We start from the raw sequence: 71,108 nt of genomic DNA, 5'->3' as shown, positions 1-71,108 counted from the left end.
ACCACAGTGCAACTTACATTTAAATAACATCATTTATCTTTGAAGAGTTAGTAAAAAACAGGGGCAAGAATAAAACAGAAGAAAAAAGATGTAAATGTTTTGTGGTATATTTAGAAAAGAAACTTTATGCATTATGAAAAGTACTTCACATCTTTCATACTGCAGTCTTTTCATCTACCTCTCCATCCTCAGAGGAAACCCAATATGCTGATGAAGGCTTGCCTCATGTGGCTGAGACGAAGCATTTTAGCACATCAGAGCCATCGGAGTAAGTCAGCCAGGGGAGAATGTCAGCTTCTGACAGTTTCCTTTTGTTTTTCTCTCACTGAGGGTGAGAGTATAGCTTGAGTCTCTCAAAGGAAAGGCCAAATCTCTTGTCATGCTTTTTTAGATATTCTGCTGCACTGTTTATTTGACCATTTTATCGCTTGGAAACCTGTAATAAATGCAAACATAAATGTCTATCACTGTCAAAACGGAAGGGGGCAAGCAAATATGTAATTCAAAAAGATTTTTTTTTTTTTTTTTTACCAGGTTGTGGTGCAGCTGTTAATTTTTTTTCTTGCAAAGCTATGACTGTCTCCGTCTAGGCCTTTAAAGGGATTGCATTAACACTACAGTGGGCTGCTTTCTCTATTAGAGGTCATTCAGTCCTTGTATAGCCAAAATCCCAAGTTCTCAGTGGAGTTCTTAACTTGTTACCAATGTTTATTGATCTCCGTCATACCGATCTACTCTCATCATGCCTTTTAGTGGTACTTATGTACAGAATGTCAAGGCATACACCCTAGCGGAACAAGTCGAGTCGGGCCGGGGTGTGGGGCTAATAACAGGGCCCTATATACACAAATACAAAAGCTCATGATAATATAACTTTACAACATAGACATGCCCGCAACAGCGGAGCTTCCAAGTTTCACTACCACAGAGAGCGACTATGTCATTTCTGAAATCCATCAGACAACAAACCAAGAGAACAGAAACATGAGGCTACTGGTCACTAGTGATGAAACAACACAAATTAAAATCAGTTCAGAACCACGGATAGGATCGGATCATTTTGACACTTGATCAATTTCAACTCAGAGCCTGTAGCAGCTAGCTACTGCTGAAGCTAGGTTTATTGTTAACGCGTTGAACCGAGCACGCAGCAGCGCGTATTGAAGCGGACAGGCAGAGGCACGCGCCGCATCCGCGAGCTCCTCTGGATGTTTGTAACTCGGCACGGATCGCGCGCGCCGCCGTTCGCACAAACTGGACGATGCTCTCCCAGGAGGCTCTAATGTAAACCTTAACCATAAACGCCATACTGCTCTCTTGGTTCGCTCGCGCTCAACCCGAACTGTCAAAACGCGACTATAACTCAGCCTTCAGTCCCTGACATCACCGCTGAACCACCGACAGAAAAAAGGGGATGTAAGCTAGGCGGCTGGGCTGATACAACTTACAGTCTAGTTAACTCACACTTTGTGAATAATGTCAGAGTTGCTACCTGTAACTAGCCTGGCTCCTTCGCTGGGCTGGCAGTTTTGGCGGGTCTGAATCGCTGCCAAAAAAAAGTCCGGTTCATCTCCAAGACAAAATATGCGTCCAGTTTTTGGCTTTTCCTTGCTCTCTTTTTTCCATCCTCTTCACTCTGCCGCTCCATGGAGCTCCACTCATGTTAACTTAGTCCGTAAAACTGCTCTAGCTAGTTGCCATCTGTTGCCAAGAGACTGATGATGACGTTGGTGGACGGCTGGTGACAAGTTTTACCCAGAATACACTTGGAGACAATATTGGCTATCCTCGTAATTTTTAGTGTCATAAAGTCAAATGTAAGAGTAAAAATAAAGCCAGTCATGTAGCACAACATTTTATTTTATTCATTATTTTGCACCCACTATGTCGGCAACATTTTATATTATTCTACATACACCATACTCAATAGAAGAAAGTCTTCCTTCTCCAGGTTTGGTTTCCTTCTGCCCCTGGGCATACACACCAATGCATTGTGTCCTGGATGACTTAGAGATTCACTTTCAGGAATGGTTTCATTTCTACCAGAAGTCCAAACCTCACCTGGAAGACAAGGATCCCAAACTACTGAAAAAAATACAGTCTTAGTAGGAACAAGGTTTTGCTGTGGGAACCTCATTACATTATAGTTTCTCCCTATTTTGGAAAGTTTTGTGATGTGGTTCAGACATATGTTAAATAGATGTTTTCTTTTGGAGAGTTTCACAGTACTTCCTGCAAGAAAAAAAATGTTCGGGTAGGCCTCGGACCTTCTGATCTATCCCCCAAGAGAAAAAGTACTACCTTTGACTGTGGATCAGCAAAAGGACTTAGATGGAAGGAAATCACCACTTCCTAATTTTGACTTTGTTAAAAAGAAAAAAATATATCAAATGTTATTTAAAGAGTTTATAGCATATCCTAGCAGGCCTGTCTAAAACAGACACACATGAAAATACGCATTTTGCCAGAGTACAGCAGTTTTCTGCAGGCTGCATCAATCTAATGAAATATGCAGAATTACCCGTAGCCACTGCCATTCAATAGCAGAGGTTGCGTGACTCTGAGCTTCATGACCCAAACCAAAGAGACGACTTACTCAACCGTGACCCTACTGCAGCACTGCTCATAGTAAGAACCTTACTCCAAGCAAGCTGATAAAAAAAGCTTTTGAATTTTCAATAAGATAACAGAAAAAAACAGGAGAGAACTACGAAACACTAAGCTGTAAGTACAAGTCACATTATATTCTGCTGCAGTGGGTCACTTGGCTTGCTGCTCTTATAAAACTACACTTTGCAAAGAGAAGCTGATAATCAATAAAGCTGTAGAAATAAGGATTAAAGGAGCAGTGAATATATAAATATTAAATCTGGACTCTAAAATGTAAAAAATAATTACAATCCACAGTTCACAATGAAAGTGTGAGTAGATGTGGGATCAGAGAAAAGTGGAATTTGACCATGTTGAAAAATATGAGAACTTTAACTTCAAAGAGAAGCAGCATAAAGGAGCAAACCTCGAACAGAAACATGATGTAAGGCTTCAAACGTCTCTAAGTAATTTCTATTAGGATAACAACCCATCCTTTTCATGCATTTTTAGGGAGTGATTAGTGCAAACTACAATTTTCTTTGGCAATGTAGCTGTGAGATTGCCAACAGATGAACCGGTGGAGGGGAGCGTTCCACTCCCCTCCCAACCTGGAGTGCCTCCAGTCGGCCACTCCAGGCGGACAGTCCTCCTCTCTGTGCTGGAGGTTTGGATTTAGAAATTTTTCAGTTTCGTGCCTGTGGTAAGGCACAGACCCACCATTGGATGGGAGTTGTTTATTTGGCAAATGTGTTTCCATGTGCCCTTTCAGAGTAGTCATTCTTTTTCAGGAAAGCAAAAATCTACCTCAAGCAAGTCTAAATGTTTTTGAACATAATGCCATTTTTAATTTTGCCGTTTCCAATAACCTTTTTCTAGAGCAATACTTCAAATGCGCATAAAAAAACATGTACAGAAACATGTTTTAGTAACAAAATGAAGTCAGGTATCTCTGTTGTTCATGACTGTGAGAAAGCATGAACACATGATGCTCATTGCAGCCAACAAAACAAGATGCTTCGGTTTTCCAGCAGCCATTGTACAATGCTAAAACCAGCTGACCAAAAGTGCTCATTTTCAAATAATGAAGTGAGCAGGGCTCCGCATTGGAATGGCTGTTGCTGGGTAATTATCCAGTGCCCGCCGATTGGGACGTAGTAATTAGGACGTTTTTGAAACAGTTAATTTCCATTTTCACTATGAGAAGAATCTAAATGTTTACCGATGGGACCAGAGCTAAAATACTGTAACTGATTTATGTTACATCAAACAATACATCATCACCTGTCAGACCAATAACATGCTTCTTTTTCTCTCCCCCCCCACCCCTCCGCCCCCCTTTTGGCTACCTAGGCAAGTCCGAGTAACAGATCTAATCTTTTCCATTTTTAAAAAAAATTCCGAGCAATGGAGCTCACATTACTTCAGAGACCACTAAAAGCTTCAAATGCTTTTATACCCAGGTCTGATCTATGCCCTACTGCAGGGAGTCAGAAGAGAGTGATTATGCGTTACAGTACAGTTTTGGTTCTTGTGTTGTGGAAAAATGCCTCCTTACAGATAAAGATGTCTTCTGTAAAAAATGTGTCTGCTCATAGGTGAAGTCTAGACAGAATTTTAAACACATTTCAAGCATTTTCCTTTTATCTAGGATGATCAAATGATATGAAGGACATGACAAGAACTAATGTAAGTGACTAGGACGAAGCATCTCAACAAAACGAAAAGCTTTTTTAGAAAAATCTGTGGCCTTGATTTGGAGTGTATGGCTATAATTACTGCTGTTGCATTTCAAACAAAAGTGTATCGCTTGCAAGCTTGTGAACCTCATGCTGGTTCTGAAATATGATGCTGGTGTGGAGGGTTAGGTGACCACAGAGACCCAAGATGTTGGACACAAGTCATACATTTTAAAAGGTTTTTCCACTAAATACTAAGGAAATAAAAAAGAAAGAACATTGGAAAAACAGTTCTCTAAAATACACTATTATTATTAGCTGCTTCGTGCAGTTAACAGAGTCAGACATCATCGTCATATAAAACCCTTTCTCTCTTATCCAAATTGTACCACACAATAACTCTGAAAGTCTGATAAACAGATGAGCAGTAATTACAAGGTCAGAATAAAAAATGACAGACCACACTTTCACTGCATCAGTGTTGTCTCTGCAGCAAAAGATACGGTTACATAACAAGGTTTAGACTTATAGTTAACATCCCAAAAGCACACACAACACAATGTTCTCCCTATTTTATTCCTCCTTTCCTGAATCACCCCCTCCTCGCCCTCATATCCCCTCTCTATCAGCTGGATCATGACTCTGCAGCTCAGCCTCTGCAGCATGACTCCACTTTCCTCTCTGCACCTCAATCAGCCTCTACGGCAAACCCCTGACAGGTCTGAGAAATACTGAAGGGAGCCAGACATACAGAAGGCACACACACACACAGGCTCCATTGCTTTAACCCAAAATGTTTTCTCAGTTTCATATTTGTGTCAGATTCTGGTTAAGACCATCATTTGGATAATGCAGACACTCCACCCTAAATCATCTACATTTAAGACAGGCAAACCCTCATAACCTTTTACGAGAAATATGTGAAAACCTTGTCATGTTCTTCATCACTGCTTCTTAAATATGAGGTTTGATGCCTTCTCTTTTTTTTACCAATACTTGACAGCAAACCCTTTTCAGGCAGTGTCCTTGTTCTCCACAAGTCACTGGGGAGCAATGTCAGCCGAACCGTACAGAGGTCTCAGCATATCGCAGCTTATCTCTTTCATAACTGGTAATTGCTGCTGAAGATCTTTTAGTCAAAGATGTCAAAGATGTGACTCGGACTTTCAGGTTTTTAACTTTGCTCCTGCTCGTTTTAGCCTTCGCAAAATCTCTCAAGTGAATGTACACCATCCTTCTCTGGCCTTTGTGAATGTATTTTCTCTGACAGGCATTAAATTTGTTGGAACAGATGCAGAATAACTGATCAGTTGCACCCAGAATGATTCAGCATAACACCACACTGTTTGAGAAAAGACTAGCCGTTGGTTTAACAAGTACAAGTTATTTCAAAATGCTGATCTGAAGTAAAATGATGTGTTGCTCAGTTTGATGCAGTAAACATGACCATTGGCTCAATAAAAGGTCAACAGTTTGATCTAAAGATTCCCAGTGGACCAGAGATGCTCCTGATATTCGGTGAGTCAAAATTAAATACAATTAGAGTGCAACTATCTAATCTTGTTCTTGTAGCAAAATCTTTTCGATGTGGTGAGAATATGCTTATGACAGTTTATACTGATTTCTGTGTGACTGTGGATTTGATCCGAATGATTTTCATTGTTATTGTGAGCTCAAATCGGAGAAAATAGTCAATGAGTCGGGCTTGGCTATGAGGCAGGCGTGCCCAGTCTTTGCTGCAGTTACACGTGCGAGTGTCATTAAAAGTCTTTATTTTTCTCTTCAGGTTTCTCTCGGCAACGGAAAATACGCACTGAAGTAATTTTCCGAGGAAGCGCATGGAGACAATTCGCGGAGGGGTATAACATTAAAATGTCCAGTAAATGATTTAGGAGGTCACAGAGACATAAATAAGAGACTGCAAAACTGCTTGTGTCTGGGCAGTGAGGGAAAGGATTGCAGGGGTAGCAGGAGAAGAAAGTGATGCATGACTTTGCAAAAATGATAAGTACCTGACTTCTGGGGGACTGTGGGTGACCGGTACGTAAATGGATGACATTAAACACCAGAAAGTATCTTCCAGTTAACATCTTTGAGGAAATCTGTAACACTAGAAGCGATAACAGGGAAGAAGGCTGGATTAACAGAAAGGTTTCTTGATGCGTGGGGTTGCCATCTTCAGAGCACTGTATCTTTCAGTTCATTTTTATAGTAGTTGTGCCCCTTTGGATGACCCACCAGGTACCTGACTCGATTAAACTATAAAGAGAACTTTGTGCCTGAGTCAGGCGGATTTTCTTTAAGGAAAATGCAATAACTATGGCGTCTCAGGTGATCACCCTCAGTGGAGTTTAATGTGCTTTGCTTATGGTAAGAAGATGTCGGTTACCCCTGAGAGAAAGCTGCTAAAATCGGCTTGGCAATTAGTTGAGAGGGAAAATCTTGGTCAAACCGTGTGATGTAGACAGAAAAGCAAAACAAAACAAAAACCCACTGATCTTCTGTGGACCATGTCTCTGTCTCAGCCCTGAACAACCACATCCAACACACAGACATTATAAGTCTGCGGGTGTGCTGCATGCGTCTATTTACAAACTAACATGCGTAAACAAATTTCTTCAGGTGACATTGGTGCCAGGACATATCGACAACTTACACCATCACACAATACCTGCTGACACCCGTTTCAGAGGCAGGGTCTCATATGCACGTAGCCGGAAATGTAATACAGTCATGGGAAGAAATAGATTCTGCAAAGAAATGCACCCCATGTGGATTTCCTTCTGGTTTTGCTCCACTGTCAAAATTAAATGTTTTGTAAACACTAAAATCAGTGTTTGCATGATTCTTTATGTGAAGTAAGTCCACTTCACTTGCACTCCCATGTTTTATGTCTGCAAGATGCCAGACACTCAAAAAAAAAACAAAAAAAAAACACAACTTTGCCAAATCAACATGCTACTGTTGTGTGACCATTAAGTGTGTAACACATTTAACACACAGCAGAAAGCTTTCAGAGTAACTGATGGTAGCTTTGCTACGAGTCAGACCATCCATCTACATAATGCACACTGTGATTACCAGGCTAGTCTCCAAAGTCATTTATTTGTGGCCACAAATGCTGCATAAGGTGCAAACAGCAGAATAAATGGCAGATTAAATAACAGTATTATTTGTCGTTTCTCATCGCCGAGACACAAGGAAACAAATTTGTGACATATGTTTTTGGATCTCAGATGAGGTTTTCATTTGCTCAGTAAACTGACAGATGGAGACTCTGCTCTAAAATTTGACACACAGTTGATTGTGGAGGATCATTAGAATGTGAGGGATTTACGTTCATGCTGATAACATTTACTTCGTTAAATTAAAACCAGATCTACAACTGTTTTTTTTTTAAAGGTTTTGTTCTTGTGATCTTATTTATTTGACAGATGTCAGACATAAAAGTGGGGTATGAGAGAACGGAACGGACATGCAGCAAAGGTCGGGAGTCGACCCATTATTTAGGTTGCACGCTTTACTCCCTGCACCACTGCAGCACCTCGAGCTCTACATCAGTCTAAAGTAGCCCTACACATTGGCAGCTTATGATATGGTATTTAGCTGTAGGACAGCACAACTGGTGGGAATGCTACAAGGAAAAAAAAAAAGTTTTCTCTGATCCACATGATTAATTTAGTGATAGACGATGTTAAATTTAGTATCACCTTTCAGTGAGCAGTATATTTTTAGCACTCGTTTTATGTGTATGTGTGTGTGTATTGCGTTCCTGTTTTGCCCAGCCATGTGTTCTTCCATAACTTTCCTCATCCCTCATGTCCTTCTGTTTAGAATCCACCTCTAATTTTAAGAGCATTAAAACAGAAAATGGGTTTAATTGCATTCACATCTCTGTTGGATCTGCTCTCTGATGTTCTGAATAAGAAGATGGTTTAAATATTTTAGCACTACTCCAGATTTGCCTGGCCTAGTAACACAATTTAAAAAACCGGTGTGCAGTTTGTAATCTCCCCTTTGAACACAAGTTGAGAATGAGACTCCAGGAGGTGGAGTGTTGATGCTACGTTGTCCCAAATCAAACGCAAACACCAAACGGTGGGTTATACTAATCTGGTGACAAATACATGCGCATTAGCATGTCTTGTGCTTGTCACAAGGAGTGACGTTTTATGTTTTTCCAGTCAATGGACTGTGTTATGTGATGCACTAACCATACCATAACATTATCCTATGAACCTAGAACTAAAGGAGCCCCTGGAGTGGTGAGATGCGGCTCAGTTGCATGGGCTGCTTGGTGGAAGTGAGGCACCTGAGACTCCCCTACAGACGCTCTTTTTCCTGTCTGGTGAAGAAAACAACTAAACAGGTAGAGCTGGGGGATTTACAGTGATGGCCGACAAGTGAATGTAAATGAGCAGGTGATTTGTGTGGTGGTATCCATTTCCTACATATTTGCATTATTGATTTTAGAATATTAACCCAGCTGATTAACAACAGCCAGTCCTAACAATAAATTATCTGCGTATTGGTTGTTAAATCCCATTTGGCTGAGCCCTTTTGTATGTGTGTGTGCATGTGTTTGCAATCGATATGTGTCTGAGGTAACGCGGCTTGGAGTTTGGCCAGCCGTCTTCAACAAACACACAAATAAAGAATAGGATTTCTCTTGCTACCGAGACGACCACAGTGGATCACTTATAAGAAATAGACCTATCTACGTTTGCTCACTCTCTGAGGTGGGGGAGGCAGAGAGGACCTACTGATGCATTGCAGATAAACTGCAGATCCCAGTGCAACCCCTCCCTTCCTTTCCTTCTTTTACTCCCCCCTTCCACCGCCGATGTACTCGGTGACATCACTGCCTTCAGCCCACCCACTATCATCACCCCACACGGATATCTACAACCTGCCACAGGCTGCCACACCTCACCACCTGATCCTGTTGCCCTCACAAGTCCAACCAATCCATCTCAGAAAACCGAGAAAACCTTAGTCCTTTAAACGACCGTGAAGAAATAAAGTTTTTCACTGCACAAGTTGCAGAACACTGTTTTACAAATCAGTTCGCTGAATAAAAGCTTCATTTTCTTTTAACTTTTGGTATTTAAAATAAAAATATTTGTAGACAGTTTTTGGACGACTTTTTATGTTTCAACGAATTATTCAAAGCATTGAATAGTGTGTAACAGTAAAATTAGAAAGAAGAATCAGTCTGAAGGATGTTGCAAAGTTTATAGGCAAAATTAATGTTGCATTCATCCAAATGCAGCGTATAGACAGTATGTCGTACTTTGTAACTTTCTACAGTTCAATTTTCAAATTTATGTACCTCATTTTTATTGATGATGGGAAAAGGTCACAGATGTGGCAGCTGCAATTTTTCAGCTTGCCTGCAGCCCAGATGCAGTAGCTGCATGCTGAGCCAGCCTTCTGTAGGCAAGAAGTTCTGGATCCCTTGGCATCTGCTTAATGATATTAACGTGCAAATTCAGTGTGAATATGTTGAACCACATCGTTGGAGCTTAGCCTAATCAGCAAGCAAAGGAGCTAGTTTTCAAATAACTCAATTTGAAAAGTGAACAGTATTGGCATCTATTGGTTTCTCTTCTAATGTCAGCTGAAATGTTCAGCCTTTGTGGTCCTAATGCGTAAAGTGTTAGAGTTTACATATTTGTTCACACAGCCATGAACATCTGTAAAGTTATTTTATACTGTAGGAAAAACTCCACGTGCTTAATAAAGCCATAATTACACATTATTAATCACTAGGCATATTTTATCAAATTTATTAGGATAATTTCAGTTTGATGTTAGAGGATGAAATTATGACTATCGTGTACAAAAGGAGAAAAACTAAAACAATACACAGGGCAAGAAATACATAAAAAAATTATTGTAAAATATCCAAAAAAGACAAAAGAAAAAGTAAAAGTAAATTATTAATTTTAAAGTTTTTGATGCAGGACTGTTTAGAAAGGCAACAATTGTGTAAATTAGTCAAATAAGTACATTTATGGATCCACTAATGGAAAAACTGGTTCTTAATTATGGTTATGGTTCTTAAAGTTATGCATATAACCTGAAGGATTTGAAGGATTGGATGAGTTAACCTCAACATTATAAATTATTTCTTTGTCTGCCTCGTGCTATTACTCTTCACTCTCAGCCTTATAGGTGCAATAATGCCTGAAGACACACAGCAGTTACAGTCTGGACACAATAACCTACTCTGTGGTGAAGGACACCTGCATAATGACTGCAGGCAAAATAAGACTGTGGTTTAACACAGTCGGCGCCACACACAGTTATGTGTGGTGAGAAATATAAAGGCAGTTTGGTGCAGCTTTTGTACTAATATCATTACTGACTTGCCTATTTAATCATCTCTAAACACATTTGCACGTATAAAGAGACGTTAGCATTCACGAGGTCAAAAGGAAGCACTGAGCTGCTTCAATCCTGTTTTATTTATGACTTTATCAAATGTGTCCTTCCTTCCGCTCCACGGAGTCGCATCATCCCGTTTCTGCTCCTGAAAATGTTTAAGACAAAGCGGGAAACCAGCAGCCAACAGTGGAAACATCACAAATAGCTTTTCAGAGCCTTTTATCAAGCTGTGTAGCTCTATATCAAAACTTTAAATTAACTAAACCAAATAAAAATGAGCTTATTGTAGAAAATAATATGGGAAAAGCTTATTTTTTAACACTGAGAATTTACATGATATATTGTATAACCATTTTATTTTTTTAGCTTGATATTGTTTAATTAATTTATTGTCTAAAACCTAATATCTGGACCTGATATGCTGTTCAGAACAGTACACGAAGTGGAGATGAGGTCGTGTTGACTTTGAAGCCTACAAATGTGAATGCATATATTTCCCATCCCAGCAATACTTGGCCTTGACCCCAGTCAGAGGATCGATAGCCTCTCTACCCCCATGGATGTGCATCCGCAGGTTACAGGCTGGGACAGACTGACACCGACTAGGATGGGCTTGTCTTAGCTGTTCGAGCTGGTTTCTGCTGCATTGCCTTTTTAAAACACTCCAACACTCCTGCAATGCGCTGAAGCCTAGAACTGTTGTGTACCCACACACCCTCAGTGCATCATGTTCATCACGCCACCACTGCCCTTAATAGATCCTACATGGAAAGCAGAACTAGACCTGAAATCCTACAGCTGGCAGCATGACGTCGAAGAAAAGAGAAAGCAAGTCATGGGACAAAGGCAAAGGACACTGCAACATCAGCAACAGAGTAGCTTGTTGGTGAAGTGTAGTAATTTACTACAGGTATCACAGTTTTAAAAAGACACATGCGCACACACACACACACACACACACACACACACACACACACACACACACACACACACACGCACACACACACACACACACACACACACACACACACACACACACAGCGAGGAAGTCACTGTGTCCATCTCTCTCTCTCTCTCTCTCTCTCTCCCTCTTTGTATTTTAGCTCACTCTCTCTCATTGTCTGCCTTCCTGTCTCTGGAGCAATCTAAATTTGGCTAACCTTGATGCATTAGTTGTGCTTCTTGAAAGCTTCCAGGGGAATTCCAATGAGAGAACAGCAGGGGAATGCAGGTCGTCTTTGCTCTATTTGGAAAAAAAAAAAAAAAACTAACTCAAATCTCAAAATCTGTATAATTCTTGGGAAACATTTATTCATCAATGTCTCATTAAGTAATTTTCTCATCTTGCTGATTTAGAAATAATTACACAACAAACATGTAGAAATAACATGTTTTTAAACACTTTACCTCTAACAACTACTAATGGTTTCACATTGATCCAAGTGACCGAATAATGAACAAAGGCATCAAGACTGATGGTGATCAATAATCGGCTAATGAGGCCAAGCCTTCAGAGAAAACTCTCAGACAACACAGCTTAAAAGGAAAGGGGGGGTAACATCGATTCCACCCAAAGTGCAAAGGTTGGATATGATGTTTCAACGTAGACAAAGTGAGTGTGTGAGTGTGTGTGATATTTCAGTGTTCCTCTAGTAGAGAAACATTTTTTGTGACCTTTAATGGAGGTTTTAAAATTGAAGAGCTGGTGAGCTCTGTTATTAAATCAGGCTTACCACCTTAGGTTAGCAGATAAACAAAAGGCTACATAAAACATGGCACCCATCACATGGATCTAGAGAATAAAATTTATACTGAAATACCATCATGGCTACGGTAATTCAAAATACTTTGGCATAGATCAGAAATTATTGATCTGCAACTAGTGCAGAATGCAGTAGCCTGTCTTCTTACTTCTAGTGCAATTTGAATTTGTCGAATTGTTCATAACTTTGGTCTCTACACACTCAGAGGACATCATCTCCAAGGTAAAACGTAACATAAGCAAGATTATGCTGTGGGAAGGCTTTTTCTCACCTGATACAGGGAAGTCTGCAAATAGCAAGAGAAATGGAGCTAAATTTTGGTCATAATCCAGAATAAGTGGTGAAATGTGAACAACGCTGTCTGCAGATATACCTTATCCATTTTGACTAAGTGTAAGCTATTTATGCCCAAACCAGTTGCAACTGTAATTATCGTGAAAGTAGGTCCTAAAAGTTAGTAATTCAAGAGGGCTGAATACGGCTGCACACCACATAAAAACTGTATGTTCGCCTAACCTTGATTTGAGTCACTGAACTAACAAGATAAGTGAAGCAGAGTTGCTTGCAGACCTTGGCTCAGCAGTAGTCAGCAGAATCGCAAAGCTGTGATGGAGTGCTCTTTTGTTGTCGATATTCTGTGATACGGAAATGCTGCCGTTTCCCTCAGCGGGGAATCGACTGACAGTTGACTGTCGCTGTCTGTGGTGCTGAAATGATCGGAACAAGTCAGCGGTTACAATTTGGAAAGAACGTAAGTGGACACATCGCCTCACTGTCTCCGAGTTTATTCTAAATCCCACACCCACGTAGCTCTGAGCCACGTGGTTCAGGCTGAGCAAGGTCCCAGGACCATCAGCTGACGCTCCTCTCTATCCCCTCCCTTCCTTCATAGGACGAAACAAAACTGCTTGGACATACCGTGTTAGAGGCAGAAGCTCCGGTATATAAGGAGAAGACGGAGCCTCTCTCAGTCGCTGTGAAAGCCATACACCCCTCACCTACTCACATACACACACACACACACACACACACATACACACATTGACACCCACACGCCTCTGCACCGCCAGCACTGTCTCCCTTCATTCCCGTGTGCATCTTCTACCTTAGTCTGACCGGATGAGTTACCCGGTGGACACGATAGGAAGTCCGTTCAGGAGAGTTATGGATACAAGAACAACCAGTTACGGCTACGGCCGCCCCAGCGGCACCCCCTCAAGCGGTTTTCGCTCCCAGTCATGGTCCCGGACAAGCCCGGGCTCCACCATGACCGCATCCTACAAGAGGACCGTGAACGCACCAGCTCCCCGGGCATACAGCTCAACTGTGCTGAGTTCCGCCGACAGCGTTGATTACAGTCAAACCTCGATCCTTAACGGTGACTACAAACGATCTAACGAGAAAGAACAACTTCAGGGGCTCAACGACCGGTTTGTCGTGTACATCGACAAGGTGCACTACCTGGAGCAGCAGAACAAGCAGATCGAGGCTGAGATCCAGGCGCTGCGGCAGAAGCAGGTGTCCCGCAATCAGCTGGACGACCTCTACGACCAGGAGCTGAAAGAGCTGCGCACCGTTCTGGAGCAGATCCACCGCGACAAGGCGCAGGTCCAACTCGACACCGAGCACATCGAGGAGGACATCCAGCGGCTCAGGGACCGCTTCGAGGAGGAGGCTCGAATCCGCGAGGAGACGGAGGCCATCATTCGCGTCCTGAAGAAAGACACAGGTGATTCGGAGTTGGTGAAGTCCGAGTTGGAGAAGAAAGTTCAGTCACTGCAAGACGAGATCGCCTTCATCCGCAACAACCACGAGGAGGAGGTGAGCGACCTCATCGCCCAGATCCAGGCGTCCCAGGTGACCGTGGAGAGGAAGGACCTCCAGAAGACCGACATCACAGAGGCTCTGCGGGAAATACGCACCGAATTGGAAGGGCACTCCAACCAGAACCTGCAGCAGGTGGAGAGTTGGTTCATGTGCCGCTATGCCAAGCTCACCGAGGCTGCGGAGCAGAACAAGGACGCGATAAAGTCCGCCCGGGACGAGATTTCCGACTACAGGCGCCAGCTCCAGGCGAAGACAGTGGAGCTGGAGTCCGTCCGCGGGATGAAGGACTCCCTGGAGCGGCAGCTGAATGATATTGAAGACCGGCACAACAGCGATCTGGCCAGCCTACAGGTAGGGAGACACTCCGAACAGAGTTATTTATAGAGAATAACATGGAAGGAAATATATATATGCATATTTTGAAATTCGAAGAACTGTCTTAATGTTGTGAGTGTGCGATAAAATATGATGTTTTGGAATAACTTAATATTCACTGTTTTGTCATGATGACGCATTTGTTATTTGACACATTTAAACAAAAATCATTTCCCCAAACAGCAATATCAAAATTGTAACACATCAGCACATCAGACATGTTCAATTGTTTTTTTTTCCCCGCTGCATCACGACTGCGGGACTTTCCTATTTCTTTATGAGCTTGGGAGATTTCCAGATGGTTAAAGGCAGACTGCAGTGCACGCTCTTTTTCCCTCCCTTCTCCCTTGCTGAGTCAGAGGCATGGATCGATGCCTTCATTGGTTCTGTCCTTGCATCGCACCGCTCAGAGTTTGGGGGAGGGTGGGGGCGGCGGAGGCTACCCTTGAAACAGAGGCTCAGCATCTCTAGAATGCTGAATTGCGTCAGAATATATTAGACCAACACCCTCAGTCCAGGCAAAAGTCGAAGGAGTTTTACTGCAGTGGAAGCTCAGACAGAAAATTTAGAATGTCCCAAAGACACAACAGGTTGTACATAAGAGAATAGCGCTGTCATTTTAAACCGGTTGCTTTTTCTCTGTTGTTGTTTTCTTTTTCTTAGGAGACAATCCACCAGCTGGACAATGAACTGAAGAGCACCAAGTGGGAGATGGCTCGTCATCTCCGTGAGTACCAGGACCTGCTGAATGTCAAGATGGCCCTGGATATTGAAATTGCTGCATACAGGTATAGTATTGAAACATTGCTCCTAATTCTCTCATGGCACAAACCAGAATTTAAATGACCAATAAATGGACTCTGTTTCTAACCAGGAAACTCCTTGAGGGAGAGGAGACCCACTTCAGCAGTTTCCCATATCGCCAGGCCGTCACTCCTAGTAAAATCTCCAAACCTAAATCTGAGGCCTCAAAGCTGAAAGTGCAACACAAGTTTGTGGAGGAGATCATCGAGGAGACACGGGTGGAGGACGATAAGGTGGACATTGATGAGGCTCTGGCAGAGATAGCACAGGAGCTCTCCGCTGCACCAGGAGAAGAAGGCGAGGAGGAAGAAGGGGAAGATGAGGAGGGAGAGGAAGAGCAGGATGCTGAGGAAGAAGCAGCAGAAGAAGAGGAAATTGTAGCTGCCACCGAAGCCAAAGTTAGTGCTAGCGCTCCTTCTAAGGATGAGGATGAGGAGGAAAAAGGTGACGATGAGGGAGAAGAAGGTGAGGGTGAAGGTGATGAAGGAGAAAAGGAGGAGGAAGAAAGGGAGGGAGAGGATGAAGAAGAAAAGGGGGGTGAGGCAGAGGAAGGTGATGAAGAGGGTGGAGAAGGAGGAGAGGAGGAAGAAGTTGAGGAAACAGTGTTGTGCTCCAAAGCTCCAGAGTCCAAAGCCTCTCCTGACAAAGAGAAGGATGGAGAAAAAGAAGGCAGCGCAGGAGAAGAGGAGGAGGCCGTAGCCGAAGAGGAGGGTGCTGAAAAAGAAGAGGAGAGTGCAGATGACAAAGCATCAAAGAGTGTAGACGAGAAGGAAGAAAAAGATGAAGCAGAGAAGGACAAAGAGGAAGATGAAAAGGAGGTAAAAGACGAGAAAGCAGATAAAACCGAAAAAGCTGTTCCAAAGTCAGAAGCTTCAAAAACTGAGGCCAGCAAGGAAGAAGCCCCAAAACCAGAGGGATCAAAGTCCCCTAAGTCTGAATCTCCAGTGGCAGGTTCTCCAAAGTCTGAATCCCCAAAACCTGGTTCTCCCAAGTCTGAATCTCCAAAACCTGGTTCTCCCAAGTCTGAATCACCTAAACCAGGTTCCCCCAAGTCTGAATCTCCAAAACCTGGTTCCCCCAAGTCTGAATCACCTAAACCAGGTTCCCCCAAGTCTGAATCACCTAAACCAGGTTCCCCCAAGTCTGAATCACCTAAACCAGGTTCCCCCAAGTCTGAATCACCTAAACCAGGTTCTCCCAAGTCTGAATCACCCAAACCAGTTTCTCCTAAAACTGAATCTCCAAAACCAGAGTCTCCTAAAGCTGAGTCCCCCAAGTCTGCTTCTCCAAAGCCTGAATCACCCAAAGAAAGCTCACCCAAGGCAGAATCCCTAAAGCCTAGCTCCCCCAAATCTGAGTCCCCCAAGTCTGACACCACCAAAGCTGAGGCTCCCAAAGATGACAAATCAGAAAAGAAGAGTGATTCAACAGAAGATAAAAAGGTAGAAAAGAAAGATGTTGCCATGAATGGAGAGGTGGAGAAGAGCAGCCCAGAGGAAAAAGAGAAGAAAGATGCAGACGTGATTGCTAACGGTGTAGATGAGAGCCCTGTTAAGGAAGACGGCAGCCAGAAAGTGGTGATCACTAAGACCGTGGAGACAATCACCACTGGAGAAGATGGATCCAAGCACGTCACAAAATCCATCACAGTGACAGAAACGGTGAAAGAGGTGGAGGAGGTGCTACAGGAGAAGCTGGTTTCCACCAAGAAGACAGAGAAGCAGTCTACCCAGTCTGTCAAGGAAGTGGCAGAAGCCGAATGAGCAGACTCCGGACAGCTTAGCTAAAGTAGAAGGAGAGGAGGGGGCAATCGTGAGAGGGGCATAAGTTAGAGGAGAGAACATAAGCAATTCACAAAGAACTAACGTAACAATGAAATCCATACAGCTAGAGCGATGTAACGAAGCCACACTAAAAGCAAATTATAGAGAGAAGCCAAAATAAAACATGACAAAACTTCAAACCTGCATGTTGAGTGAAAGCTTTAAAAGCGAGCTTCGCCGCTGACGCAGCGAAGAGCAAGCGACTGAGACATTTTATCCTCTTTTAGGTTCTTTCTGCTTTTATAAGGTGATCCCAGGAGTAGGAAGAAGGGACGGGGTATCTGCATGCTAGCTCAGAAGAGTGGAGCACTTTCCTCTCTTATCTGTTTGTTTGGTAGAAATGCACTTTAAAGAGATAACATGAGACTGTTGAGGAGATTTTTGAGTTAAAGTAGTCGGGGTGGGTGTGGGCAGGCGGAGGGTCCTCGGCGCAGACATGCACTCTACTGAAGAAGCCTTACTTGACTTGTGAAGATGCCATCTGAGCCAGAAACAGTGACAAACAATAAACACGAAACATGAGTCGGAGAAACACATAACCACACCAGTATACATCCAGTAACTGAAGCAATGACAGCTTAACAAATCTGAGAAAACTCCTAGCCTTAAACATGCTTTTTATCACTGTCTGTTATGTTTACCTGAGAGCAACTTAGACAAATGTAATTGTGCATCCTTGTATGCATAGAATGAACTTGAATTTAATTACAGAAATAAATGAGGTGCTACTGTTTGCAATCCCATAACTTTACTCATCTTGAACTATTTCCCAGCAGCCTTTGCTCAATAAATATCATAACAAAACCAAAAGAACATCGTCTCTTGTCCTTTTTGTACTGATACTGGGTTATTTTTTAAATGGTTTCTATTTCATGTAATAAATATTTTTACTCTTTTACTCTTTATTTTAATATAAATAATGACTTTAAATGAAGTTTTATTGGTTATTTTTAGATATATGAAGGACTATTTTTTTTCTGTAAGTATTAAAATAAGCCGAATAAGACATGATTGATTTGATCACAGAGAAAGTAAATGTCCAGACGTTAGTCAGCAAAAAGTGTGTAAGACTCTGCGTTTAAAAAAACAAAACAAAAAAAAACACAAAGGCAACCTTGTGTTGCCTGTCTGATTAAGAGTGCGGCAGTCTATCCATGGTTATATGAATGCATAAGTTAGTAGACATCATTGATATAGACTTTTTAAAAAAATAAATCAATAGATGGCTGCTAGTCCATAACAGACTGTAAAGGTTTATAACATACAGCTGAATTGTTTCTTTGCTTTTTGTCATGCATATAAGTTTCAGAGTATCAAACAAATTATCAGGGAAATTTAAGCTAAGTACGTAAGAGTAGCAATTTGCAATAGTTGATTTCACATTCTATGCAAAACGGATATAGAAACCAACTTGGCTCTATATGAAAAAAAAATTCCCCCCTTAACAGAAGAAGGATTTGTATCACACTTGACAACAGTATTTGCAAAGGGAATAAATGGCTATCGGTTGTTTATATCATTGGATACATTTTGGCCCACTTTTCTTTGCTAAATTGTTTTAATTCAAACTCATTACAGGGTTCTTCCAGCATAAACGGCCCGTGGAAGGTCAAGCCACTGCATTTCAGTTGGATTCCTAAATTTCTTTTGCTTTTCATAGTTGGGTGAGCTAGGGGGAATTAATTGGTGGATGGATATTCTTCTGCATATTGTGGTGAAGACTGAAAATCAATGCATCATTAATTGCAGCAGGTAGGACAGGTCCAGAAGCAGTAAATCAGCCCTAGATCAACACACTACCACAACCAAGGTTGACAGTCTGATTTATTTTTTCTGATATGGCTTTAATTTAATTGTCTACTGCAAGTAAGACATATTATTGGTCATAATGTTTTTTTTTTTAAACTAAGCAGTTCAATTTAATAAGGAACTAAACCTTCAGGTTTTTTTTTTTGTCGTGGTATGTTTTACACTGGAGGCTGTTCCTACAAAAGACAGACAACTACAAGCCTAATTGCACAATTTTTTTTATTTTTTAATTCTATGTAAATAGTCATCCGACTCAAACCTGACAATAGTTTGTAGGCATAGTAAATAGCAATCACACTGACTGCTGATGCTTTTTCTGTGATTTGAGACTTTTTAACATGGGATAAGTCTGAATCTATCTCTGCTCCACTCTGATTAGGGATTAGTTCTAAATGGAGTATGTGTTTTTCCTCCCAACAAAACTTGATTAGAAAATAAAATAAATAATTTTTCCCAATTGCCTAATTTGCTTAGACGTGTTTCACATTTTTTTGCAAACACAATACTATTGTCTTAATTGTACCAAAACAAATTCTAGGATCTCTATAAATTAATCTATTTCAAATGTGACAGCAGGTTTGAGATTTATAGAACAGGGTTTCCACTTAGCCTCGTTTATGCTACTTTGGGAAAGTTGCTGGCGTATCAGTCAGCTCAATGACAAGACACCTGTCTTATACAGGTGAGTAATATCGATTGTTTACGTCACAACAGAATCCTACTTCTAGAAGTATGAACTTTTGCTTTCATTTTGGTTAAGTAGTGACTTTTGCTATATTTGTGTCTTATGTGCAGTTTAAGAGTATTAAGTGATTTATCCATCCATCCATCCATCCATTTTCTTTACACCCTTGTCCCTTAGTGGGTTTAGGAGGGGTGCTGGTGCCTATCTCCAGTTAACATTCAGGGCGAGAGGCAGGGTACACCCTGGACAGGTCACCAGTCTGTCGCAGGGCAACACAGAGACACACAGTACAAACAACCATGCACACACACACACTCACCTAGGGACAATTTGGAGAGGCCAATTAACCTGACAGTCATGTTTTTGGACTGTGGGAGGAAACCGGAGTACCCGGAGAAAACCCACACATGCACAGGAAGAACATGCTAACGCCATGGAGAAAGGCCAGGGGCGGGAAGTGATTTAAAAACTATTTATCTCTGTCACCTCTGCAGGATACGTAAGTGGTTACCAACTTAACCAGCAAAAAGGCTTTCAGATGTTTCATCACAATGGAGGGTCATCAGCTTGACCTAATCTTGCAACTTTAAGTTTTCAAAGAGTCACCAATAAAACAAAACCTGGGTGTATTTTTTTTATCATTGGAGCTCAGATATTCTGTCTAATTAAAACAGGAAGTTTCACCATTTTAAAATGCATTTTTAACATATATTGTAACTGATGATCTGAAAGATACAGACAGAAATGTACTTAAATGAAGGAGTTCTGATGGAAGTTCAAAATTTGAACAGAGAGGCCAAAATAACCCACACACGTGGCTTCAAGAGGCATTTCTTTATTTATTCACCCAAAACACAAACACTCAAGTTAGCATTCAGCAGTTAAACATCTTACAGACATGAGGAACTGTGCAGTCAGACTTTTATGGTTTATTCTTGATATTGGGAAGCAGTTTAGATTGACTTGTTGCTGTAAATGGCTATCAGACTGTTTTATTGAGCACCATGTTACCAAGCAGCATTGCCAGCGTCTTATCTTGTCTTATCTGATTAATGAGCTGAGATTTTCACTGTCGCAACCAAAGAATTCACTTTTTACCTGTTGTGCTTTTCTCTTCAGCAGGCTCGGGCTTGGCTGCTTTTTCTTCAACTTTCTCCTTTTTGGCTTCATCTTTCTTTGGAGCAGCTTCTTTGACATCAGGTTTGTCCTCCTTCTTGGCATCAGCCTTCTCTGCTTTCTCTTCGCTCTTTTTAGATTCTTTTTTCTCCTCCTTCTCGTCACTCTTTTTAGATTCTCCCTTTTCCTCTTTCTCTTCACTCTTTTTTGATTCTTCCTTCACCTCTTTCTCTTCGCTCTCTTTAGATTCTCCCTTCTCTTTTTCTTCATCTTTGGCCTTTTCATCTTCATCCTCTGTTGCTTCTGTTGTTTCCTCCTCTTGTGCTTCTGCTTTGACCTCTGCTTCTCCTCCTTCACCTTTCTCTTCCTTCTCTCCCTCAGCCTGTTCAACATCTCCCTTTTGCTCCTCTCCATCACCACCTGAAAAAAACGCATTAAGTTTTCAAATTATTCTTAGTCTTAATTATTGAGTTTATAAATATTGAAGATAAAAGCACTAACCTTCTTCCTCTTTAACCTCTTCATCTTCCTCCTTTGCTTCCTCCTCTCCTTTCTCCTCCTCCTGCTCTCCTCCCTCTTCTTTCTCCTCCTGCTCCTCTTCCTCTTCTTCTTTCTGCTCCTCTCCACCCTCCTCTTCTTCCTGCTCCTCCTCCTCTTCTCCCTTTACCTCCTCAGCCTCCTCTTCCTCCTCCTCTTCCTCTGCAGGGGGGCTGGCCTCTGCTTGCTGGGCATGGCTGGCAGAGATTATGCCCTCAGTGGTGCTGGAGCTGAGCAGGCGGGAGGTCATCAGGTACGAGGTGCCAGAGCTCAGACTGGAGAGCATGGGCCGGGCGAAGGATGGTGCCACCATACTGTGGCTGTACAGGGAGGCCACGCCCCCAGGAAACCCAACACTGAAGCGAGACTCCTCCCCTTCCAGAAGCTTCCTGTTTCAGTCAAAAAAAAAAAAACATGGAAGAGGCAAATCGTCTCTAGTCATTATTGAAACTAAGATTTTCAATAGTTTCTAATGAAATGTAAATATTATTTGTTAGAATTGATTCATGGTATAATTTAAAAGCATGTGTTAGTTTTTTCAATTGTAAATTATTTTGCTCAATGTTTATATATGTGATGTAAATGAAATTTAAATACATGAATAAATACATACCTAAAAACATATTGTGTATAAGTATTTAATCAAAAAAAATTATGTCTTCATCATCTACCTTATTAATATTAGACAATAATTGTTTAATTTTATGCAATTTAAAAAAAAGAAAACAGCCATTATGTCAAATTAAATAGAACCTAGCACATGTTAGTTAACCTGTATAGTTAATGAGTTACAAACACTCATTGTGTCCATAGCAGGGCTAGCCCCGCCCACTCACTGACAGATACGGTCGACCAATTCATTAAATTCACAATGATCCTCAGATAATAGATAAAATTGTGTTTTAAATATAACAAATCAAAATTGTAATAAATTATTTTCACATTTAATTATGTATTAAACTAATTAAATGTTTAAAGAATTTGAGATATTTATTATTCAGTATATACAATTCTACATATTTATTAAAAGAATTTATCATGTATATTAATATTTAGTTACTTTATGTTGATTTGTGGTACCGTTGTTACACAATGATAGAAGTTGAACATTGTGTCTTCAACGTTTCAAATCTGCTCTTTTGAATGAAAAAAACTCATAAGAATAAGCTAAGTTAGGGTTAGGGTTCAAAGACGACTTTAACTTGATTAATCATCACTCTGATGATCTATGCATCTGTATTTGAATCTCACCTGTATGCTGCGATTTCGATATCCAAAGCCATTTTGACATTCAGCAGGTCTTGGTACTCCTTAAGGTAGCGTGCCATTTCCTGTTTGGTGCCCCTCAGCTCATTCTCCAACTCTCCAATCGTGTCCTGAATAGAAAAGCAAGGTGAGTAGCCTAAATATAATATAAGATCTGCATAAGCATCACACTGCAGCATGCCTGTACTTACATGCATAGCAGCTATCTCTGCACTCTGCTTCTCCTCCATCTCGTGCAGCTGCTTCTCCAGGGACACATTGAGGCCTCTGCATGCATCAATCTCCAGTATGCGGGCCTGCAGCTGACGGCGGTACTCTCCTGCTTCATCCTTTGAGCTTTTGACTGCACTGCTGTGCTGAGCCACAGTTTCCGTCAGGGAGCCCACCTTCCCCCTAAACCACTCCTCAGCCGCCTGCATGTTCTTTGCAGCCAGCCTCTCGTACTGGGATCGGATGTCCCTGAGAGCGCCGGACAGATCTGGAGCAGCAGCTTCAGATTCAACTGCTACCTGGACCCCCAGCTGGACCTGAGCCTGAAGTTCAGCCACCTCCCCCTCATGGATCCTTTTGAGGAAGGTCAATTCGTCCAGCAGGGTTTCAACACCTTTCTCCAGCTCGGCCATTCCTAAGGCGGCCTCATCTGCCTCGCGACGGGCCTCCATCAGCTTGCCCTCAGCCTCTTCCCGAGCCAACATCTCCTCCTCATATCGACCCTGCAGTGAATTCAGGGTTTGTTCCAGCCTCTCCCTCTGACCAAGGACAGTCTGCTGCTCTGCCCTTGCTTCATCCACAGCTGCTCTCAGAGTTCTGGCCTCTTGCTCGTACAATGCTCTGAGACGAGATGGCTCAGCATGCCTTTGCCTCAGCAGCAGCAGCTCTGCCTCCAGAGCACGGTTCTGCTGCTCCAACTCACGCACCCTCTCGATGAAGCCTGCAAAGCGGTCGTTGAGTTCTTGCAGCTGGCCGCGCTCCTGTGTGCGTACGGCTCGAAAGTCGGAGCTGATCTGGGCTGCCTGGCTGAGCTCCCGCTCCAAGGAAGAGGCCGGGGAGGAAGAGGAGAACAACACCCGGCTGGGGGAGGAGTACTGCAGACGGGAGGAAGATTGAGGGGACGCACGGGAAGAGTAGCCGGCATGGGTCCTCCCTCTCACCACCACCCGAGAGGTGGGCTCCACATACAGGTGTTTGTACAACGAGGAGGCATAGTAGGGGTCATATCCGATGCTACTCATGGCTGAGTGTTGGAGGGACTTGCTGCTCTTCCCTCTTCTCTTTGTGTCTGTGTGGGTGGGGAGGTGTATAGAGGGCTCAGCTTTAAGCCCCGACTGCTTGCTGCAGCGGCAGGCTGAGCTTTTATAGCAGGACAGAGTCTGACGCAAGCACTTTCTCCAAACTCTGACAATGCAGCCTCTCTAGGCTTTCACTGCAGCAGCATAAGATCAGAGAGAGCTGCTGTGGGCACATAGGCGTAGGAGGAGATAGACTCCTGTGAAACTGGTATTACATTTTTTAGGCACTAATCATATTATGGTTCTTTAGGTAAAGAAAAATAAAATTAATTAACATCCAGATTTATTTGAAATCTTGACACTGGATTTTACAGCATCACAAACAGCTGGTTTGTTGTCTTCATTATTTATATTCTTCTAAAATATGGAAGAAACAAACTGCATATATACAACTAGAGATGGGCTCTCCTGATGCATCAGTCAAGACTTAGTTTGCCTTCTCCTGGCAGAGACGAGAATTACAGTTGTGATATCAAAAACCTGCTCTGTTATATCATGTCATCAAAAACGATGACATGATGAAAGCAGCAAAAATAGTTCTTGTATATGTATTTTTTTAAGACTAAGTTGGTTCTTCCTATTTTTGTCCCAGTGCAGAATTCGTATTGTTAATAATATGGATGCATAAAGAGAGCAAAGCATTATTAAAACTATTAATAAAACATACCTCTGCTCAAATTGCAAGGTTTAAATAAGACAAACTGTCTCTCAAGAGAGTCCAGCGAAAACTTGAGAGAGTCGTCATCTTTCAACTTATTCATCAGGCGTGTGTCAACTTTTCAGCTGTAATTTGAACATGTCTGCTTAGAGCCACAAGCTTTGCTATAAGTTACTGGGATTGTATGTACACAAACACAAAGTAATTTATAATTTTGAAGTAAAAGCAAAAAAAAATGATAGATAAACTGAAAAGTGTATTCAGCCTCCTTTACTGGCATACTCCTAAATAATAAAAATAGTACCACCAATTGCCTCATCTTAACTGTGGATGAAGTTGATGTTTATGTCATTTTTTCCCCGTAAGATATTTTTGGTTGGGCCAGTGGACCAATCTACATTTATCAGACATGAAGCAAGCGAAGAGAGAGAGAGAGGCTAGGAAGACATGTATCAAATGTCCTGAGGTCACAAGCTGAACCAGAGATCCGCAGCTCAGATGGGAAAATCTGTTGGAAGGTCAACTGATAATCGTGGATTTCCCAAATTTGGTCTTATTGAAAAAAATCCCATAAGATGTTCCTTTTGGATACTTTTCTTTGCAGTTAGGGATACACTAACAAAGGCATCTAGAATGATAGATGGAGGAAAATACACAGTGATCTTTCACAAACAAACTGCCAGAAGCTGCTAGAGATACACCAGACCATCACATTCCAGTAGATCAGTAAGTCTAAACATGCACACAAAATTACATTGGAATATATCAAAGCCTATTTATGTGCTGGTTTGGCTTACTAGACATTTTGCAGGTTCATTTTCTATACTTTTAGTGTAGTTTAAATCTTTGATAATCTGATTTCATGATGAAGCCTCCAGTCACAATTTTCTTTAGAGTAAATTTTGTTTCCTCCTTCATTTTGAAATATGCCTTTCCGTGATGTCTGGTTTGATTTATTTCCTATTGTTCCTGGTTTTTGTCACTTCAGCTGCTTCATATGTAATTGCTCTCACTCTCTGCTGAATATGTCAGACATATCCAAACAATTTGGCTGAAAACCTAAAAGCTACACTGTGTGCTTCTGCCTGCTGCCAGCTTCTGCTTGGTTCTTTTCAGCTTCTTTACCACCTAAGCACTTCCTTAGGGTCAGAGACTCTCTACTAACTCCCAGAAGTGTCTGGGTGAGCATAGACGCCATCCGTCTTTCTCAAAATCCTGACTACTGTCCAGATCAAGCAAGTCAAGTCCAAAATCACTGAATTTGGCATACAAATGATGGAATATGATATAATTTGGTGTTTTTTGCATTACATGCTACACATAACCAAAGCTCAAAGTGTATCCTTCCATTGACATTTACAGAGACAGATTGTCGTCTCCAAGTTTGTCTGTTTTGTGACCCACAAAGCTCAAGCTTGGTTCTCCCTCAGTCAGACCAGCCAGTTGTTTTAGGAAGACCTGACTTCAGCTGACCATAAATTGTTAATAACTACAACTTGCAAGGCAAAGGGTTTTGCTTGTGAAGAAGGAAGACTGCTCTGTTGGTAAGAATTGTCCACACACAATAAATTTTAAGTGCATATATACAACAACCTGCCCTGCGATGGACTGGCGGCCTTTCCAGAGTGTACCCCGCCTCCCGCCTGTTGACAGTAAGAGGTAGGCACCAACACCCCTCCCAAAGCCAATGGGATAAGGGTGTAAGAAAATGGATGGATGGATAAATATACAACAACCCAAGCCTCATCACAGAGAGGAAAAAATAAAGAATTAGGCTGCTGTTTGTGTAAGCTCCTCCCTCAGCAGAAATTTGGAGCAGAGCGAGTTGTGCCTTTCTTGACTTCTTGAAGCCGCAGCGAGCCACGTCGTCAATTCTAAATAAAAAAAGAAGCTACTCAGGTTTTAGGTGGTGGTATAGTTTGTTCACAAGTAGCCTTGTACAACCAAGTTAAACTTGTATTGGAAAAAAAAAATTGTCGAAAGCTCCTTAAAGAATGATAGATCACTGGAAATAAATCATCCTTAAAGATAATCCATGAGAAATAATTGGTGTAAAATTATTATACTAAAAGTGCAAAATTTAAAAGTTATCCTCAGATAACTTACTCCACCCGCTGGCTGCATTTGGCCCTCTCACAAGTAACACAATATATCACTTTAGAATGGCCCGTTAAAACTCCAGACAGAAATTCAATGTGTGGCAAGACTTAAATGTTAATGTTTACAGATTAACGCCGTCCAGCATGCCTGAGCGTGGACAGCTTTGCAGGACTGGACAAGAATTTAAATTTGCATATTTACCTCAAAGCAATTGCTGCTTGCACTAAAATATTCCACAAAGTGGAGTTGAATTTAAGTGCAGACTGTACCATTTGCATTTTCATACTTTGTTTTCTATCTGTTGCGGTGAATACATACTGTGGACTGCATGTTTATGTTCAAAAGGCATATTTTAAATTATTTAAGGCAAGTCTTCCTGTTTTCTGTCTGTTGACTTTCATTTTGCAAAAACTATTTTAGTCAAGTGCTGCTTGCCTATACATGCAGTTACTTAGACGCCCCTTAAATGCTGACTTAGACTTTTTATTTTCCTATGCCTGATGATTACATGAATCTGTGCATATAATGTGCAATGACCTGCTCAGCATTTTGCACATGAAGACTCATCTCACCCAGTCAGCATCATATATTTTTGCTGTTCATTGCAGTGCTTTGCATCAATATCACTGAACAGAGTTTGAATGTGAGTGCGGTGTGTGGGATTTGACCGTGCTTTGATCTGTAACCAGTGCTGTTTGTGTAATTTTTCCTTGCACCAGAGGCCAGTAGAGCCCTCAAAGGCAGTTCGGAGCTTCTATATACAGTGAAAGCTGTGTGACACCGCAAGCTGAGTCATCGGAACAGTTGTGATCACGCAAACTCCCTTGTGTCCACTTTTTCCATCTCTAGCAGCAGCTTCGCAATCTGCACCGAGGCGATTTGTTGCAGACAAGATGCTTACAGAACTCTGGGCGACACAACCGAGGCAGCAGATCATTAAGTCGCCCCTTCAACCAAATGAAAATGCTTAGAGGCGTAATGACAAACTTGTGGCTTGTTAGGTCAAGAGAGATGATGAGTACTGAATGTCAGGTATTAACAAACACTGATAGTTAACAAAAACATGAAACAGGCTACATTGTTTTATACCAACTTGAAACGAAAAGTGTAACTAGCAAATGGGTGAATGCGGTCACCAGTTTCCCAATACTACTGAAATTTAATATGGTTGTTAAAAAAATATAACCAGAGAAATTTAAGGCAAAGGAGTTTTTTTTTTCCTTACAATGCAGTTTTTTTATATACAGTACAACTCAAGGTCACATGATGCAGGTTGGCATTAATCCTAGAATTCCATATTCTTTTTTTGGACCTCTGCCTTTCTAGTGGATCATAATTTCACAGGAGGATGACAGAACACTTTGCTTCATATTTCAGCTTTTGGATTTTGTGGTTCAGTTTCCAAGCCAGCTCCATTATGTCCGTTCTGGGAGTTTCTCATTGCTCCTTCCTGGCATTACATTTCCTATATGATGCAGAATATTTAGCTTCTGAGACTTGTTCTTGTAGAATACTGTATACTGTACTGATACTATTTTGTGCAATTCATTTTTTCTAAAAGCTAAAAAAGACGGAATAATACCGAAAACAAACATCACTTGCTTATTCTTTACAAGATCAACCCCTAGTGGTCATAATAAGACACAACATTAAAATCAGACTACATATTTGTCAAGAATTTCATGGATTTATGTTGCAAAACTAGAGATTTTGAAACAACTCAGAATTTGTACAAAATTTCACGTTCACAGTTTTAAGCCTATAAATAATGATTTCTGCATATTTCCTTTATTGACAAATGGACTACAGATGAATGAATGGATTAAGTTGTAGTAGATAGTTGCTTAGTCCTTGGAGAGAAAATCATAAAGTTTTAATGTTTATATGGTATAAAAATATAAAAGTATACATTTCAAAATGCAATGGATTTAAAAGTACCATGTATGGATAAAAAAAGTGGACAATGGAACCTGGATGGATAAATGAAAACTGAATGATGGACAAATGGGCAGATATAGGGATGAATGGACACATGATGATGACCAAAGAAACAAGAAGGGTGAATATTAGAAAAAGGACAGATGGATAAATGGATGAATGACAAACAAAAAATGAATGTATGCATGGCAAGTCGATGATGAATGAATGCAGAATGGATGGATGGCGGACAAATGGAAAGACAGGTGGATGATGCACGTATGGATTGATAAAAGGTCAAAGGTTTTCAAACAAATGGATTGGAAATGTAAAAGTCACTATGAATCGTTCACAGTAGTTTTATTGTCAGCTTTGTAGCAATTCATTTTAGGATGAGGAAGCTATGTGCCACCAACTCTGCTCTTTACACTTTTGTTGCACAGATCTCATTTTAAAAGTCATGTTGCTATTTTGGTTTATCCCTGACCTCTGGCCTTCCCATAAGCCCAGTTGCTGTCTGGTTTATTGGCCTGCTTTGTGTGTCCATCAGAGGGTGAAATGCCCTCACAGGTGGAATGCTGGGGGGCTGGTCCGCTATAAAAAGAGTTCGGTATGTTGTCTGGGATCACTGTTGGGCAGCCAGTAAGTGTGTGAAAGAGCAACTTAGAACGGCTGAGGGCTCTGTGTCTAGTTTAGAGCTAAAAATCCAAGGAAAACTATTAAATATGACTGCTGTCCACCGCTTAGTTATTGTCCGCCATGGAGAGAGTGCCTGGAACCAGGAGAACCGCTTCTGCGGATGGTTTGACGCCGACCTCAGTGAGAAGGGTGTGGAGGAGGCCAAGCGTGGAGCCCAGGCCATTAAGGAGGCAGGCCTGAAGTTTGACGTGTGCTACACCTCAGTGCTGAAACGCGCTATCCAGACCCTGTGGACCATAATGGAGGTCACTGACCAGATGTGGCTGCCTGTGATTCGCACCTGGCGCCTGAACGAGCGCCACTACGGAGGCCTCACCGGTCTGAACAAGGCAGAGACCGCCGAGAAGCACGGCGAGGAGCAGGTGAAGATCTGGCGTCGATCTTTTGACATCCCACCTCCACCTATGGATAAGGATCACCCTTACCACAAAATCATCAGTGAGGTGAGACGCCTAAACTTAACCATCATATAGCTCCTTACAAGTGCAACAGTCTGCTTCTGTTTTGGTTAATTCCAGTCCCGGCGTTACAAAGAACTGAAGGCTGGTGAACTGCCTACATGCGAGTCTCTGAAGGACACCATTGCACGTGCCTTGCCGTTCTGGAACGAGGTTATTGCTCCACAAATCAAAGCAGGGAAGAATGTCATCATCGCTGCCCACGGCAACAGCCTCCGTGGCATAGTCAAGCACCTGGAGGGTGAGTTTCGCAGTCAGCAAGCGGGCACAGTCGTTTTGTTTTTAAAATCTGAAACTCTTAAATAGTTTCCAGAGATTTAATTCCAGAGAACAACACAACTATGAATAGATCTGCATAGAAGAAAAGGCCTTGAGATACTAAGCTTTTGATTCCACTGCTTATAAATAGCCTGCAAAGACTCTTGCACTGAAGTGCAGGGTAGAGGGTCATGAGTCTGGTTCCCATTACAGTCACGACCTTTATGTCGAAAGGTTGTACATTTCTAAGCAGTGGTCAGGGATGAATAGGGGAGTTTAGCATTCACTGGGAATAACAGAAGAAGTGTCAGGCAAACAATAAGAAAGGCAGATTATTTTTATATGTATATAAAAATATGTAATTCATTTATAACAGAATAAATGTGAAAAAACTGAATAGTTAATTACTTAAATTTGTCACTAATTCATTAAAAATAGCACAGATCATTTGAATGTGCCATTAATAAAATACTTATTTTATTCACAAGAAACATCTAATATTTTAATGTATTTTTGTAAAGTATTTTTTATTTTCACTATGTGCGAAACATACATTTTAATTTAAACAGTCTGTCATAACATAAAAGTCAGTGTGACGGGCAAAGGCTGTGCTATACAGTTTAATTGGTCTGCTTCAGACTTCCTGTGCACATTTAACCAACATAAAGCTGGGGGCAATTTGTCGGGAACAATGACAATTAGTACTGTTATCCAGTTCAAATGCTCCTACTTCTGATTTCAGGGTTTGTTTGTGTTGTCTTTTCCAGATATGTCTGATGCAGCCATCATGGAACTGAACCTGCCAACAGGAATCCCAATCGTATACGAACTGGATGCAGATCTGAAGCCGGTCAAGCCCATGTCTTTCCTCGGTGATGAGGAAACCGTGAAGAAGGCCATGGAGGCTGTGGCTGCCCAGGGAAAAGCCAAGAAGTAAGCCGGCCATGGAGGTTCCATGAGGAAGCAGAAAATGAGACTTTTCATCCCCTAATTCTTCCAGATTTTCCTCATATTTCATTCCAGATTGGGGAAATGGTTAATGGTTGGGAGGAGGGCCAGGCCCCCACATTTTACACAGCCACACATCACTCAGCCCTTTTAAATTGTGGTCAAGCTCTATTTTTTGGGTTCACCACTCTGGCACATCCAATAAATAAGTCATGTTTGTACGTCTGCCTTTTTCTTATCCTCACATCTTTTCCTTTTTTTCTCCCCACATACGCGGTCATCTTTTTTTTTCTATACACCCACACTTTTCCATAGCAATCTGGAAATCAGTGGTTTCAGCAAAGCACAAAGGTGCTGTGAAATTTTATCCTGAGGTAGCACAAGCAGATGGGGGGGAGGGGTTGGATGTGAAATGCAGTCTGAGAGAAAAGTCAATGGGTTCATCTTGGCAGTGTTCCCACAATGCAGGCTTGTTTGTTTTCAACTCTAATCAGATCAAAGAGAAAAATGCGATAACAAAACGGTTTTAAGTAACTACAAATCACACAAGTAACAGCCAGTCAATAGCTTTTAAGACATATGGATCATGTGGGAAATAATGCATTAAACATAGATATGGCATCACTCCTGTTATCACTCCAATAGCCTGCAGATTTAGCAAGTGCAGCAGCAAATTACACAAATGTCATTCAATTATTAACCTACAAGTATCCTATGCCTAATGCGATTGTCCTACAACATCACAAATAAGAATCAGTCGTGAGGATAAAAGTCAAGTGAAGCCTTGATGTAAATTCTCACTATTTATATTTGTTAATAAGCATTAGAGACCATGTGGTACTTAATGTGGACTATTAGAAGTGTTACAGCATTAACAGTTCATTTACCTTAAGGCATGAGTAAAATAATTTCAACCATAAAAAGGTGCATTTACAGCCACACTAGTCCCACTTTATTCCCAGTGGAGCATCAAATTAAATCCAATGCTATCCGAGACTGCACTTTCACAAAGGTCACAATATCAAAGTGTGTTTACTGAAGTGACTCCATGTACACGATGCATACACTGTTTGGAGACACTTTTTTGATGCCATGCAGTTCCTAGGTGATTTACCAACTGAGCAGTCTGTGATTAGAAACTGGAAGCCACACTGAAAAATCAGATGTTTTTTTTCTTGTTTATTAAATACATCATAAGTGAACATTACCTCTCCAGTTTCTGCATTAAACAACAAAACAAAAAAAGAAAAAAGTGAAGCAGCAATATGGATAAATGATGTTTACATAACAGGAACTTGAAGATAATAAGCCTAATGGGTATATTAAGTAGGTAAAACAGCTACATCAGTGTCTAGTATTGCATCAGATGTCAAAATATACATTTGCATGACTCTTTATAGATCAAAAATATTTAATCCAATCACTTTTGTTCCATTTGCTTCCATTGTCATTATTTTATTAAGCCACTTATTTACCTGTTTTGTTGATTATACCAGCTTTGGTTCCTTGCTTCCAAGCAGTTTATTTACATGTCATTGCTAATTTAAAAACAAAACATTTTACAATCAGCAGATCAGACCTACAAAAAGGCAAAACAAGACATAAGCCAGTAAAACTCTGATCACTACATTTCTAATTTACAAGTTGACTGGAACTGCTACAGCAATTTTTATACTGTGCAGATTTCTTACATTTCACTTAAACCACTTTATGCTAATTGATCACAGCAGGAGACCAGGAAGTTTAAAATCTTCTGTTTCACAGCATTCATTATGAGCACAAGTTGACATTTTTACAATGTCATAAGAAGAAACCTTAGACAAGGTACAGCCTGGTATTTCAATGTTGTTGCAGTGCCACCTAGTGACCAAGTGAGTAAATGAATCTATGGGTGGTTGAACAGATAAAAAGTATTGTAATGAAATGGACCATATCTGAAATCATATTCTTGACAAAGAAAGATTTTTTTTTAAGCATTTAAAGTGACAAGTTATTTTTACATAACTTTGAATTCTCAACTCTGGGTAAAAAAAAACTACACTTCTACAAAAAACAGTTAAAGATTTTTACATGGGGGAAAAAATGGATACAAATAATTCTCCAAGGCTCTGACAGGTTCGATGTGCATCAGGAAGGCTTGATGCAGTCTTCAGTAGAGTTTTAATCATCAGCTTCAGTACTGGCTTGTCTCCTAAAGGATTTGAAAAAACTTGGGAGAGATACAACCTTATAACGATTCTTCTTGTATCCGAGTGCTTCATGTGTTTCTTCTTTTCCTGCATGTACATATTCTCCAGCACTGGTGACGTTCTTTTCTATATTGTTTATCAACTCCCCCTAGTGGAAATAAAAAAAAAAAGACACAATGTTAGTCATTTCATCAGTTATATTTAAATCTGTCCTCAAACATTTATTTTTGGGGCAGCCATTTTACCTGAATTTCCAACAGCATGGCCGTGTCTGTAATTATCTCATGTAATTCTTTAATGCTGTACTCAAGGCTGATGATGTTCTGATGACGTCTTTCAATCTCAGAGAGAGCCCGACTTGATAATTGGGCATCAGAATGAATCTTTGTTGGAGGGAAAAAAGGGACATTATTTATATTTTTTTTATTCAAATACTACAACATTCTATTGGAAATAGATCTGGGATTTCACCCACATTAGTTATGAAAATGGCAAGATTATCACGTTGCAGCATATCCTCCAGCTCGTCATCTGTTGTGACTTTATCCACTATGAGAAACAAATGAGAAGTTGGCACTTAGAATCTTTTTATTTCATTTTGAAATTAGAAATTACAAAATCAAAGCAACAGAATCACTGCAGTAAAAGAACTGAAAAATGATATGCACTTCTGGAAGTTTACTGTAGAATGTCACAAATAGGGCAAAATACTATTCTAAAACATACCTGCACACATAACACTGCTTCAAAGTTATCCCAATAAACAAACTGGATAAAAAGATACACAAATACTCTATTGGAATGTGGTTTAATACATCAACCTTTTCCAGCCTAGTGATACATACAATAACAATGCTCAAAACAATCTTGGCAGGAAATTGAGTAAATGCAAGTCATCTTATTTACATGCTAAATAAAACAATCAGACTAGAAACGGTAAAGAATAAGACCAGAATCTGCTTTATTGGCCAAGTTTCTGAATGCAAAGAAGAGATTTGACTTTGATTTCAGTTTGTTGTCAAAGAAAAGCATTGAAACTGGAAATAAAAAGCAATTATTATTGCAATAGTGACTCACCAATCTCGAGCTGTCTCTGAATTTGGGCCTTGCATTTCTCTCTGAAAGAAATCTGGATCTTATGGTAACTCTTCATGACTTCAGAAAACCAACGAGTCAGGTGTGAGTGCTGGCAGAAGGGAGTTGGCAAAATTATTTATTTGGAAGCCAAGGTTAAAATTTGCAATGCAATGACTAGTACAATGACAGCCTATGACACAAAGCAGGCCATATGCAATTACAATCACAAACTGGTATGATAAAGGGTTTATATTTGCTCATTTCTCTTTTTTATGAAATTACACTGTGACATTGGGATTATTGTTGCAGCATAATCTCACAAAAAAAATCAATAGTGTATTTTTATTTTGTTTGCTGTGGCATAGAGACCAATTTGTTTTTCCACAAAATGTGGAAGATTAAAAAATGCCATTTGACGCTGATGTTTGCTGAGCTGCACTGAACTCATTAACCATTTTTCTTCTACCATCACAAACATAAACGTGGAGTTTCCTAATCCCTGCAGGAACTTTGAAAGCAACAGTTTATTTTGGTCAGATGAGACCAAGTTTGAGCTTTTTAAACAAATAATGCTTCTGGTGGGTTTGGCAATAAACAAAGGATGACTTTGTATGAAAGAACCTCATGCTCACTGAAAACAATGGTGTTATTCTGTGGATAATTTTCTTTTTCAAAGAGACTGAGAAGCTAGTGAGAGGGCACTAGTTTCTCAGAACATCAGAATAGAAGGAATGACTTGATTTTAACAAATAAATGGAGAAAAATTAAAGTATTAGGTACAAACCTGATTCCTCTGAATTCGATAGATTACAGAGTTATTAGTTCTGTTGTCTTCTGATGAACAGTTCTTCTGCATTACTGAAATACACAAGACAGATCCAGTGTAATTACAAGCTACCTCAGATAGGAACTAACGTACGCTGCAGGTTTCTCTTCACAATTTACATAGCAAAGCAAAAATATTCTGAGAGCTTTTAATAATGACTGAATGACGATGAGCTGTAGTGGACAGTGACGCACTTTATTTCCTCTCCTATTCATTTGCCAGTCAAATTATACCATTCTGACTTCACTCCAAGTATTTAAGCAAGTTTGCTGTTTGGCAAAGCTACATTTACTTCAAATGACTGTCCAAAGGGAAATATTAAAAATGTACACAAATATTCCATGGGTTCCAGCAATTTCGACTCCATTTTGTAACACCTACATTTTAACTTGGTTCGGACCAGGTTGGCGTTGTGTCTGGTCTCGTTGTTTATCAGCTCCAGTTCATCTTTACTTCCTAAAAAAACACACAAAACAAACAGACTGAACAAATTTACCTGATAAGAGGAGGAACTCTTTTTTTTCTGTGTCTAAACCAATCTAAAAAGCTTAGGCTACATTTCTCTATATGGTAGAACTGTGGTTATCAGTAATTTTGCGTAACAACATAAAACAGTGTATTTAAGCTAAATCTAGCCAATGCAAGGAAAATGTATCGAAACATCCCAAAACACTGGTTGTTCACCTCTTAAATTCTGTAAGCATGGCTACATAATCTTTTTCACCTCTAAATAGCACAGATATGCTTACAGGGCATTGCTATATTGGTTTCTGTGCCTCTTCTGTAAACAACTAAAGCTCTGTTAAGCTTCTCATATTTCTGTTGCTCTTGTTTTTTTTGTGTGTGTGTGTATCTTTAGGGAGCTTAACAGAACATTGAGTCGCTACACAATTTAAAGGTTTCACTAAATATTCCAGAAAGTCTTACCTTTGTCACTGTCTGAAGAGGAAAGGATGCTGCAGTGTCTTTTTTCCATGTCCTCTGTTTGGCTGGAGATTTTTTCAATGAGGTTTCTTACCTCACACACCTACACACAAAAATCCCATCAACATTAGTCATTGAAATGTCAGAACAAGCCTAAAAAAACAAAAGAAAACAAAAAACACCAATGTTTTCATCTCTGTTCTTTGTATTTTCTGTAGAGAACTTTTAATTAATGTTTATGTGAATGATGTTATACATATACAAACTCGCATTCCCTCATTTCTTTTTGCAAGTGTTAATTCTTGGTAAACTACATTGAATCTGTGACAGTAAAAGAAAACAAAATGCTTAAGTTCTGTGTATATTGTGGTCCATCACTTCACATTAGGAACTTAAAGTAGATCAGCTGGCATTATTGATCTGGTTAAAGAAAATTATATATAAAATTATGACATATTTAAGCTGCAAAAGGAATAGTTTAACACATTTGAGGCTTCATTGCGCCCAATCAATTAGAATTTTTATCAAGCAGAAAGTAGGTAGCCTGTGGTCTCCTAATACTTAACCCAATATAATGTGCAAATGAATATAAGTAGTAAACTTTGGCAACATGGCAAAGTAAACCATTGCCATGTTTTTGTGTGGGAGCTACAGAGTGACCAGAAAGAACCATGCAAAAGTCATCCAAAATTATCACTGCCCAACATTCAAACCCAGGAGCTTTTGCTGCGAGGCAACCATGCAGCCCATTTAAGTTGTTGTAAAATGTAACTTTAATCATATGCTTTAAGAAGCATCTGTTGCTAAGACTAACAAATGACAATGACTGCAACCAGAATGTGGCCAAAGCTTCTGGTTTCAAAGATGTTGTGACTAAAGCAGTTTTACGTGCAAGCTTACCGTTTTAAAAAAATCCTCCATTTCGGCTCCTCTCTCTGTCGAATTGCTCATAGTTTCCGTTTGCTGCGAGTAAAAAAAGCGAGTGTGAATTTATTACGCCACTTTAATGTTTTGGCATAAATAAAAAGCGCTTCGTTGCACACAAAACTAGCTTCTTTTCTCTTCTAAAGCTTTATATGAAAAGCCGTTTTTACTCCTCCTCGGTGGAATTTATCACAACTACAAAATACTACACGAACAGTCAGGACACCCACGGGATTCACAATAAGACTCGACCTCACCTGAAGTCTGTCCTTCCTCCTGGGGGATGAGGTCATCGAACGCACCTGTAATAAAGGGCGTGGGCACGCAGGCGCGTTCCCGTCTGAACAAACAAAGACAGCTTCAGCAAGCCACCTTTCTTCAAGCCAAAATGACTGTATATTTAAACGAACCTGTGGATATTTATCGCTAAGCTTTACGCCTATTGTGAAAAAGTGTAGAGAAATATTAACGAAAACGCAAACTCTTACACTTACAGACTTTTCCGTTAATATGCAGCCGGTTCCCGTTTTCGGATTGGTTACTTTGAAAGAGTGACACACCTGTAAACAGCCGGGTTAACCAATAAGAAGACGAGTTACAGCGACTGGGTGCGTTTCATAACAGTTAGCCGCCGAACGACCTAGGAATAAGTGATGACCAAAATATGAAAGAGGAGTTTTCCTGAGGAAAACGAGTTTTTGCCGGAGATGTAACGTCGAGACCAACTTGTTAGTGGGATTTGAGTTCCGTAAGTCATAACCACTGACTGTCATGTTAATCATTTAACTTATTCATTGTTTTAGACGATGATGTTATGTAAGCAAAAAAAAAACATAAAAATGAAAAAATACTATCGTATTGCTTTCATATCAGTTATATACTTGAGTGTCTGGACACCGCTCTCAACTGATGATAACTATGAGTTGCTTCAAATACAAAATGGCTATAAACCCCGCCTAGTCGATAGACAGTTCTGCTTTCTGGAGAAGTAAGGGGGCGCACCCTATCTCTCCATGATCTCTGCAAGGGCGACTTCGTACAACAACAATAAGAGTTCTTAACCCCCTCACTCCCAGATGCACTTAAGCTCTATTTTCGCTTTGAGCATCCTAACACTTCCCTCAGCACCACCTCCTGGTGACATGCCTCTTTGTGTGACCACAGCAGATGTGAGGAAATCCATCCAGGAAATCAACCCCTGTTGGCCCTAACAACATCCCAGGGCGGTTTCTGAGTGACTGTGCACATCAACTGTCTGAGACATCTTCAACACCTCACTGTTACTGGCACCTGTCCTTTCCAGCTTAAAGACCACCACTATAGTCCCTGTCTCCTTAACATCAGTAGTCCTCACTGATATTTAAATATGCGGACCCATGTATTAATCCAATTTAAAAATACTTTTAAAAGATAAATTTCCTCATAAATGTAGCTATGATAGTTGTTTGAATAAGGTTTCTAGTAAAAAAGCGTGAAATTCCGTTTAGGATTTAGCGATTTATAATTAAAATGCGATGTCACTTAATTGTGCCTCAAACATACAACGCTGAGTGGAATGGGCGACCACTCCAAGATGGCGGCCCTACATCACATCTGCGACAGTAGGTAAGAGCGGTCCATGAGGCGCCTATTCAGTGGGTCAGTTATACTAGCCTAACTGTTGCTGGCCTGCTATGGACTTTGATAAACTTAGCATGTGCTGCGCAGTTCGGTGTGTTTTGGTTCCGTTAGCACTAAACAACCCACCAAGTCATCAGTAGAGCAGCTGTTTAAATCAGCTAATCAACCACCGCAGTGTTCAGGCGAAAACTTATTAATAATCACAATATAGACATTAAGCCTGACAACATAATGTAACAGACTGGATGTTCTGTTTTAGTGTTTTTCCTACTTTTTTGTGTGGGAAATGTTTGCCTTTTGGTGTCGATTCCCCTGATCCGTAATCTCTGCTCTATCTGCTCGTTGAGCTGTTTGTCGGTTGCCAAGGCAACGTGCCGTGCGTAATACCGACATACAGAGCGAGCAAAGGCGGAATAGAAGTTGGAGCTATTTTTTCTTTATTTTTTATCCATTTGAATTTTGTTACTTTATTCTTAAATTTCCATTTTTTGTATTATTTAGAGAGTTTATTTGTAGGTTGATAATTGTTGATTTTATTTATTTTTGTTTTATTATTTTTCTTATTTATTTTCTAAATTTAGACAGGAAGTAATGTGGGTCAGTCCACTTTCTATAGGTGCAGGGGCCTGGTGAAGGACCAGCAGGCATTTGGGTTTGAAGCCGATGGTTTTTACAAGAGCAAGAGTGGTAGCATGAGAACAAATGAAAGTTTGATCTCTGTAATTGTTTGGTGAAAGAGGAAAATAAATCACCAAGAACAATCAATAAGTTTGGACATTGAAACTTGTTTTGCCTGTGTCGAGAAACATGAACCCAGTGCCTTAGTAGAGGCTTGGTGGAACTTTTATTGGATGTTTGGCTTGGCAAACAATCAGAAGTGGTTCTGTCTAGTTTTGTTCCTCACCTGTTTATCAGCTTTATTGTACCTTTATTGTGGCGCACTGCAGCCGCTGCAATTCCTAAAAACAAGCGACAAAAACTGAGCTAATCCCCTGTGTTCGCAAAATGTGGTGATATTTATAACAGTCGTCAAACTACGGCTCCTACAGCATATTTAAAATAAAACGATTGACCAATATAAATAGAAATTTGCTCTTTCTTGCATCTTGACAGAACTATCAGAAACTAAACTGTTTATAGATTTGTTTCATGGAGAATTTATCAAACATCAGTTTTCTAATCTTTATTTTAGGTCGTATTTAATAGATATATCTAATAACAAATGATGGCGCTGCTAATATTTTCGTGACAGATTTCTTCTTTTCCTGTACTGGGATAAAATGGTTTTCTGGACACAATGAATCACATAGCGACCAATAAGCGCTTGTCCAGTCCTGTAATACATATCAATTAGCAGGAGTATCCCCATAAATATTTTTCTAGATCCGCCCCTGGTTCTTGTAAACTATATATGATTATTAAAGTCAAATTGCGTATATTCCTCCAATTTTAGCTGCTCTAAAGTTTATTTTTTTATATCATTGGGGAAATTGTTGATAAATAAATTCAATTTAATTGTTTCTTTTGATTTATTGGCAACCTTAAAAGTAAAGTATATTTTTATACAATTAAAAATAAATGAAGCATTTTTGGGTTTAAATAATTTACTACTGCACTGCATGGCGTCTTTTAAATTGATCTGAATGTTTAACTCTCAGCTATAATCCATGTCTTTGTATTTACCTGAAATATGCATCTGACATGACCTATTTAATATTTAATATTCCTATATGACCTATTTAATATTCAAAATGGGTTAAAAGGGAGATAAAAAAGCCACAAGATAATAGCTTCTTTCATTTCTTTCCAGGATGTGGGTTTAGTTTAACACCTCACATAGTAAGAAGGATAGAAAGGCAGGTAAAAATACTCACTTTGGGGTCTGAAAGTCTCCATGACATGAAATGATACTAATGGTTTTGTATGACAGTTTTGTAGTTGTATGGTCGGCTGTGTTGTCTGAATGGTACATTGTTTTGCATGTCTTGAGTTTGGTGCCTCATTAAATATGCACCAAACTTCAGATCCTTGATTGCCTTCAGACAGAATGAAATAGTGAAACATGCTTTGGATGAAGTTTATTTCTGTGTTGAATGCCTTTGATTCTACCAGCTGAAAGCAACCTTTGGTCTCACTTTCTGCTGCGGGCTGTAACACAAACATTTATTATTAAAAAATAAATAGCAGACAACAGATTCTCTGGATCTGCAAATCTGCTATTTACCCGGAGCTTGATGAGGGGTTAGCGACCCCTGTGCCTGCCTTCAGATCAGAAATATTGATGCCACGGTATGCTCTTTCTTTTAAACAGTAATGGATAAGCCTAAGAGAGAAAGGTTAGCATACGAGGCATGTCAGACTGATTTTTGCCAATTTTTTTTACTCGTACTTGGAAGAACATAAAGAAACATACTTGTTCCATACTGGATCTATTTCCAGGACTCTGGGGTCTCCTACCACAACCAGCAGGTTTCTGGCTCGAGTCATTGCCACGTTGAATCTCTGAAGAGATTCAGATTGTAAATACATAATATATTGACAGCCCAATGACAAAGGTCTTCCAATAAACATATCTTTTATCAAAATAGTAAAAACTTAAAAAATCTGAATAAAAGTAGATTTATTTTATGGTCCTTAAATTTGCTACAGGGTAAGATTATGTAACTGCGATAAAAAAAAATTCAATTATTTTCAGGCTTTTGCACATCTTTAGATTGAGTGCAAATAAATGTAGTGGGAACTCTTAATGATTGTGTTGGAAGTAAATTGCTCACTAGGCTGAAAAGTAAAACTAAATGATAAAACAAGATCTTCTTTTCAAACAAATCTTGTGGAAGATTCAGAAGAAAATCAAGTACATCCTATTAAAAGACTTGTAACAAACATAATTTTCGAAACTAAACAAAAAAAGTTGCACATATGAGAAGTATTTTAAAGTTTTTCCAGCCATTCTGATGGTGTCATAGAAATTGTAAGATTGTGCTATTGCAATGAGAGAAAAATGAAGCCTTTTTAATTTTAGCAGAGTAAAAGTTGTTGATGCTGCTGCATTATATATACTACCACCACTCTGGCAACGAGTGAAAAATGTGTGAAAAGTACAAGGTGGGATATTTCTCACCTTCTCATCCTTTACGAAGCCCAAGCTGAAATGTTGATTCGGTTCAGTCAGGCTGGGATTGCTGCGCACCGTGGACATCAGGATCACATCTGACTCTTTACCCTGAAAGATCTCAACTGTGCCAACCTTCAGAAAAAAAAAGAAACAAATTTAGAGTTTATTTAATATACTAGCAAAATTGTAGTAATTTCTGAAAAGTGTCATACCAGGACATTCTCCAAGTCTTCTTTGACTAGATCCTTGTCTTTGCGAAAGGTTGCTTTAATCTTCTCCACCTGTCAGAACATGAAACAGGACAATGAGAATTACAAATTATGCTGCTGTAAAGCAAATATGCTTTGGTAATGAAAGGCTCTCCCAAATAAAGTCTTTATTTGACACAATTAATTAGCAAAGCTTTACCTCAGTTATAGAAGTCATGAAAACATTAATAATGAACATAGAGTAAAGCTTAAATACTTACTTGTTTAGCGTATGGAGTAATAATACCAATTTCCTTTGGTCCAATTTTGTCTACGCCATTTCTGCGGCGATATTTGATAAGGGATTTTAAGTATTCCTTCAGTACATCCACCTCAGCCATATTGTAAACAGATGGGCTGTTGAGGTCTTGTTCTTTCATGCCTGCAACCCCGTGGAACATTACAGGAAAATCCTGATCCTCAGAGAAACAAGATGAGATTAGAGATGGAGATAAACTGGTGGCAAGATATTTTATCTTGGTTCTGATTACCTTCCTCGCCAGAAGTTCCCAGTTACTATACAAGCAATCCTCAAGGGAACCACAAAACTGGAGTTCGGAGTCATAGAACAACTCATTGGGGATTTTCAGAATTGCAGGATGAGACCTAAGGAAAAGCAAAGAAGATGTGGAAAGGTTTGGGGAGAATTGAGGAAGGAGGCTTTTTGTTGATAGGATACAGTAACAAAGAAAACAGAGATGGTCATTTCACCCTATGCCACTATACGTCTGTAGTTTAGGTCATGTCTTACTATTGTATTGTAACTTTTTCAAGTATATTGGATGTTTCACACTAATAATCTACACAAACTTCAGAATTATTGCTTACCCACTCTGGTAACCACTGATCTAAAATAAATTATAATCTACTTGTTTTTCTGGAACAAGGAAATATGGCTGGTTCAAAACAGACTTGAGACCTGAAATGATTAGAAACAATGTAGATTGATACATATATATTGTATAGTGTAAAAGTAACTTAAGACTGAGCCTCTTATGTATCCCCAAAAAGCGGATACAAAAGGTTTTCTTGAAAATTGTAAAAGTTTGGGATGAAGTAGGAATTAATCAGATTCAAATTGGCAAAGAGATGAACTAATTTGTGCCACAAAAAATAAATAAATAAATAAATAAATCTTCACAAAAAGCAAACCTATAGTTCCTCAGCAGTTTAGTCATATAGCGACTGTTGAAGCCGTTGGTCTTGCGTTGTCTGTACAGTCTGATATTTGTCATTAGTCTCTCCAGCATGGACAGACCTGAAAACAGTGAACACCATTATCCTATAAAAAAGGCAAAAACTGAGCTTAGAAATTTTAAAGTTTGCAGCATTTATGGCTAAGATAATATGTTCCATTTTCTTAAGGTTGTCAGATTATCTAATTACCAAAGCAGTTTATCAAGTTTTTTTTTTATCCAAAAATGTTTGGAATTTTGTGGTATTTTAGTATGAAAAGAAAAATATTTTTATCCTTCCAAGTAAGAACTGCATTCAACCTGAGAGTGTTAGAAGAACATCTTATTTGTTGTCTCGGTCCTAATTTCTATTTAGTCTTTTATTTACCAAATTTAGATTTGTTTATGGTTTATTTTAAAATTTTCATTGGAATGTTTGAAGTAGTGAAATGTCTTTAAAAGCTTTTTTAAACAAACAAAACTTGCACCAAATAAATAGATCTAGTCAAAAAAGATGTAATTCAAAAGCAACCTGGCATGTTTTGAATCATATTTCGATTATGTTTATAGACCTTTACGTATTGATCACACAGTATGCATGGTGCTCACCCAAGCCGTTTCTCTCTGCTATCTTTGATAAAATAATGGGTCCCAACTGTTTCGGGTCACCTGCCAGAACCACTTGGCCACTGTATGGTTTCAGCAATCCTGTCAGAAATCCATTGAATACACCATAAAATATATACTTAGTATATAGTATTTTAAACAAAGTCACCTTGCTCACCAGCTATTGGAATTAAACACTCTGTTTCTATGGCCTGGCCGGCTTCATCCACAATGATGTAACTGTAATAGTCTGGAGGAATGCCACCTGTCACTAGCCTGTAAAAAAGGAAGTGTATATTTACATTCAGTAATTTAAGGTTAATCATTGCACGCGATGCAGATTGGACAAACATCATAATTCATTTGTTTCATTGAGGAATTTCTCACAGAAAATTTCAACCCTCTGCAAATGGGCCCAATTTCTTTGGATCAAATAAATTACAAATAAGAACCTTCAGAATGAACATGGGAAAGATGACAACTTTGAGATCAGCTAGAGATACCACGGATCTGAACATCAGCTCAGTAAATCAATCCAGCCTTGCTGAATGTGTGAGAATTTGTGTAGAAATCGTGTCATCATCAAATAAATAATTTCTCTGAAGCAGAAAGTTGGCAGAAAAAAAAAAAAACTGAAATATTTTACTAGTTCAGTAAAAAGTAAGGCTCAGCATACTTATGAAGGTTTTGTGTTTTTAATGTTTGGTATCATATTCCCTAATAAAACTTTATTTCTTTTATTATTGGCAAATTGTACCAACACTGATGGATGATTTGAATGTAACATTTGCAGCACAGATAAAATGTAGAATGTTAATTTGATGCACTATAAATCTACTGACTTTTCAATCTCATGCATCATGACCATTTTAATAAAATGTTAAATTGGGATTTTCTATCAGCTAGTTCCTGTTTTAAAATCACTTTGACTAGTATTTGGGACAAAGAAGCACTCTGATTGTGACATCTCCAGGAGAATATCATACCTTCCAGCAGTTTGAAGGGTGGTGACCATGATCTGGTATGTCATCAGCTCCTTTTTGGTCGGTACCTCAAACGAGTTTGTTGCAACATTAAAGCTACAGTGCATCTGTAGTTAAAACAGAAAGCACATACATGCATGTCTAGTACACATTAATATGAATACGATAGAAGTTAACTTGTACAAAAAATGCTTTATGGTATTTGTCCCTCTAAAATACTGAGCATTATATGTCATGCTGTCTTTTCTCCCCTTCATTTCAGTTGTAATAAACAAAATAAAAACAGACAGAATCCAGACCTTCACAAGTTGAGGGATCTTTTCCACTTTGTAGCTTATGGAGTAAAGGCGAAACACTTTGTGGGGTACAATGTTTTCTTCCAGGATCTTCTCACAGAGGTAATCTGTTGCGCTGTTGGACGGTGCACAAACCAGGATTTTGGAGTCTTGAGTTGACACAATCTGCTTGATGACTTCAACCAAAGTTACTGTTTTGCCTGACCCATGGATAAGAGAAATGCATATTGTATTAGATGCCAATCAGTTTGGTCTTGGCATACAAAAACTCATACCATACCTGTACCAGGTGGACCAAATATGAGGTAAGGGGCAGGTTTTGCAGAACGGGCCAGAATGTGTCTAATAGCCTTTTGCTGTTCTGGGTTGTTTTCAGTCATTGGTGTACTGGAGATAGAGGAATCATTTGTAGTTACTTTAGTGCCAAAGCAACTTGATTTTCAAGGTAGTGTTGACTTTACTACATACTGACCGGGTGCAGTTTGGGATTACAGGCGCAAGGCATGAATTGTATGCAGAACATAGCCCAACAGGGAAGAGTAAGTCCCTCAGTAAATGCTTGCGCGCTAGTGCTGCTGCTCTGTGTTGCATACGTAGTGGTATTCTTTGAAGTGAAAACACAATGCTGCACCTCACGCCTATGTTGTATTCTTCTGGAAAGCTGAATTTAAATTAAAAGCAACTGAGTTAGTACCAAACAAGAACATGACAAAAAAAAAGTTAAAATATAGTGTAGCTCACAAATATGTTCACATCTGTGGAAACTCTCCACTGTTGACATTTTAGAACAACAAACAGCTATTTATTTGATAGTATTTTATGTGACAAACTAATGAGAAGTACCATAAACTGAAAGGAAAAGAACATTATTGTTTTAATTTTTTTTTTCATGACTGATTTTTGTGCTTTGCAAAAATATCTCCACTTCAATCAAACTGCATAGAGTGTCTGCACTCCCAAGCCTACATTTAAAATGTAATCTCACTCGGTTGTTGGGAAATAGTTTAAACTCATTTTTATTAACTTGATTCTTCTTTTTGCAGAGAGAGACTAAATTAACAGTCTGAAATTAGACAAGACTATAAAGACAAAACAATTAGGTTACTTTCCAATTACTTTTGTTGCATCCTTACATTTCCTCAAAGTTAATGTAGATTTCCTCCTCATCCACGTCATCCACCCATCCTTTGTATGTCCTTTCAAACTGCTGGTTTAAAGGAGTCACCAGTGCCATGCACCCAGTCAGAGAAACATTAGACATGTTTGAGACATCTTCTGCCTGATGCAACATTAGCGAAAAGATTGAAGTTTATTGTTAATGTGACCCAAGGTTGCAATTTATTAGACTTTTGTGTCCCAGCTATATGTGTCACCTTTAAAATCAGTATATGTTTTTCAGTTGGATGAGTGACAACAAGTATATCTTCTTGGTTGCATTCCTGAAGAGCGGTAGAAATTGCGTACTCCTCTAGATAAAGGAGCAAGTGAAATCGCCAAGAGTAGTTCCTCCAGTTAAGTGGCTGTTTCTCCAAATCTCTGAAAAAAAAATCCATTGATAAGGCAAAAATGACAGTACATTTAGAGCCACATAGCTTCCAGTAACAACAATTAACAGCAGGCCAAAGTCTTAGCTGTAATAAAAGTCCATGGTATTGGATTAATATAATCAAATAACCCCCATGTTTAAACATTTGAGAACAACAACAAAAAGAAAAAAATGTGAGAGATCAAAAATTGAACAGACATATCTATGTCTTTCATGTCTGCAATGTTCTGAGGCAATGGATATTTCCTGAGATACACCTCTGGTCTGAGGAAGACCTCACATCTGCAGAAGTGAAAAACAAGCAAGTTACATTATGCTACATGAAATGACAGTAACAAACTGCTAAATGTTTCACTACTTACCCTGTCAGAGTTTTCTTCTTTGCAGCCTGAAATTTCTTCTCTGCTTCTGACCTGGCTTGAGAGTCCTCATTCTGAGGTGTTTGACGGATGACCTCCAAGAGCCGCATAACGTCAAATGTTTCTGAATGCTCACAGTCTCTTTTAAACTTAAAGACCAGTAGCTGCTCATAGATGCCAGAGTGGTCGGAGGAGATATGAATTTTCATTCTGTATGATTCTCCTGGAGCCAAAATGTGAGGAAACATTTTTCATTTCATTAGCGCAGCTTGTCATAAGTTTGGATCCACCTATTTTGTAATTTCAGAGTTAAAATTACAGTATGTGAAAGACTGATGTGGAATGAATGCTTTGTGTCAGAGGTTTACATACCTGGCCTGAGAAGGTGGTCTTTGATAGTTTTGATAATGTCTCCATCCTGACTTTTGACGGTGAAAATGTTTTTCACAAAATCAAAGGTCTTAAAGGTGAAATACACCCGTTTGACTCCAGTGTTTTGTATGCTCAACGGCACAAATTTCTGACAGAGAGAACATCTCACAAAATAACTTCAATACCATCAGTCACAGGAAAGCACATATTGTCAAACTGAAAATGTATGTATTATGTGTGTATGTATTTATGTAAAGAACAACTGTCAAGTTGTTAACAACTGCAATAAAAGGGATGAATGGCACAATTCATAAATATCTAAATGTTGAGCCTGTGGATAATTGGAAGATTCAATGGCACTGATCACAAATTACATTAAACCACCAAATCTAGATCACTGCACCTTAGCAATTTTAGTTTAAACAAGAACGGTGTTTTTGGGGAAATGTCTGTGTGTCTGAAAAACAAATTTTGCATGTGATTGGCTGATTTAGGCTATTAATATGATCAATCTAATGCCCACCAAATTGTTGTTTGCTAAACGCAAATAAACTCAAGATGAAAAATTGTTTCATGACACCGAACTAATACATTGGTATGAGTTGCTCACAACAGTGTTGCTCACTGCACTCATTTGCTTTTACATTGATGAATCAATATTTTTACCTACACCAATTGCCGAGCAAAAACCTGGCAAGATTCCTGCACTGTCACCCGAACATCCGGGCAACAGAGACGTCATTTGCAATCAGTGCCATATTCATTTTTAATGTTCTTTGGAGGATTAAGCTAGTATTTTAAACATATACAGTAATGCGTTGTTGAAGTTAATCAGCTTGGTCTCACCTCATTTTCTGTCACAGTGACTGAAATTTTCTCTTTTTCTGAATAAGGATTTGAAGTCACTCTAACTTGACATTTTTGGAAGGTTTGTTCAAACCTGTGAGATGGCAAGGTAAAAAAACAAAACATTTGGTCATTCAACTGCACTACCAAAGAAACATTTTTGTAAGTTTGATTATTATTATTACTTTTTTGCTTTACATGTCAAAAATACATATTCAGAATTTTGCTTGAGTATTCCTTTAATCTGTGGTGAAACAAGGGTGCTTATGTAGATAAATCTTTGAACATGACAATAACTAGTAGATTTTATTTTTCATGCTGAACTTCAAATATTTCTAATATTTCAACCATTTACCATTTATTCTTGTATTTCTGAAATGACTTTGCCATCTTTTTACGAAGCATAATGTCTTGTTGGGCTTGTGTTGCCATCTCTTCTTCAGTAAATAAGTGGGTTGGTTTCTGTTCACCTGGTGCTTTCTCTCCTGTTTGTGTATCAGACTTCAGAAAGAAGGGACATTAAAATAAAATTGTAAAATGTTTATGTTCAGTCTTTTGTTTTAGCTTTATGAGTCAAGAAGGATTTCCAGGCATTTAGAATAGGCAAATTCAATATGATTATTTCATTAATGTAACTTGAAATGTTCCTGGGAGGATTAATGATTTAACATATGAAATCATACTAATTATTGAAGTTTCACCTCATTTTCTGTCACAGAGAGAACATTTTTCTCCTCTTCACAAGATCTGGGATTCACCTTGAGCTGATATTTTATGAAGTTTTCTTCATTCCTGTGTAGATAGAAAGGTAAAAAAGACATCTGATCATCATGCTACAATTGCACTGCCAGATATATACACAATTTTGCTAGAATACTGAGAGTTCATTTTATTTTACCTCTAGTCTAGAAAAGCCTTTACTACATTATCAATAATAATAAGTGTTAATCTCCTAAATCTGTCAGAACGTTATAATAAAATAGCCGTCTGACTAACTATTGATTGCGTATGGACATGAATGTTTAAACATGACAATAGTTACGAGATTATTTTCATGCTGAACTTCAAATAATTCTAATGATTCAGCTGTTTACCATTTGATCCTGTATTTCTGAATTGACTTTGCCAACTGTTGACAACGCAACATGCCTTCGTGGGCTTGTGCCAAACTTTCAGCAAGTAAGAGGGTTGGATCCTGGCCACCTGATGCTCTCTCTCCTGTTTGAGGATCAGAGTTCAGTTGCAGATCCTTGGCTTCATCCATTTCTTTCTGAGTGAACAAGGTAAAGAGTAGATTTAATATATACTTTTTTTTGAAAGGCAGTAGTGTTTTTGTGTTTGTGACAATTAATGCATCTGTTTCTGAAGTAAGAAAGGAATAGTTCAATAAAATTGTAAGATGTTTTTGTCCAGCTTTTCTTTTTAGCTTTATGAGTTAATAAGGACTTCCAGGTAATCAGAATTGACTGATGCTACATGATTATTTGATCAATTTTGAAATGTTCTCTGAAGGATTAAACTAATGTCTTAAAAATACAAAGCCACAGACATTTAATACAGCACATAGAACATAGTAACAATGGGTCACCAAGGGAGGGAGACAGTGTCCATGCTGTGTGATTGTTTTTTTCCAAAAACCTTAAAGTTAAAAAAAATAAATCATACTTAAAAATTATTAAAGTTACGCAGTTTGGTCTCACCTTGTTTTCTGTCAAAGTAGCATCATTTTTGTCCTCTTCATAACATCTTGAAGCACTTCTGAGTTTATATTTTGTGAAGGTTTCTATAACCCTGTGTAGATGGCAAGGTGAAAAAAAAAAAGATATGATCATCGTCCTATAAATGCACTGTTGAAGCTATCCATTATTTTGCTAGCAGATTGAGAATTTGCTATATTTGGTCTCAAATTTGTGGTGAACCAGGAGCACAAAGATTGGATTGAAATATGCAAAGGAATAAAAAAGTACATAATTTAACACATTATAAATAATCACAGCAGTATTAATTCCAGGTATCTGTCAGAACGTTATAATAAAGTCTGTCTTACCAATTCATGATTGGCTATGGAGATAAATGCTTGAACATGATGTAGAGAGGTGAAAAACAAATAATCAGTAAATAAAAAAACCAAGTATAAAAATAGGCACCCCAACATTATTTTTCTTTTCTATCCCTTAATTTTTCATTCTTTAGTGTTATTTCAGTCATTCAGTGCAATTCCACATATAGCCGCTAGGGGAGCCTGTCGCATTGGTGGCATAGAGAAGGCGTCGGTACACGGAAGAAGAATGAACCTTTCTGTTAAATGCTAATGGAAGTTCAAAGTGTGTGTCATCTTTCTTATATGACAGGTCAGTAAAAATGTATTTTGATGCACATATGTTACTTACCTTTTAGAGCTGAAGAGATTATTGAATCGAGAGTCAAAAAGTGAGCCATGTTATGCAGTTTGTGATCAGTATCGTGCAGAAAACCGGACATATTTTTGGAAGCTAAATAATGCTAATGCTAGCGGACTTTGTGTGTTGAGCTAGCTGACAAACAGCTAAATGATTACAGAATTCATTCTGTATTTGTGCACTTTTCGAAAGTGTTCTCCCACAAAGGACAACCTTTTTCTTATTTTTATTTGTAATTTGGACAATTCTTTGTCCAAACCATATTGTCATGACATTTGGTGAGTAAGTAATGGTTGCCTATGTGTGAAGCTTAGTAAAAAGACACAGCATTAAAGTAGCATTACAGTTTTGTAGTTACTTTTTTTTATGTAAGACAAAAACATACTGTTTTATAAAAAAAAGTATGTTTTATTTGTGCAGAATAAAACTCGTAAAAGCTATTAAATATAGTTAAAAGCAAAGTCATGTATTTTAAGTTTGACAGCTAAAAATACAGAAGGTCTGAGAAAAATGGACAAGGTTTTTCTCAGACCTTACATAGACCTTGTAAAGACATTCATTATGTCTTTATGAATATTCTTTTAAATCGTTCGATTTAAAATAATATTATGGCTATTTGTGATGCACACCATCTCAGGGTTATCTACTACAATTACTCAGTGATACCTGAAGTATTTGGTACCTGAAGTATTGAGTATATTCATTACACAGAAGAAGAAGAAATCTTCCTGTTATTTGCTAATGGAGTCTCATCTTTTCTCTATCGCAGCATCACATAGGGAAAGGACAAAGTAACCACCTTACCCTCAGCCCATCCGTTGTAGCAAGGTAACAATAACAATTAGTAGATTTTTTTAACATGCTAAACTTCAAATATTTCTAATGGTTCAACTGCTTACCATTTATTCTTGTATTGCTGAAATGACTCTCCCATCTGCTGACGAAGCAGAATGTCTTGTTGGGCTTGTGTTGCCATATCTTCTTTAGTAAATAAGTGGGTTGGGTTCTGGTCACTTGACGCTCTCTCTAATTTCGGTTGCAGATCCACAGTTTCATCCATTTTTTTCTGATTAAACGGGGTAAAGTTTAGATTTATTTTTTTCAAATTTTTTTGAAAGCCAGTAAAGTCAGTTCGTTTTTATGATAAAATGCTATATGATAATTTGATTAGTATTGAAGGATTAAACCAATGCTTTAAAAATACCAAATCAAACTTAAGAGTTGTTACTTAGCTTGGTCTCACCTCATTTTCTTTTTCAATTTTTTTCTTTTTCAATGCACAGTGTCTTGAAGTCATTCTGAGTTTATATTGTTTGAAGGTTTCTTCAATCCTGTGTAGATGGCAACTTGATAAATGGTGGTGATTGTGCTACATCAGCACTGCCAAAGATATCTATGATATATTGGGTATATTGGGTATTCATTTTATTTGATCTACAATCTTTGCCAATAGTTCAAGGATTAGATTGAAATATGCATGAATAAAATAAAAGCTTTAAATACATTAAAAATAATATCAGCATTTATCCTGTTAATCTGTCAGAAAAGGATAATAAAAGGTCTCAGTGACTAACTCAGGATTGCCTGTGGAAATAAATGTTTAAACATCACTATAATTAATAGATGTTTTTTCATGATAAACCTTGAATAATTCTAATGTTTCAATTGATTACCATTTTTTCTTGAGTTTCTGAAATGACTTTGCCCTCTTACGACGAGGCAGAATATTTTTTTTGACTTGTGTTTCCATTTCTACTTTAGTATATAAGAAGATTGGGTCCTGGCCACCTGATGCTCTCTTCCCTGTTTGTGTATCAGACTTCAGTTGCAGATCCTCAGCTTCATCCAGTTTTTTTTCTGTTTAAACAAGGAAAAATTAGATGTATTTAATACTTTTTAAAAAGCTAGTAGTCCTTTTGTGTGTCTGTGTTGATGTCTCACTTCCTGTATTAAGGAATGGATGTTTAAACCTGAGACCAAACATGATGTAAAAAAAAAATCTAAGGAGAAACAGTTTTATCTAAATTATACTTTACTGATGTTGTAGTGTTTGTTCATACAATGTGCCTCCAAAAAAAACAAAAAACAACTTTTATTTAGATGAACAGTGGGATGCTATCTATGGAAATCATTTAAAGGAATGCATCTGGAGTCACATTCACACATTTTTTCTTCTATATAATTTAAAGACTTTAAGCCTTTTGTGACCAAAATGCAAAGAGGCAAACAGCTTTTTTTTCTACACAAGAATGAGGCTTCAAGCTCATTTAAACAAGCATAAAATAGCCATTATATTTCTTATAAGGACCTAACATATTTACATGACCCATACACATGTACAGTCTGGTACACAGATAAGCTACTCTTCCAGAAGTTTACTAAATATTTGAAAGTTGCATATCAATTTTGTTAACCAGATTTAAAACCTATGTACATTATGAGTAAGATTAAACATTGATAGCACAACCCCTTGGAAAGATTCACTTACTCTTTTGTTTGTTCAGGTGGAGACCCCAGTTAATGTTGAACCTGAAGTTAAATTTGTTATTATCTGATTGGAAAACAAGGCATATTTGAAATTTGAAAATATCTTAGCAACAGTCTGGTTATTTGTTTTCATGTATTCTTCTAGAATACTGTTCCAGTCGCAGGTTGATGCTTTTAAAATTGTTTTCTTTTTTGTTTGTTTTGTAGTTGTAATTTAGTTATCCACATTACTGTTGTATATTATTGATGTTCTGTGCGATTTTTGCATTGTTTGTCATTTTTAACAGTGTTATTACCATGGCAACAGTAGATGTTTACATGCAGAAGTAGGTTTCAAAAGCAGGGAATCTAGAGTGCAAAACTAGATTCTCAATAGTTTGAACAGAATAATTACAGGGAGAAAGCAGGGAAAAAACTGGAAGGTTTTAGTTAGTTTATTCTTTGATTAGAGATTATACATTTTTCTTAAACAAGAAATATATGAACTTTTTTTTAAATCTGCCAGTTTAGAAGGTTTGATTTCTCTCTAGATATCTGAGTATTTTAACACAATTTTTTTAACCTCCAGTATTAAGATGACATCCAAAAGTTCACTTACAATCCTCTCATTTAGTGTCAGAAGAACAGATTTAAACCTATTAAAAAAAGTCCCCAAAAACTCTCAAAGGTAAAAATGCCTATAGGGTGTCAAAGTTGTATGTATTGACAAAAAAATATATATATATATATATTTGCAATAGTTGTACTCCTAAGTAGAATTTGGTAGTGTATTAGTTATCATTATTACATTTATTGATATAAATGTAATAACTGAATTATAAAGATTTATCCTCTATTCCTGTCTTGTGTTTAATTCCAGTGTTGTCAGTGTGCTTCAACTGAAAATGATTTTACAAAAGAGAGAATTATTTCATGCAGAAAAAAGTAATAAAAAAATTCTGCAATGTACAGAAGGCCAAAAAAAAAAAAAAAAAAAAAATCTGTCCATGCTCTTTCTCAGCTGACAAATTGCCATTACTGCCTTCACTTTGGTGTCACTGCACATTTGGCAAACCTTTTATCACAGCAGGGTGGAGGCGGGAGGGACACAGGTGCAGCCATTAAAACGAATTTGATGTGTACAAAGTGGCAAGCTCTTGTAATCGCAGCGATTAATAATGCTCGGGCCAGGAAATCGTTGATCAAAGCTGTAAATGTACTCGTTTTCCGAAACGGTATCTGATGTGCCTACTGCAGTTTATGTCAAAACAGGTCCTGAGGTTTGCTCTGTTTTTTTTTCTTTCAAAGAGCTGAGGATAAGTTTGTGTGTTTCAGCCTCAAACAATGAACAAGAAAAAATATATTTCTCTCAAAGCCCAACGGTGAAGCTTTTTACCAAAATGAAACAAAGTAATCCTGATTTTCTTTTGTTTCTTGTTACTGTGTAACATATCTTAAATTCTTAGTTTTTAATTGTATAGACAATGTTTATAGACAAGTATAATAATATGCTAAAGTGATTAAAGAACCGTATTATTAGCCTCAAAGGATGCTACACTGCATCTTTAATTTTTTTCAACCTGCAACTGCACCAGGAGTGAGTTCAGCTGAACATTATCTCATTTTTTTTTGTAGTACAATAAACCTGTGGTTTCTCCAACTTTTTGGAACCCAGAAGTTGGAGCAACAGAAACTGGTGACTAAATTTACTTTACAAAAAGTCCCAGCTTTAACCGTTTCTGTCATTTAGTTTAATTTTTGAAGACTCTAAACCCTTAAAATGGTTGTATTTTAACACTTTGTCAGCATTTGTGAGATGTGCAAATAAAACAATGCAATGCTCTTCAGTCTCTTTTGTTGTCAGAAAAAGCAATAAAGCACACAGAAACACAGATTATTGTATTTTCACAAACACACACACACACACACAAGTCTACTGTCTCAGTATTTAGAATTTTATTAGCATTAGGTATGCATCATGTAAGTACATCTTTTGACCACTAGAGGTAGCTTGAACATTACTAAATCACGGCTTTGTCCCTGCAGCTTAGTTTTAATAAATGATGTTCCAATTTTCAACCAGTTGTAGTATTCAACAATTTCTAAGCAGTTCATTCAGATGTGACTTTTTTCAGTGGCATATTCTCACACTAAACAGCTGAAAAACAACATTCTTTAATTTGAACTTGTTCATGAATTTGACTTAAAAACACATTTTTCACTAAATTGTTTATTGGCAAATTAGTAATTTCTATAAAATTGTAATGCATTTTAATAATATTTTATTCATTTTTAAGTTGTTAATCAACTTGAGACTTTCATTTATTCATCCATGTGACCCAGATGCCTATTTCGAATAAAATACTTTCAAAAATATTACATAGTAGAGAGTGCAATTGAATTGAGGCAGATGCACCCATATATGCAGACTGAACTATAATGGAAAAAAAAAATTGAAATAACTGGGACTGTGACAAATTAGGCTGGACATTGTTGTTGGCAAAGTGTGACCTCTTTAGGTCAGTAAGTCTTCATTGCAAATACTAAATGATATTTATATGAGTAGTGGTTATTTGGAAGGCAGTTGGCAAAATTGTACCAGAAAATGATTTGCAACTTTGTGGTTTGGTTAGATTAGTTTGACATTGAGCTGGTCAGGACCAAACACTTCTGGTTGGTTTAGTGTCAAACAAAGACTAAATATGTGGTAAAACACCTCATGCTCACCTTAAATACAATAAGAACCTGTTTCACTTTAAAAGTTCCTGCTTAAAGTAAATACAGTCAAGAGTTCCTTGAACTCGCAGGATATTTAAACAGAAATATGGTGGCCATTGACCAAAAAGTGATACTTGTACATTTTAACAGATAAAAATAATTCAAATTTGGTCCAAATTAATAAGAATTAAGATAAACACAAACAACCTTTTTCCATGAATATCTCATTTCCAACACCTGAATCCTTCAGAAAGCCTGTGGGTTGAGCTGAAGAGCATGAGAGGATAATGAATGATCTAGAGAGATTGTGCAAAGAGGAATGATCAAAAACCCATCTTTGTTTTGAAATACTAGGAAAAGACTAAGTTCTCTTTCTACTGGCAAAAGGAGCCTTTACACGATATTAACAGCAGGGATGCTTATTATTGTGGCACCCTGCTATTACCCCAGCTCTTATAGACAGCTCTATTGTTTCTGCCTTTTCCTGATAGTTTTGTGATAGGATAACGGTGAAACAACCGTGCTACACTCTAAAATCTATGAAAGTTAATAACATTTTGTTTCACCCATTAAACACTGAATTTTTGACTGTGGAGGAGTTTACATTATTGAGAAAAGTTTAAAAATCCTACCTGGAGCTGAAATGTCCAATAGCGTGCTACAAAGCTTTATAAGTTAACACATGTTAATGCATCATATAAATATGGGATCAATTATGTTTATTACAGAAGACAACAAAATGTAAACGAGTAACTTTTCAGAATGTGTAACCTGCAGCAGAAAGTAACAGCAGACCTGGTACTTTCTTTTGTCGCGATTTTCGGTAAAAGCAGTGCAAGTCCACACTTTATCTTGTTAACAGTTTTCAATATAAATCAATAATACATGCTCGCTGGCAGGCTCAGCGGTGCTTAGCCTGCCAGCTAAATCTGACTGGGTGTACCAGTCAGATTTCACAGACTGGTACACCCAGGAGTAGGCAGACAGGCAGGCAGCTGGGAAGCAATTTTGCTACATCGTTGATGATGAGCCCCCGGTGAGGCAGGTGCCAGGGATGCAGCAGGGGCATGTCCAGTCGAGATATATATATATATATATATATATATATATATATATATATATATATATATATATATATATATATATATATATAGTGTATGGCATTGGCAGGTACTAATATAAATGTAGCGTATATACATTGCTCCAAGCACACTTTAAGCAGGTCTTACAGCTTTCTTCTTGCAGATCTTGCATAAGAGTCCATTACTACTTGTGTGAATTGTTCACAACTATGCCATCCACTCTTCAAGTTCTCCCACATGAACAGTGCATCTCTACAAAACCTCCACCGGAGTTACAATGGGACTCTTGGAAACAGACACATGAAACCTACGTTCTGTATTCACTCTGGAATCAGGTTTCAAAAATCGTAGTTTCTGGTCCACTTTTCATCAATGTTAAATCAGAATGTTGTATTCCAGAATGTGTTGTTTTGTGGTGATTGTTCGCATGTTTGCCTCAGTCATTAACTTCCTGTTTCTTACAATAACTTATCTTTTTTGACAAAACTTGCAGTTTCTATGCAGGAAGTCAGCCTGGAAGCAAATGCTGACTGTAATGAACAAATGATACACAGCTCCATTTGTTTTGTTTCCAATCAGGGTCTAATGTATGACATTTACCATTATTAAAAACATACATTTTCAAAACACAGGCTTGGTTCAGAATACTAAAGAATTAAACAGACAGTAACACATAAACTCCAGTAGCTAAATACCAAATAAACACTTTATTGCTCTTATCTTAAGCATAGATGAAATATTCATGAAGACAACATAAGCAGTTCAGCAACACCAATAAAGCAATTTATTGGGCAAGACTGCTTTGAGCTTATATAGCAAGATTCTCCAAAGTGCAGGACACAAAGGGGTTTCTTCAGTGGCTGTAAAAGTGGGAGATTCAACCTTTATTTATTAATGCATTTATTGTTTTTGCTTTTGTTATTTTGTATTCTACTCAGTTTTTATCTCCCCTCAAAATACATTTTTAAATATGTTTTTTTTATTTTAGCTTTCTTGAACATACTCATCACACCACACATTTGTTAATACAGTAGGTGCAAAATCATATAAAAATGTCAGCTGGTCAATTCTACAAGTAACCAACATGAAAGAGCTCCACGAATGCTCGTTTCATTAATGTATTCTCAACCAATAAAATGCTGCTGAACTGTATCCGTCACTATATGAAATTATGAGCTTTTAAATTGCTAGAAATGCTTCATGGAAATCCCATTTTTCCATTCAGTTTAGCTAACAGCCCTGCCCAATGTCATTTGGTTCAGACATCAAGTTGAAAATTAGTGTTTGGCAGACTAGTCAGTCGAACTAACTGAAACCTAAGTCTCTACTTTGTGCCATGTGGACAATAATGCATGAGCCACCTTCAAAACGCATTCATATTCCCTTCATACCATTCATTACACAAAATCTAGAGTGATGCTAACTCTTCAAAGATCAATTCTTTGGAGTATCAGTGTGTATTAATTAAGCTACCATTTTGTTTTGTTCTGTCGTGTGGATTCAGTGAATGAATGAGTGTAGTACACGTGATACAAGCAGGCTAAGAAAACAGACGTCTGCAAAAGATTCAAATTGAATGGTAAACTGATGGTAAACTGGACTTTTTTTGTCTCAATTCTTGCACATGAGCACAGGTACATGTAATGAAAATGAATAATATAACATAATAAAGTGCTGTCACTTATTTTAAAGAGTGAAACTCCTGTTATGCACGTTCATTACACATAGAGTGCTTTTATTTCTTGTAATTATGATGAATATGCCTTCCAGGTAACAAAAACGCCAAATTCAGTATTCATAAGATTAATATAAAAATTATATTTTACACAAAAAAAAAACTTCTGAAAAGTATGCTCATTTCTATACACTCAATATTTGGCTGTGTGATCAGCTTGTGGTTCTGATGAGGTATAATGGAAGGCAGCGTTCCTTTGGCAGCATCCTGCAGGTCATCTGCATCTTGGGTCTGGCAAATGATTTCTCACCTTCCTCTTCACAATACATAATAGATTATCTAAGAGGTTCAGGTCAGGTTAGTTTGCTGTTCGATTAAGCACAGTAACACCGTGGCCACCGAATCAACTTTTTAGTACCTCTGTGAATATACCAAGTCCTTCTGGAAAATGAAATTAGAATCTCGATAAAGTGTGTCAGCAGAAGGAAGCAGTGCTCTAAAAAGGTATTTTGGACTGTAGACTTCAGACAAACCAGTGGACAAACACCTTCAAATTACATGTCAACCCAAATCATCCTCCCCAGGCTGTGGTGTGCCTTTCCTTAGTACATTTTCTCCTTCTACTCAATTTTCTATGAATGCAGGATTGTATTTACAGCCAGCTTCTTTCGCAAATACGTTTTGTAGTTTATGATTTCACTTTCAAAATTAATGCTTTTTTTAACATTCTTCACAATATTTAATTTTATTTAGCTTTACCAGGATTTGTAAGCATGGCTCAGTCAAATAGCAGTTCTAAATCCCCATAAAGTCTGTGATAATACTTGAAAATTAATGTTCAGATGTTGTCGAACCAATCCTCACTCGGCCTCAGACACTTTGAAAAACAAATTATTTTAGACTCTGATTTAACAAAGCTGCTGCTAGAGACAAACCCCAAATGACCCGCAGCTGTGATTACAGCAAAACACGTTTATATAGAATATTCACTCCAGGGGTTTGAATGCAATTATACACCGTATTTTTCAGACTTATATGTAAAGATCTAATCTGCATATATCTTCCTTCCCCTTCCCAGCTCTAGTGAAATTTTGTTTTTGCTGGTCTGTCACATGATTCTTCTAAAATACAGTAAGATCTGAGGCAGAATTTGACAAAATCTGAAATATTTTAAGAATTAATATTTTTGCAAGCGACTTCAATACACTTTGCAAGTCCACATACACACTTCCATTGTGGGGGAAAAAAGGTTAATTAACAGACAACAGGATCCTTTCATGGAAAAGGCTACTCATAAATTAATTTTTCATAGACAGATTATAGCTCCACAGTAAATCACTGTGTGTCATTATGGCCCACTCAAGAGACTTAAAACTTCTGGCTGATGAACCCTCAGAGGACAAACTGGCCCTAAATCTCATTATTCAAAACCAAATCTCCGGTTTTATTATATTGTGCTCTCTTTGGATAAGTCACACAAATGCCACTGTGTATGTAGCAAGTGAGTTTCATAATTATATGCTCATTCACAAAGCATGACTAATCCATTTTATGCCCTAAAATGAACTGCTCCTTATTTAGGGATGAAGCAAAATGGCGACTGGAATCTAAAGAGTGTAACAGAAAATTCCTCCGACAATCAAGAATGGCAGATATTAAGGTAGATTCACTAAAATTGAACTTCACTTGCTGCTGAATCAGCGAATCAAGGCCAAGGTAAAACTAAAAAGTTGATGAGAATGAGAATTAAGTTAAAATAATCTGCTCTGCATGGTGAGGAACACTATTTTCTGCATTAGTCAAAAGATATATTTTTGATGTAGCTGTTCAAAGCAAAATATAAAACAAAATCTATGAAAGATGTTTGACATTGCCAACAAAATTATTACTAAACTGACTGCAATTTATTTGAAGTTTTTTTTGTAGAGCTCTCGTTACAAATGATTTTGTTTTCAGACTTGAAGATGGTTTACGAAAAGAACCCAAGTCTGCTTTTTGAAACTTTTTGAAACTTGACATCTAATTTAACTGTCTTCCCCACCTCTGCATGTATTTTTATATTAAATGTAAAGGTTTGCAATTAAAATAATCAAATACAAATACAAAAGTTTATATCAAAAATTGACTCTGAAATATCAAATAACAAAATAAATTTAAGTTTACCCAGAAGTAGTAATGTTTGAGTATGACACAGGCATTTTCTTTTACATAAAATGATCCCAAAGGCCATGCACATTTATTTTGTATCATCAATTTTAAAACACAGCTATGCTTTGCTTTAAAGCAGTTTCATTGTTGTTGCTTTTGGTGTCCATGTCCAGGTCGAAGGCGAACTTCTGCAGCCTCAGAGTTTGTCTTGCTGGATTGCATCAGCTACATCCTTCAACTTTCCGAAGCTTTAAAGAGGCAAAACATCACCACCAGTGGATTTATGCCACATTTGTGTAGTGTACGACTCATAGTTGTCTTGTCAGCATATTCTCCCACCTACGTTTTGGCCTCTTCTCTGATTAATGCTACACTTGCCAAACCAGTCTGTTTATTTGCATGGCCATATCTTAACAGGTTAACAGCTGTAAAATACTCTTTAATGACAAATTGAAGGCGATATGTAAATTACTTATTAAAACTTGTGGTTTCAAAAAAGAAATCATGGGCTTTCAATTTGTGGGCAATGTTACATCAATATAGTGAAGGCTGTGGCCACTAGATGGCAGTGTTGTGTGAGGAGTGTCGGCTCCTTTTTATACATAGTCTTAGCTTCTATGTGAGGAAACACTGAAGTTTAACCAACACCAATTAATGTCCTTGTTGTAGCTTACTTTCATTTTATGATGCTAATTGAAACAGAGTCTTCCTCCTGCTGAAACCCCATCAGAATGATATTGCTTTCAAGGACTGGTGGTTCAATGGTAAACACAACGGATCGGTTTGGACGGATGGTGTCTGGCTGTGTCTTGAATTACTGTCATGTGTAATTTGAGCAGAAAGCAGCTAGAAAACTGAGATGATAGAGGAAACAATTATGATTTCCATCATCCCAAATCATTTTAACTTAGCATTTTTATTTTAAGCAGCAATTAACTGTGTAAAAGACTAGATTAAACAACGAAGACTAAAGACATGTTGATGTAATTCAAGGCTAAACTTTGAAAGATATGACTTTCAATATTACAGAGCAAGTTTAACGGGACTTATTGAGTGCTGAAGTGGGATTTTAAAGAAATGGAAATCACTTTATGTACTTCGGTCTCCCCTCTCCTTTCCTACAGCAGCTGCCTCTTCACCTGCCTGAGCCAAAAACCCATTAATCGTATCGAGTTGTACAGAATTCAGCTGGCAGGCTTTTAACAAGATAAAAGGAGTTGATAGCTCACCAATTCTCTTTTATACCTTCTGTGATGGATATCAGTCGTCTTTATTCTTACAATTGTCTTTAAAAGCTTCTCTTCAATTTTTGATTTATCTGACTTTTCTAGTATTATCTTATGAGTCGGTAAGTATAAGATCCTCAGGCTGATGATACTTTAAAGCACACAGTTGGAAAAGGTTTTTTTTTGTCAAAGTTCCTCAATGACCGAAAGAGATACTTAAAGAAATATGGGCAACATCGTTACAAACCTGTGAATGAGAAAATGACGTCAGTTAATAAAGAATAGAGATCATGACAGGACCCAGGTCGCTTTCTCTTCATGATCCAAGAGTTAATTTTATCGGAGACTACTTAGTGTCTTAAGAAAAAGAGGTTTCAATGATTGTGGCTCCAGTCATTTCAATAAAAACAATTATTTCTTAGTGTGATATTTTCACCGCTGAGTAAATGTAGTTAAATATTGACTTTTTGACTGGATCATCATTTGAATTTTTAACTAGACAGTATAGCTCTTGTATTTATATATCCTGAAGTGTGTAGGAAAACACCATTTTATATTCGTAGAACTGTAATGATTGTAGAACTTAGAAATACGCTTTAACTGGACTTTTGAAATGGTTTTAGACCCTTTTTTTAAAAATGATTTAGAAAAAAGAAAAATTGCATCAGTACTTCTGTACACAAACCGGTGAACTGGACTTAGAGAGATTATGACCTGATTATGCAGTTAGATGAAAAATCATTAAGCTTCAACCTCTAAGAATACCCCTTTTCCTGTATTATTTCAACTTTTAATGATCTCATTTTATGTTTTCCACTGGTCTCCCATATTTTATTCATTTTGCCTGCAGCAAAATGACAGAGGCAAAGGCAGACGGAAACAACACAGACAGAGAATTAATGTTGGGTAGAAAAGAGACGGAGACAGATGAAATCCAATTTCACCAAATCTTTATAAAACAACAAAGCTGAAGATGAGTGCACATGAATGGAGAATCCCTCTGAAAGAATCTGTTCGGAGTCTGACTCACACCTGCCAGGTCATATGGAGTCTGTGTTTGTCGTCGTCACGTCACGTACCTTTGATGGATGGTAGGGGCAGAGAGGAGGGTAAGTGAAAACAGAGGAGAATAATACTCATTTGTATTCCGTTCATCCAAATGTGCAGTTTTTATGAAGAAGAGAATTTAAATAACCTCTCACTCTTTAAAAGAGCGCAGAGGAGCCACCGTTTTGACACTGGAGAAGAAGGTCTGGCAAGTGTGACAAATAACACCATTTAAAAAAACAAAAAAAGCTTCTGAACCATCTGCAGTAGGACCTTAGCCAATGAGGCCAACATGAATACGAAAAAAAACAAAAATGCCCGCTGCAGATCCATTTCATAAACAAGAGCTTAAAGGTTAATGATAAAACAGTCGAGGAATTAGAAATTAAATAGTGCCTTCAACTCCCTGTCTTATTTACTGGAATAATAATAATAATAGAAATAACAATCCTTAATTAAAAGGACACAAGGGAATTTGCTCTGCCCAACAGAGTGTATAAAAATGGCAGAAATGTCACACGTCACAAAAAAATTAACAAATGAAACTGTCTGCTTTAGATCAGTAAGGATTATCACAATTAAAAAGTGATATTTTAACTCTGTGATGTCACAGGGTTTGAAGTTGTGAAACATAGTGCTTTGTGGGATTCAGAGTTTTTACCAGGCTCCTTTGTTCTCCAAAGGTTGCTTGAACTTTGGCGCAATTTTCTGAAGAAAACTGATGTAATGGAGTCCGGTTTATAGGTTGCCTTGTCTGCTCCTTTTCACCTCTGCCCAAATACTTTCTGAGGGATCATGGCTGTGTGATGACTATTCCAAAGAACACATTGCAAGTGTTTTGGCTTAGAGTCAGTAATCGTTTGCAAGACCCATTTTCACCTAAAATTTAATTTGCTGGCTAATATCTTGAAATATTGATTTAATATTTCCAAATATTTGTTTCTAATGATGCCAATTATTTTGTGAAGCACGAAACTCCCTTTTGCAACAAAATATTTACACAACTTGTTCGTGCCACAGCCAGGACGGTGTTCTCAGACTTGCAAGCCCAAGTCTTTCTTTTGTCCAATTGTAATGTGATCCTTATGGATGAATACTTCAGCTACATTTCATCAGACCAAAGGATATGTCTCCAAAAATTAAGGTCTTCATCCGTTTGTCTTTATGTCGCTCATGTATAATTAGAGCAAATACTGTATAAACATGGATTAATTGTGTTTTAGACATAGAATTTAATGCAGTCTATAACTTTTGGTTGATTAAAATGTTGCAACCTTTAATGAAAATAGAATGTAAAAGTGAGTTTCATGAACAAGAACTGCACATGGAGCTCATCTTGAGCACAGAGAAGAGTTTTGGGATATTTTCTACAGCTGAAACAGAAAGAAAAATAACTTGCTTTGCTGGAGGGCTAAACATCAAATCTCCATGTGTTCAGGGTACGAACTGACGTAGGGCAGCATTAAAGACAGAGAGGCTATTAGCTGACTTCAGGATAAGTCTGCTTTGCTGAGTGACAAGGTCTTGAAACACATTCACAATTCAATTTACCTGAAAGAGTCAGAGTCGCCAGCAGAATTCCAATAAAGCAGTTGAAGGGGAAGAGTTTAACTTTCCTTACAAATGTCTAAACTTTGAATGAAGTAAACTTTCTCTAGAATAAATATATTAACTTAAAATAAACAGACACATTTATGCTTCGCTTCAATTTACCCGTATGATTGTAAGACAATAAAAAGACTGAGAAAAAAATTCTCTAAGGCACATATACTGAGCTCTAAAGCATCACCCTCCAGCATCGCCTTAAGCAAACATTAGCAACGATGGAGCAATGGAGAATCATTGAGATCTATTGTTGTATCAATTGGCATCAGCAACTTTTTCAAATAATGCTGAAGGAAGGAATCTATTCTTTATTGCCTCAACAGCAAGAGCCAAGGATCATCAATATTTTATTATTGTCTTTTGAAATTCAACAATGAGTAAATTTTTATGTTCCACCTTGAGTAGGCATCTGTCCCACACAAGATTTCACATCCATGTCTTACCTTTGGAGAATAGTCCAAGAACCAGGATACTGAGGAACATTTTAAAGGAAAGCAGACCTTTCCCCAGGTATTTTTCTTTCTTCATTAAAGCACTTTTGAAATCAGAATTCCTTTCACTGAAGACATCTGCAATAGAGCCAGTGGTGCATGTACAACCGTTTAAGAACCTTGAGTTAACAAATCAAAGTGTACCAAACGTATACTTATGGTTGCTCAAATTGCAGGGCTTTAGGAGGAAGAATAAAACAACCAAATGTTGGGAGATCGCCTTCAAGTGTCAACATCTGGTCAAAAAAACACTGGTGATGTTCAGAATGGAGGCCTTGACGACACTACATAAAGTATAAAGTACAGCTGTACTTGAGTGCTCCAGTATATGCACCAAAATAGGCCTGGTACCTACCCTCTCCCCAAACTGCCAGAACTTTGAAAGTTTTCCTGGTCTCAGAGTGTCTAATTTAAAGTGTTGGCTGCAGCATTAGTGATGCTCAAAGTCTATGCTTTTAGATCTCATGCTATGCGAGGGCAAGACTCTGCAGAAAGTCAGAGTGGTAACACATTGTTAGTTAGAAGAGAATGAATGCAGTCTGGTGTTGAGCCGCTGCATAAGCAGAGTGGATCAGCATATATTTGAAAACAGGAGCACGTGTGTACACCTAATAAGGAGGAGATAGTTGGGGAGGCTTGGAATCTATCAGTGATTTGAGTATTGGCTTATAAAAAGACAGCAGACTCGACTAGCTGTTAAGAAAGACCTTGTTAATTAGACGAAAATTTCAAATTGTCATCTGTAGGAACTTTCAAACCTTGATATTGTTTTTAAATTTTATTTGAGTTTGTTACACAATATGCATTTGAAATTCTTCTCTAAGTTTAAAATACCTTTTAGAAACAGTTAAAGAAACAGTTTCTAAAAGGTCACAGATGGCATTGGGTAATGCAGCTCATAAGTCCTTGCAAATTTGTTTCTGTCATAGAAATACCAACAGTTCTAAGGGTTATCAAGTGTATTTTGCTCAGATTACAAGCAAACTATATTCAATCACTATTTCAAACTCATGAAATCTCTGCAAAATGTTTTCTGTCCTGTCAACAAACTAAAGCTTAATTATAAACAAAGTTACATCACTATTGCTTATTCATTTTCATTTTGAGTGCCATGTCATTGAATAAAACAAAAGGTGTTATGTACAAATTTTTCTACACCTGTAACGTTATTGTGTATCAACCTTGCATTTCAAGAATAATGCGCTTTAAGTAAATGACAGTCTTCCAACGCCCTAAGAATTTCCAAAAGATTTCAAGAGCAACACAAAGACTCTCAGCATAAACTACAAATATGCAACACTGCTGCAACATAGCGCAAGAAGCAGATGTGTGTATCCCATAAGGCAATGACCCAATAATGCTGTTTCCTAATCTCACTCTATCTCATAAGGATGAAGTTTCTACTCACCTCAGAGTGCAAAAGAAGTTCAACAGACATGGCAATCTCATTACCCGATTAATTCACCAAGTTATTATTTGACCTGTTCGATTAACTCTTAGACAACATTTTGAGCCCAGAACTTTCATCCCATGATGGTAGAGTGATTGTTAAATAGCAAAAACAAAAAGATGTAACCCTGATGTCATGATAAAAGAAACTTTATAACTATTGTACAAAACAGGGGTACATCATAAGCACCACGCATGCTTCATAGATCTAACAGGACTTGATGTTTTCACATTTAGACTTGTAAAATTACATTTTAAAATGTAAAAACACATAAAATATGAAGAAGCTCTTTACAGAGACTCACATTCACTAGTAAGGTGCTAAACTGTTAGCAATGTTTGCATCTGTGATCTGTCTTTGTGCTACTTTAAAAGGTGTGAAATTGATCTAGGTGAACATTAGAAATATGTTTATTGAGGAAATAAAACAAGAAAATGTTATTTCCCCACCATGAAGACTTTTCCATTTCAGTCTAAACATTTTTCGGTAACACTTTATTTGACGGGGGATGAATAAGACTGACATGACACTGTCATAAACATGACATAACACCTGTCATGAACATGAATAAGCCTTCATGAATATTTATGACTGTTGTCATAAAGCGTCATTCGGTAAATTATGACACTTTTAATACAAAGTTGACATTATTCAAAATGTCTTTATGACAATTTGACATTAACCAATAAATCATTACTGTTATAAATTTGTTATAAAAGTATTACTGATTGCACTTTAAAAATTAGGTAATTTTATGTTATTAAAGGTAAAGTTTAAACAGTAATGATTTACTGGTTAATGTCAAGTTGTCATAACAAAGACATTTTGAATAATGTCAACTTTGTATTAAAAGTGTCATAATTTACCGAATGACGCTTTATGACAACAGTCATAAATATTCATGAAGGCTTATTCATGTTCATGACAGGTGTTATGTCATGTTTATGAAAGTGTCGTGACAGTCTTATTCAACCCCCTTCAAATAAAGTGTTACCTATTTTTCTTCTATGAGTTCAGACTTTAGTTTTATAATTCATAACAAATAAAGTCACCATATTTGTATTCTTGCATGAAAAAGATAAGTGAAACATTTTCTACATAATAAAATAAAACAAAATCCCAACATTTTGCCACATTGTTTTTTCCCTCGGAATGTGGCTGAAAAGCACAGCATTCAGGTTCTGCACCCCTTCCACTGCATTTCTTGCCAACGCTGCTTTCTATTGTTTCTGACTGAAACAAACAGCCTCTCTGAGAAAGAGAGATGTTGGGTTCACAAAAGGACAGCAACAAACAGAGACTTTTATCGGAGCACTGGCGGGAAATGTCAGTCACAGTGACAAATATTTATTAAAGGATCATGATCTATGCCCCAGTACACTCATGCACATTTACAGTCACTCACACGCTAATATACACGCACACACACACACACACACACACACACACACACGCACACACACACACCAATCACTCAAGGGGATGGATCCTGACAAGCATATCTCTAGCCTCTTTAGCTCTCCACAAATCTGCTAACAAGTGGAAATGAAGACTTGATTAGAAAATAACCATCGCAAAGTTGAACAATTTGAAGGACACACTTGAATGTTTTAAGTGCAATAAACTCCTTGTCTAACTTTGACTTTATTCAACATTTTAAAAGTGTTTGACATTTTAAAAGTGTTGTCAGATGACCTCTTCTGGTGACACCCCAAGGTGCCACCAGAAGCCGTTTGTAGCGCCGTGATAAGCAGCAAACAGACCAACTCCTGGCCTCTGCCATACACGCTGACAACACAATTTTTCGATAAGTTTGAATGAGACTTTGAACACTCAAGAAAATTAAAGTCTGAGAAATACACAATGCCCTGAAGGTTGTATTGATTACTGGGTGATTACACATGAAAATACTTGGCTTTTGAGAGGCACACAAAGTTGAAAACCTTTAAAACATAATTTATGTTTTTGAAAGCATTTCCTGTTTGGTCAGATTTAGACATCAACAAGAACATGGTTATGCTTAAGCCTTCAAAGTTATTTTGTTTACAGTTATGAAAAAGTGGTTAGCAGCGTTGGCATGAAGCTGAGGAATTTGCAGGCTGTAATATCAATGGCTTTTCTGTCCAAGTTTCCATGTTCTCCCTGTACTTCCTTTTTGGAGATTCAAAAGTGAGGATATTTCTTAAATCGGCAACACTAAAATACAATGTTATTACAACCTTGTTCTAAGAAGACTTCCAGAAACAGCAAGCAAAATCAATACATTTGTCAAACTGTGTCTTAACTGCAACCTCATAGATTTTACACAGCAAATGGAGGACATTAAACAGAACTTACCGTATTTTCCGTACTATAAGACGCACCTAAAAACCTTCAATTTCCTCAAAAGCCGACAGTGCGCCTTATAATCCGGTGCGCCTTATATATGGACCAATATTGAGCCACAACAGGTCCAGCAACGGACCTTACCACAGGGGCCGCGTTTCATTGGCTAATGCCCATTTTAGGTCACAGTGCAGCTACCACGTGCGTGACCGTCTCACAAACACAAGCTACAGTAGTAAACATATGCTAATGTACATTGTGGACCATCAAAACCATGAATGCCGACTTACCCAGCCTTGCAAGAACAATAGGCATCAGTGATCTTGTCCACAGCTATATTTATGCTGAGGGTGTGAGGATCTGCTGTTTTCCTCATCTATCGGTAGCTTTTAGCTGTGACGCGCACAATGTTGGAGGCATCCAGTGGCTCAAACACCTTGATGTCGTCCAAAAAAGATGACATGAACTTGTTTGTTCCCCTGTCCATTGTCGTGGCTGATATGTTGTGAAAATCCGGCAGAAATGCTACGCTAATTAACTCAGATCGAAATGAAAGACTTCATGTTTACACAGACATGCAGTAGGCTGCTTACGTAGTTGGTCCACTACGGTAAGCAGCCGCCAACTTCTTTTTCCCCCGTAGAAGAAGTAGTGCGCGGTGCATGCTGGGATAGTTGTCAGAACACTGGTTTGTTAATAAAGTTTGATAATACATTTAAAGGGGGGGAGGGGCAGGGGAAGAGAGACAGAGACTGCAGCGGCAGCGTGTCGGTTGGTCTGTGTTACCCAGAAAGCAGTTGGGCATAATATCGCAACACCAACACCGTGAGTGAAACAACGGCTGGGCCAGCCTACTATATAAAGTACTCGGGGACCATTTCTTTATTAATGTGGATGTGTAATAATAGAGTATGAAGCGTCTATTCTATGCGCCTTATAATGCGGTGCGCCTAATGTATGAAAAAAGTCCTAAAATAGGCCATTCATTGAAGGTGCGCCTTATAATCCGGTGCGCCTTATAGTGCGGAAAATACGGTAATTAAAACAAAAGCTCTGCAAACATAAGAAACTGTCAGTTTTCCTCAAATGATTTTGAAAGATTGAACTGACCAATAGAACAAGGATCATAACCAGTAGATTTTACTTTCAGGTATTTGGAAAGTCTTTGCCTGCCTACAAAATGCTGCATCATACCCACAGTGATTCTGGGTTTTGAAAGACTTTGTTCTGGATGTTTTGAGCCACATGATATCTCCTCTCAGAATGGTTCCTTGAAATACTGTCCACCATTAAAGAATCTATATAAAAGTTTTATTATGCGTCCTACTAGAAAAAAAAAAAACAACAACAAAAAAACACTCTACTTTTCCACTTTTTAAAATTAAACGATTCCATGTGGCTCCAAGTCATGATTCCAATTATTTCACTCTCGCCAGAGTGAAAATACAAATTCCCAAACACGTCTTCATTGCGATGACACAGAGTTACTAAGTGCATAATGATACATGCAAAGGATTTATTATGACTCTGATCCTATTTGCTTATTGCTGTTTATATTCTGGGGCTGCTGACTGCCAGAGAGGCTGTCACATTCATCTCCTTTATTCAGTCTTGCACAACTGCACCTTTGTGAACCAGCACAGTCGTTCTGAACACTTCAGTCAACATTGGAATGCATAAAACGTTTTATTTTACTCGCTGCATTCTCAGTGTGTCTGCCCTCCGATGTCCCATTTGGATTAGCTGTGGCTGTTTACGGGGGTAGGGTTTTTGCCTTGATAAATGCCAAGCTTTAACTGTGGCAGTGTGAGAGAGGTGAGCTTTTCAGTTAAACTGGAGCTTAACTTTGAGGCAGTATGGTTTGACATCATCTAAGCGTATTCAAAGACATTAGTGCCGCAACAGTCCTGGATCATTTGCGGTCAAAAACGAAACTTCCCAACGACCAACAGAGAAATAGTTTCTTGCAGTGACACTGATGAACATTTGGAAGTCAGTAACCAGAACCAGGGGAGCACATTTGCCTCTCTCTTATTTAAAAAAAACATTTTCTTCACACATATCTACAAATAAACTCATCTAATTTGGTTCAGACGATCGTTATATTGGGGTCGACACTTTTCACCAAAGCGACAGGGAGATTTCCTTGAGAAGCCACTGTTCCTCCTTGGTCGGAAGTATCCATTTACGATCCTGAGTCCAGTCTGCTGGCTGATGGCAGTCCTCACAGCTTCCATTACCATTTCAGGTTTGATGTGTGCCACAGGCTTAAGGTCTTATAGTCGAATGCTGTCTGTCAGCTCCTTTGTACTTCCATTTAGTCAAAAACAAAAACACAGCTGCCTGTTTGTTTTGCTGCATCTGTGACTCTGACTGAACA

At 38.3% G+C, this 71,108-nt stretch overlaps 5 protein-coding genes and 1 long non-coding RNA gene across 6 annotated transcripts; 3 read left to right on the top strand and 3 right to left on the bottom strand.

Moving 5' to 3' along the window:
• Nucleotides 1–13,248: 13,248 nt before the first annotated feature.
• On the top strand, nt 13,249–18,063 carry nefma (neurofilament medium chain a). The gene is made up of 3 exons (XM_014976323.2): nt 13,249–14,599; nt 15,287–15,411; nt 15,498–18,063. The coding sequence occupies exons 1-3, from the start codon at nt 13,541–13,543 to the stop codon at nt 17,188–17,190; spliced, it is 2,877 nt and encodes a 958-aa protein (XP_014831809.2). The 5' UTR covers nt 13,249–13,540; the 3' UTR covers nt 17,191–18,063.
• Nucleotides 18,064–20,563: 2,500 nt separating this feature from the next.
• On the bottom strand, nt 20,564–23,933 carry nefla (neurofilament light chain a). The gene is made up of 4 exons (XM_014976325.2): nt 22,855–23,933; nt 22,649–22,773; nt 21,362–21,786; nt 20,564–21,280 (listed from the first exon to the last, which is right to left on the bottom strand). The coding sequence occupies exons 1-4, from the start codon at nt 23,893–23,895 to the stop codon at nt 20,832–20,834; spliced, it is 2,040 nt and encodes a 679-aa protein (XP_014831811.2). The 5' UTR covers nt 23,896–23,933; the 3' UTR covers nt 20,564–20,831.
• Nucleotides 23,934–29,260: 5,327 nt separating this feature from the next.
• Nucleotides 29,261–31,211, top strand: pgam2 (phosphoglycerate mutase 2 (muscle)). Its single transcript, XM_014976326.2, has 3 exons — nt 29,261–29,769; nt 29,845–30,025; nt 30,810–31,211. Exons 1-3 carry the CDS (start codon nt 29,353–29,355, stop codon nt 30,977–30,979), a joined length of 768 nt encoding a protein of 255 aa, XP_014831812.2. The 5' UTR covers nt 29,261–29,352; the 3' UTR covers nt 30,980–31,211.
• A 938-nt stretch (nt 31,212–32,149) lies between these two features.
• LOC106911372 (syntaxin-2-like) lies at nt 32,150–38,147 on the bottom strand. The gene is made up of 9 exons (XM_088011027.1): nt 37,188–38,147; nt 36,907–36,969; nt 36,010–36,109; nt 35,464–35,538; nt 35,041–35,114; nt 34,257–34,365; nt 33,655–33,728; nt 33,425–33,562; nt 32,150–33,327 (listed from the first exon to the last, which is right to left on the bottom strand). Exons 1-9 carry the CDS (start codon nt 37,221–37,223, stop codon nt 33,151–33,153), a joined length of 846 nt encoding a protein of 281 aa, XP_087867153.1. The 5' UTR covers nt 37,224–38,147; the 3' UTR covers nt 32,150–33,150.
• Nucleotides 38,148–40,655: 2,508 nt separating this feature from the next.
• Nucleotides 40,656–49,366, bottom strand: LOC106911370 (putative RNA helicase mov-10-B.1). The gene is made up of 23 exons (XM_088011026.1): nt 49,191–49,366; nt 48,798–48,888; nt 48,452–48,597; nt 48,097–48,190; nt 47,251–47,398; nt 46,882–47,101; nt 46,718–46,801; nt 46,347–46,509; nt 46,107–46,252; nt 45,446–45,634; nt 45,254–45,360; nt 44,977–45,173; nt 44,681–44,784; nt 43,873–43,970; nt 43,698–43,796; nt 43,066–43,171; nt 42,405–42,519; nt 42,135–42,332; nt 41,878–41,946; nt 41,672–41,797; nt 40,964–41,052; nt 40,775–40,873; nt 40,656–40,698 (listed from the first exon to the last, which is right to left on the bottom strand). The coding sequence occupies exons 1-23, from the start codon at nt 49,358–49,360 to the stop codon at nt 40,656–40,658; spliced, it is 2,901 nt and encodes a 966-aa protein (XP_087867152.1). The 5' UTR covers nt 49,361–49,366.
• Nucleotides 49,367–51,139: 1,773 nt separating this feature from the next.
• On the top strand, nt 51,140–53,209 carry LOC106913162 (uncharacterized). The gene is made up of 2 exons (XR_001417151.2): nt 51,140–51,323; nt 52,257–53,209. It is a non-coding gene; the product is annotated as an uncharacterized LOC106913162 (long non-coding RNA).
• Nucleotides 53,210–71,108: the final 17,899 nt, after the last annotated feature.

This window comes from Poecilia mexicana, unplaced genomic scaffold (genome assembly GCF_051168715.1).
Source record: "Poecilia mexicana isolate PSO_F unplaced genomic scaffold, ASM5116871v1 scaffold_12, whole genome shotgun sequence".
Taxonomy (NCBI): Eukaryota; Metazoa; Chordata; class Actinopteri; order Cyprinodontiformes; family Poeciliidae; genus Poecilia; species Poecilia mexicana.
Note: the sequence above shows the minus strand (reverse complement) of the source record. Positions and strands in the feature narration are given on the sequence as shown.

Bases quoted from the DNA above. Each gene is read 5' to 3' on its own strand.
- LOC106911370 (XM_088011026.1), bottom strand. From the start codon at position 49,360: ATGGATGAAGCCAAGGATCTGCAACTGAACTCTGATCCTCAAACAGGA. The intron at 46,802-46,881 runs GTAAGTAGTGAA...TCACTTCTGCAG, and splicing joins AAGAAGAAAACTCTGACAGG to ATGTGAGGTCTTCCTCAGAC. The intron at 40,874-40,963 runs GTATGTTTCTTT...TTTCTCTCTTAG, and splicing joins ATAGATCCAGTATGGAACAA to GCTTATCCATTACTGTTTAA.
- nefma (XM_014976323.2), top strand. From the start codon at position 13,541: ATGAGTTACCCGGTGGACACGATAGGAAGTCCGTTCAGGAGAGTTATG. The intron at 14,600-15,286 runs GTAGGGAGACAC...TCTTTTTCTTAG, and splicing joins GCGATCTGGCCAGCCTACAG to GAGACAATCCACCAGCTGGA. The intron at 15,412-15,497 runs GTATAGTATTGA...GTTTCTAACCAG, and splicing joins ATTGAAATTGCTGCATACAG to GAAACTCCTTGAGGGAGAGG.
- pgam2 (XM_014976326.2), top strand. From the start codon at position 29,353: ATGACTGCTGTCCACCGCTTAGTTATTGTCCGCCATGGAGAGAGTGCC. The intron at 29,770-29,844 runs GTGAGACGCCTA...GGTTAATTCCAG, and splicing joins ACCACAAAATCATCAGTGAG to TCCCGGCGTTACAAAGAACT. The intron at 30,026-30,809 runs GTGAGTTTCGCA...TGTCTTTTCCAG, and splicing joins CATAGTCAAGCACCTGGAGG to ATATGTCTGATGCAGCCATC.
- nefla (XM_014976325.2), bottom strand. From the start codon at position 23,895: ATGAGTAGCATCGGATATGACCCCTACTATGCCTCCTCGTTGTACAAA. The intron at 22,774-22,854 runs GTAAGTACAGGC...TTTTCTATTCAG, and splicing joins CAGAGATAGCTGCTATGCAT to GACACGATTGGAGAGTTGGA. The intron at 21,787-22,648 runs GTGAGATTCAAA...TGACTGAAACAG, and splicing joins ATCGAAATCGCAGCATACAG to GAAGCTTCTGGAAGGGGAGG.
- LOC106911372 (XM_088011027.1), bottom strand. From the start codon at position 37,223: ATGACCTCATCCCCCAGGAGGAAGGACAGACTTCAG. The intron at 36,110-36,906 runs GTAAGCTTGCAC...TTTTGTGTGTAG, and splicing joins TGGAGGATTTTTTTAAAACG to GTGTGTGAGGTAAGAAACCT. The intron at 33,328-33,424 runs GTAAAATGGCTG...TATTTCCACTAG, and splicing joins CCATGCTGTTGGAAATTCAG to GGGGAGTTGATAAACAATAT.